General features: G+C 38.2%; 1 protein-coding gene across 2 annotated transcripts; it reads right to left on the reverse strand.

Moving 5' to 3' along the window:
* Positions 1-8,318: 8,318 nt before the first annotated feature.
* Positions 8,319-35,179, reverse strand: RESF1 (retroelement silencing factor 1). 2 transcript variants are annotated; one of them, XM_077774597.1, is made up of 7 exons: positions 35,089-35,178; positions 34,221-34,317; positions 32,041-32,236; positions 19,851-20,009; positions 12,736-17,782; positions 11,481-11,564; positions 8,319-9,044 (listed from the first exon to the last, which is right to left on the reverse strand). In XM_077774597.1, exons 5-7 carry the CDS (start codon positions 17,723-17,725, stop codon positions 8,878-8,880), a joined length of 5,241 nt encoding a protein of 1,746 aa, XP_077630723.1. In that variant the 5' UTR covers positions 17,726-17,782; positions 19,851-20,009; positions 32,041-32,236; positions 34,221-34,317; positions 35,089-35,178; the 3' UTR covers positions 8,319-8,877. The 2 variants fall into 2 exon arrangements, with proteins under 2 accessions (XP_077630723.1, XP_077630724.1); XM_077774598.1 differs by lacking the exon at positions 19,851-20,009 and having other exon boundaries at positions 35,089-35,179.
* Positions 35,180-72,089: the final 36,910 nt, after the last annotated feature.

A 72,089-nucleotide genomic window follows, 5' to 3' on the forward strand; every position in this document is an offset into this window, starting at 1 on the left:
GTATGGAGGTCCCTAAAATATAAGAAATAGGGGCACTTGGGTGGCTCAGTCAGTTGAGCATCTGACTCTTGATTTTGGTTCAGGTCATGATCCCAGGGTTGTGAAATCGAGCTCCGTAGCAGGCTCAGTGTTGAGCATGGACCCTGCCTAAGATTCTCTCACTCTCTCTTTCCATTCCCCTCCTCCACTCATGCATCTCTCTAAAAATAAACAAACAGAAAAATAAATAATAAAAATAAAAATAGAATCACCATATGATCCATTTCCATTATTGAGTATCTACCCAAAGAAAATGAAAAGACTAATTTAAAAAGATATATGCACCCCTATGGTTATTACAGCATTATCTACAATAATCAAAATATGCAAGCAGCAGTGTCCATCAATAAGTGAATAAAGATGTCATACACATACACACAGAGCCCAATATTACTCGGCCATAAGAAAGAATAAGGTCTTGCCATTTGTGACAGGGATGGACCTAGAAGGTGAAATAAATGAAATAAAGTGAAATAAAACAAAGAAAGACAAACACCATATGACTTCACTTATATGTGGAATCTAAAAACCAAAACAAATGAACAAACAGACCCATAAATATAGAGAACTAATGGCTGCCAGAGGGGTGATGGGTGGGGGAATGGGTGAAATGAGTAAAGAGGAGTAGGAGGTAAGGCTTCCAGTCATGGGATGAATAAGTCATGGGGCTAAGAGGTACAGCATAGGGAATATAGTCAATGGTATTAGAATAGAGTTGTATGTGATAGATGGCAGCTACACTTTTGATCATAATGTAATGTATAGACTTGCCAAATTACTATGTTGTACACCTGAAACTAATTTAACACTGTGTGCCAACTATACTTCAACTAAACAAAAATAGGTAAAATAAAAATGAGAGTTATTCTCATATGTTTCTAGTGGCATGATATACATAGGGTTGGCTGCAGTAAGAATTCATTTTTTTATTGGTCATTGATATAACAAGTGCCTTTTAATATATTTTTGTTAATAGCCTCACTTTTAAACACTTTCTGACAGATAATTTAGTTATTCAACAAGTGCTTCACATAAGTGATACATGCTGGATTCTTGTATTTTGGGTAGGCTTCCATGTCCTTATTAATTTGCTGCTTATTACTTAGCATATCAGTTCTTTCACCTGTCCATAGAGGAAGTATAGCAGGAGACTGAAGAGCCCATAGGTCAAGTCAGAATGCTGGGTTTGATTCTGTCACTCACTTTGGACAAGTTATTTAACCTTTGTAAGCCCCAATGTTCACTCATCACTAGTCATTCATTTGTTCTTAAAACAAATATTTTAAAAATAAGCCAGGAATTGGGTATACAATGGTGAAGAAAACAGTGTTTTCTGCCTGAGAATAATGATACCTGCTTCTCAAGGTTGTGTGTGTACTGAGATAGTATATGCTAAGTGTCAAGGAATAAGCTGGCACAGCAATTGGTAAATTCTAAAAAAATAAGTACTTCTTATGTACCTAGAGATGCTTGAACACCTTTTATGTGCTAACCTGTCCTGTCCCATTCAGTTGTGACAGGCTACACGACTATTTAAAAATCTTAACATCAGGGGCGCCTGGGTGGCTTNATCAAAAGCAAAGAAGTATCTCAGTAATTTTCATATTACATGTTGACAATATAGTTTAAATACATTGGTTAGATGAAATGCATTATTAAAATTAATTTTACCAATTTTTTACACTTAAGAAACTTTTTTATTCTGAGAGCAAGCAAGCAGGGGAGGGGCAGAGAGAGAGAGGAGGAGAGAAGCATACCAAGCAGGATCCACACTGTCAGTGCAGAGCCTAACTTTTTTTATACTTTTTAATTGGACTGCTAGAAAACTCAAAATTACATATGTGGCCCATATTTCATTGCTATTGCACAGCATTGTGCTAGACAACAGGCACTGTGAATACAAATAAAATCAAGCCATAGTCCCTGCACTCAAGCTCCTAATTTGCCTAGGGATTGAGATAAATTGTAATATAACATGATAAGCATTCCTGCAGCAATGTAAAAATTCAGCAAGCTGGTTTTATATAAAGAAAGAAACAATAGGGGAGAATGGTATGGATAGCAGGATAGAAAGAGGTCTTCCCCTCACAGAAAACCTGACTTTAGGGAAAGGCATTTAAGGAGCTTCTTCACAGCCCCGTGGGTTATTTGACTAATGCTGGGAGTTTCCACAGCCACCTGGATGCTGTTGGGATTCAGACACAGTGGCTATATCTGGAGTTCACAGTATGGGGACAGTCCTCCCTAACTGCAATGATCACACGGGACTGGATCACTCAAAGGGCTCATGTGACTCCACGGGATATACTTAGGTAAGGCTTTAATAAAAGTGAAGGATACAGTACAGGAAAGAAAGCACAGGCAGATAGAGTCAGATGGGACACTTCTGGGCACAGCTCCCAAGGGCCCTTTGTTAGTCATACAGAACATACTTTGTCTTTGGAGTATGAACCGCCAAGACCACAGCAAGATATTATAATCTCAGGGATGCCAAGGCACAAGTTTCCTGAGGGGTCTTATACTGCATACCAAGGAGTTAAAACCAGGCTAGGTAACCATTTAACTATACGCATCATTGTCTATCCTTATTTTGGCCAAGAAGCCAGACTTCCAGGCTTCCCTGGAATAATCACAGAGCTACCTAAATCTAACAGAAACCTCATGTTTCCATTCCCAATACAGCAAAAGAATTTAGGGCTTAATGTAGTAAAGACTATGGGAGGGAGCCTCTAGGATGGTCCCTAGTGACCCCTAACCCCTTTTCCTTGAATGTGGGCTGGAACTTTGTGACTCACTTCTAAAAAAATGAATATAGCAAAAACAACAGGATGTCATTTATGAAATGAAGTAACAAAAAGACTGTGACTTTCCTTTTGCCTCCTCTTTCTCACACTTGTGTTCTATTGCTTTGAGGAAAGTCAGCTGACATGTTGTAGGTTGCCTTATAAAGAGACCAGCATGGCAAAGAATTGAAGAAGGCTGCAGGTCAATGCTGGAATGGAGGCGCTCAATCTAAACGCCTGAAAAACTTGAACCCTAACAACCACATGCATGAACTTGGAAGTGGATCCTTCCTCAGTCAAGCCTTCAGATGAGACTATAATCCCAGCTAACAGCCATGACTCAGCCTTGTGAGAGACCTTAAGGAGGCACTCAGCCCAGCCACAGCCAGATTTCTGAAACTTAGGAACTGTGACATAACGTTTTAAGCTTTACACAGTAACAATACCTCATGCAGGGACCTAACAATGAGCTTCAATCTGCAAAAGGACAAGCACAGGATAGTATGTTCCAAATCCATGACGTTGGTATAGAGTTCTAAATCACAGATGAAGGGAAGAGTAAGGGAAGCTAAGGTCACACTGACACAAGGTGGAAGTAGGGGAAAAAAGCACAAGGCTGCTAGAAATTCTAAGGGCAAAGCCAAATAGAGATGGAAGCTGAAGGGCCATCTGTGGGAGTAGCAAGCTGGAATTCCTTAGCAGACATATTCAGGCAAATTAGTCCAGCACCTCTAATACTGGAGAAAGGGAAAGTGTTCATAACTATCATGTAATAAAACATTCCTATAAGGAATGTATTGTCATCACTGACTGGTGTTTTGGACCAAATTAGAAGTTCTTTAAGGACTACATTAATTCTTAGGTACTCCTTTACTACTTTAAAGCTCTTTGACCTTATTTCTCTGTAGCTCAGTTTTCTCATATGTATAACAGGGACAATGATAACTTCCTGATTTACTCTGAATATTAAATAATCATTTATGACAGGCAATGAGTTAAGGTTAATTAATAAAGAAGATAATTGAATCTGAGCATAAAACCTAACTATCCACACATTTGGTTTCCTACAAGATTCTTCGAAGCATCCAAAAGGAACAGAGTTATTCTCCCCATGCATAGCAAGTTAATATTTTGATCAGCCCATCCAGTCATGAGAAAGTATATGTTTTACATTTGATATGAGGTCTTAAAAATAATTAAGAGTGTCTGGGGTCCAGAAAATGATAACAACATAGGAGCCACATTTTAGATATACAATTCAAAGCACTCAGAGCAGGCAAATTCCCAATGATCAATGGAATTTAACACATCTAAAATGCTGCCAACGTGACAGGAGCAGTTCCGTGTTCATCAAATCCCCACAATTAAAACAGCCTGGAATCTCAAACAAATTATCACCATGGAGGTACAGAGACATCAGATAAGAGAAGACAGGAGAGAAGTGACTGAAAAGGACTTAGAAAAGGAAATGCTCAATTTCCTTTCCTGCTCCTTCCAACTTTTTCAATTCAAGTCAGTGGTCTGTTTCTTGCTATTAAAAACAACAACAAACTATTGTCTCATAGACAAATCCATTCTACTTAGGTAAAGCAAAAGTTGGGAGAAATCACAAAGATTTCAAATTAAACCTCAATTTTTTCATAAAATTTACCCTGAAACATCAGCTATGAAAATAATGATGTCTGTGAAAATGGTGTTGAGTACAAGTCCATTCCTTTCTAAAAGTTATGCTGGGTTGACTCAACCACTGAGGTGTGGGTTAATTTATTCAAGACTGTTGACTTACAGGCTGGCCTCCAGATAAAAGCTCCATGGAAACTGGCCACAGGCATGAACAATTCCTGGCCACCCTAAAGACTTCAACTCCCTCGTCACACAGGCAAGGCAGTCCTCCCTCCTTACTCAGTGGCACAATTCAGAAAAAAACATTCCTCCTTCTTGTCCTCCCTTATCCAATCCACCATCATGTTCTATTGGTTCCTCAGGAACATAGATCCAGAGTGTCTGGTGCATCTTATATTCTAGTGCTCAATACAGACACATATGGCTAATGGCTACCATTCTGAAAAATTAATAAGCTCATTGATTACCTTCTGGTTACCTGTATTTACAGTAGGTTTACTAGGATTACAGAAGTATCGAAATGCTCAGCTTATATCACTTAACCTTCATTAGCAAAGCTTTCTTAAAAGTGTATTCACACCCTTTTCAGGGCACCTTCCCAATCTTGATGTAAAACAATCTGTCATTCAGTCTTAAGCTTTGCTTTCTTCACTATTTCAGAAAGCTTTCGAGTCCTGATGGCGGTTTTAATGTGATATTTAAGTGTAGTTTCGCTGTAGTCCTGACTCTGCTCTGCAGTCTAAACTTAATATAGAAGAGTTCTGAATACTTCTCCAAGTTCTATTTATAAATATCTAGAGTTTGAAGAAAATGAACCTTGAATGCATTCCTCTAAACATGTAAATAGTAACAACAAATCAACATTATTTATGCTTCTACTATAACATATTATTTGTGCTTTCTCTGGACCCTTTTCTTGAAAAAAAAATGCAGATAAAAATTAATTGGGAAGACTAGTCGTTTTGGCCACTTTCATCTAGATAAAGGCAAGAGAAGGCTGTAACCTGGCTGTGGTAATATAAGGCATTCCAAAATCAGCAGAAAATTTCTATAGTGATTGTTTTTCATTGCTCATTTCATCTTCTAACATTTATGCCCCTTATAAATATCAAGTCACATTTGGACACTTGGTATTTCTCATCTTCTAGATTGGAAATTCCTAAGGAAAACTTGTTTTACTCATCTTTGCAGCTTCTATGGTAGCACCATACTTTGCACAGAGCTTCATATATTATAGATATTTAATACTTGCAAATTTATCTCCATCTCCAGGAAATAAAGTATATGTAACATGTTGTTCAATGTTACCATTCAGATGTGTTTTTCTTTTTCCTTTAAAATTAGTTTTATTGATGCTTTCTGTAGTCATTTTTTTCTGTGTTCATTCTTTAGATGAATGTCTGATTTCTTTGACCTTTCACTCTTGCATCTCGCTTGTATTTTCAGTTTTTCATTGGTCTTTCTCTCATGGAGGGTGTTTGTTTTTTTGCTGTATTATGCATAAAGAAGTATTTTACACACACTGCTCAGAGCCTCAAACACCTGAAAGACTTTATTTTTTTTTTACTAATTTTAATGGCCTATGCAGGCTACTCTTTCCTATCCTTTGAAATTCAATGTCATAGAATAACATTCATTGGTACCTATAAGGTTCTAGCCTTAACATTGTAAAAGCCACTCCTAATGTGAGAAGTATCAAGCAAAGAATAACAAAAGCAGCCAATTCAACACTATTATATGCAACCTTATATGCAACCCTGTTTCATATATACCATTTTTTTGAAGTGCTTGAAAGTTAACGTTGACCTTTTGGCAATGAAGCAAGCCTGAATATATTCAGGACACCTGGGTGGCTGTGGTTTAGCATCCCACTCTTGGTTTCAGCTCAGGTCATGATCCCATGGTTTGTGGGTTTGAGCCCCACATCAGGCTCTATGCTGACAGTGTGAAACCTGCTTGGGATTCTGTCTCCCCCTCTCAAAAAAAAAAAAAAAATATATATATATATAGATATTATATATCTATATATATGTTATATATATATACACACACCACACAGAGACTGAACATATCCATCTGTGCTTGCTCCTTAATCACCACTGTAATTAATCAGAGATTTTAATCAGAGATTTTTTTTAAGCCATCTTAAAAACTAAGGAATTGAAATGTCAGTATTCCACGAAAAATTCAAACATTTTTAAAGTGTTTTTAAAGTAAACCTATTACATGGTTAAATAGCATTTTTATGAAAAATATGTATCACAACAAAATTATGAAAAGTCTGGCCTTAACATTTTTGCCAATCTCTTTAATGTCCACTTGATAGAAGACCCCTGAATTTCTTATCTACTTGTGCATTCAACTTGTTGTTAAGCCATGCTATGGTTTAAGTATATCAGAAAAATTCCATCTCACACACATAGATGGCTTATGTGCACAAGAGCGTTTTTCCAGCTTTTTCAGATAACCACATATATTCTTCTCTGACACTGCACCAAGAGCTGACAGTTGTTTCCTAAAGGTTAGTTGCAATATGAAGTTTGACATGATAGGTATCTTTTTGCATTCTTCTATTGAAATCCATTGGTCTACACGGCATTTTGAGTAATCTCTCATCAACATGCATTCATCATCAGAAAACATGGTTCACTAAGTTATGCAGGTCTTCTGAATACTGACATACATCAGCATACATTAAAAATAATTACATTCAGGGGCGCCTGGCTGGCTGACATCTGTCTCTTCATCTCAGGGTTGAGTTCGAGCCCCACATTGGGTGTGGAGCCTACTGTAAAAAATTTTAAATGATCAATTCCTTAATATTTTCATTGAGTTGACCACAGGTCTAGTAGTAAGATGCTATCAAACTTGGTCTCAGATACAAGTTTTCCAAAATCTGAATTTTTTCGGAAAGCTTGTTTTAGCATTGGCAGTAAATATTTTTATTTTCGTGGAAAAGTCAGAAGAGCATAGTTTTCAGAAAAATGTCAATGATTGCTTCAAATAAAAATGACATCCCAAGGTTGAGTTCACAAGTCAAAATATTATTTTTCCTCAATGACCACTGCACCATTATTGCTTGTATATCTCCCCTTCGGATTCTTCTGAAACAGTTTCTGTATGTGCTTTTTCACCACTTAGAATATTTAAAAGATGTGTATTCAAAGGTTGAGACTTAATGATATTAACAACTTTCACTACTTTATCAAAGACATTAAGACTTAAAAAAAAAAATCTGCGTTTGCAGCAGTTAACAACACAGTGATCAATATAATGACTATTACAGTTTGAAGGCATCGCCCTGACTGGTGCTTCAGTACCAGCAGTTTTCCCAACCACTGCTTTTCTAACTGAATCTTTCACGGACATGAAACCATCATGAAACCAACTTAGTATTTTATGAGAAGCCTAGTCATCTGTAGTCTTCAGAATGTAGTTTTCAAACTTGTAACAAACTACACATAAAAGTTACTATCTTAAGGATTTTTGAGTGTACAGTTCAGTAATGTTAAGGATATTCACACAATAGCAAAACTGAAACTAATTTCCCTTTAACTCCCCAATTCTCCCTACTTCCAGGAATGTAGTTTTTAAATGAACTATATGTGTATATATATATATATAACTGAGATTTTATGAAAATAACCAACACATTCTAGTAGTCATAAAGTAAAACCCAGAAACATTTTGTCTTCTCCTTTCTTCCAATTTCCTGACCCTAGTAAAATGTTTGCTCTTCTTCTGAATGCAACCTAAAAATATTTACTTCTGACAGCTTACTTTAACATTTCTCCTTTTTAAAACTTTACTCTTCTAAAATGTGTCCTATTGTGGGGGTAGAAAATGAAACACAAACCATTATGACTTCACATATGTATTTTTAAAAAATAAATGTTTATTTCAAGTATGAAAAGTAAAGTTTAAACGTTATCCAAAACTTATGTTCAGCTTAACAAGTACAAAACAACACTTCTGACAAAGTTTACAATTAGGTATAAAATACTTAAGAATATACTTTGACGTTCACAGTGAGCATTTTTGAAAAATAAGTTTTGCTAATTAGCTTTAGAAATAAAAATATATTTACAGTCCCAGCTAAAATAAACAAGTCTTTAACTGAGAACAACAGTCCTCCCTCAGGATCAATAGTTAGCATTTCAAAATAATCAATGGTAAACTTTGTTCAATAATGTCAAAATTCAATACCTTATGGTTTTGCTGACAAATACCATCTATTCCTTATGTCTGGTACCCACAAGCAAGGTTCTCAAGCCATTTTAATTAACTTCATTTATAACTTAAGTAGTAACCAAACTCTTGAGAGATTTTTCATGACAATTCTGAGTATTTCCAGCAAAATATTCTAAGCAGAAAATAGTGGAGATTTTCTCGTGCCCATTACAGAACCATCAAAAAAAATGAACCTCAAAAGTTATTTTAAAGGGCTGCTACCAAGGCTTCTGCTTCTCTTTTCCATATACATCTTTTTGTAGGTCTGAAACATTGCTTTTGAATCTTTTACTGGGTTTTGTAGTGTTTCAAATCCATCTGCACTGAAGCTTCTCTTGGAGAGTCTTGCATTAGCCAAAACATTATCATCTAAGGAAACAGAAATTTTGTTTACTTTATTACTTAGTGTTAGTAACCAATATACAATCTATTAAAATGGAGAGGGTAAACCTGTCCTGTTCTCTGAGATAAAATATTGGGACAAGGAGTTTGACAAACTATGTATGGCTTTTTACCTATAGAATTATAAATTACACACATAGGACATCTTGCCTCTTTGGGGGACTATTTTCTACTCTCATCCCATTTTCATATCCCAGGGCTATCCTGTTCTACTATCATTTGCACACTATTATAAACGTGACTTTTGTAATAGGTATCTAAACTACCAATATAAAGAGCACAAACCAGCCAGTTCTAACCAGTGAATGGAAAAGTTTTTGTATTTTAAGACATGTCTACTGTTTTGGTTAGACTATTTCAGTGTTGTCTTAGCCTATCTTTTTGATGGGTCCAGCTTTTCCTACCTCCTGTATTTCTTCTAGATGTGCCTATACTTCTCAGTAGCCAATTCCCATCTAGAATTCCCTTGGTTTCCATTCCTGCTGTAGCCATCCCTTTCTGGATAATTACTTTTTTTTTTTTTTTTTTTGCCTTTCCNTATTCTGTCCTCTTAATTCTTGATCGTTTCAAATTCTTGTACATCCTCATTAGCTTTCTTTTATGATGTCAGTATAACACTGATACCTGAGATGGGTGCCTATCTTAAGTCATCTTCCACTGGATTGTTACTTCCTCTCCTCTGTATCTTACCCTGACTTTAATAGTTTCACAACCTGCTTCATCTACACTCAAACCTTTGCTGCCAAACGTAGATGTATTATCTAAAATGTTTCCTGAAATCTGTTTGGGAGTTTGTGACATTTGTTTTTTTTTGTCTCACTTCATGCTGGTTCACGTTTTCTACCTCATCTTGGTATTTGTTTTTTCATGCTTTCCCTGAACCTCTATCACTTTTTTGGACTATAAGTACTATTTGCCTTTACTTTTTAATTGAAGTATAGATGACATACAATATGACATGAGTTTCGGATACAGCCTAGTGATTCATCTCACACTTTGTGTCTTGGCTTTTCCCTACCCTGTTGCAGATCTCCTCGAGCTTGTGCCCCAGTCTGTTTTTTTCATCATGATTCTGAGTATTGATGTTTACTCAACTTCAGTTTATTGCTCATCCTATTTGTGGCTGTCTTTAGGTCTCTCATTTAGCTCATGCTTATCTCTGGTCAATCTGTGCAGGCATCTATGAGTATTTTGAGATTCAGATTTCAGTCATGTCTCCCGCCCTCTCTATGAGGTAATGTCGCTCCTATTTCCAAGGACCTTTCTTATCCAATCTCGATGTCCATTTCCATTTTTCTCATTTTTGAATTCCTGTGTTCCAACTTTGGAAGTGTGTTTTCCACTCACAGGACTCTTAAAATTCATTTTGCCCTCTTTCAGCTGTTTTCCCGTTCTGATAAAGAGTGGAGTTCTTCCTTTCTTGAGTCTTCAAATCATTTTTTTCCCTATGTGCACCTTTATTGTGCAGGACTCAATTTCTACAGTCCCACTTAGGTATATTTGTTTTAAACTCTCTACTCCACTTTGTCACACTTCCTCTAAGAAATGTGCTTCTTTATGGTTCATGGTGAAATTCTGCTTCTTTCCATTATCAAGGAATTCTAAACCCTGAATATTCAATTAACCAAAACGAAGATAAAACTCCTGAACCCTAGCTTCTAGTTCTCAATGCAAAACTCTAAAAACAAAGTACATTCATTCCACTAAATAAATCAGATACTGAGAGCTCTGGTTTTTCTGGTTGGCACTCAGCCCAAATCCCTCCCCTGCAAACAGAAATAAATTTTAACTAGGAGCCTCAGTCTCTTACCAAAATAACTCAAATTCCACACTTAATTAACTTTGAAAAGAGAGGACCAAGTTCAAGTCCCTATTTGATAGTAGTCATGGAATTTCAAATGACCTAACCTCTCATTGACAAAATGGGGACATGCTCATCTACCTGGTTTTGGGAATTAAATAATTAAACTTGCTAATCACCCAACCCAGGGGCTAGCAAACAGGGCATGGCTAACCCTCTAGCCCAATTTGGAAAATAAAGTTTAACTGAAGTATAGCCTATACTCATTCATTATTCTACTGCCATTTTTTCACCATAGTGTCAGAGTTGGGTATTCAGGAAACCTTAGGATCTGCAAAACCTAGTATTTACTCCATACACAGAAAAGTTACCTAACTCACCAAGATCAGAAATACTTTCTTGTTAACAGGAAATAGATCACTGCTCCCCTCTCCACTGTATGACAAAATATCGCAAATTATCTTCCTACCATTCATACACTGAATCATTCAAAAAATATGGATAAAAATCAAACTTCACAAAGTTTCATAACTATAATCCAGCTTCTGTGTGACCAAGTGCCCAATATGTAAAGTAAAGATTTGAATACATGAGGATTTTACCTATTTCTTGGTTGGCTTCTGGCATCCTTTTCTCCTCAGTTACACCTCTTAACCAGTCTTCTTTTGTACTTTTTATTCCTGAAACTATTTAGATATTCATTTTCAGATTTTTAGAAATTGCTACTCATCTTTTAGTACTTTAATGAAGGAAATTCATGTAAACAAAATAGATCTAGAAAGCATTAAATATATTCACATATACTGCAGGTCTAAAAGAAGCCTCAAACATGCTTCCATTTCAAGTGTCTGAGTATCTTATAAATGAAAAATGGGTTGCTTTAAAAGCTCATCTTTACTATGGAATTATGTTTTTCCCACTTAGGCTAAACACCAACAAATTTGAAGATATTTAAGAGTACATGAGGCAGAGAAAGTCACTCCCATTGCTCCCACCCACTTCTAATGTTCTTGTTACACCCATCCCTCAGATGCTAAAGACCTATTTATATGGCCAAGTGAAATCACCAATACTTTACAAGATAAATTTTATAGTCTATTTTTACCATAATCCCTATTTCCTTCCAAGACAATGTACCTTATATTTACATTGTAACTTTCTGTGCCCAAACAGATAACACCTCAACAACATAGGAGAAACTAAGATTACCATTCAAAGCCTTTACTTTTCCAGTCTGATTTTCTCACCACAATGTTTTATATGTAATGTCCATAACCCTTAAATGTTTTCTGACTACCAAATAATTAATCATCTATTTTCTCCTTTCTTCCTGGCACTACTTTGAGAATTCTATCCATTCAGCCAACTGACAGTCATTCTTCCATTCTGGATTTGGTAACTTAACACTGAATAAGACTGCTTCCATGGCCCTCCCATTTCAAGAGCAGAGTGTAGGACAGTGCTTAAACTTCTGTGATAACAGTTATCAATACTTCAAAGATAACAGTAAATTGAACCATTTCCATATGTATATAAAAAGTTTTCACAAATATGTAATGATTATCTCCTAATATTTAGACCAAAGCTTCAAACTCACAAGGGCTTTAACATCACAAGTCCAGATGAGAATCAACAAAAGATTGAAATAATGTGTAACTAACATTTTTCTTAGTACAAAGAATGATTTTCATAATATTGGCTTCTTGGTGCAAAAGGAAATCTTCGTATTTGGCAAACCTTACAATTTTATATACCTCTTGTCATCAAGTACAAATTGAGCACAATTTACAGTAAGGGAAAGGTAAACTTAAAACAATGCCTTACAATGTGGCAGACATCAAAAAAATCATACCAGACCTTGCACAGGGGCTTGCTCCTGGCTAGGACAAGGCTGCAGATCCTTCCGGCTGTCATCAGAATTTGTATTCTTAATCAGTCCATCCGGACATAATTTAAACTCCAGCATGCTTGGTTTTTCTGTGGCATCTTTCACAGGTAAGAGGCTCTGAGGTTTATTTTCTGGTCTCCTCTCTTTATTAAGCTTCATGGGTGAACTGTCTAATTTTGTGAGACAAATGCTCTCACGTTCAGTGCACTTAAATGCAACTCTGTTCAGATATAGTTTCCTTTGATCCTTTGACTGGGAAGACATCTGGCTGAATTCAACTTCATTGTTTATACTGTTTAAACTTTTGTCTAATCTGGTTTTATCAATTAGCCTTTTATCAAGTTGCTTTCCGGCAACTATTCCTTTAAGATTCCTTGAAATACATATTTTAGACTCCTCATAATGGTGAAATTTGAGGTTTTTACCAAGGCTTGAAGAAATATTTAATGATTCTTTAGAAGCCCGTACACTACCGTGTCTCTCATTTGATTTCCCACAACTCCCTACTTGCATGGAAAGTTTATTGGACTTCATGCACTGAGAATCACACGCTGCATTTCTCATACAGCTTTTCTTTGATGTGTTGCTACCCACTGCTTCTTTGTGCTTCTGCCTTTGTAAATACTCCTTCGGTGTCAGAACTCTACTGATTTTGGATGAAATATCCTTAGGGCCCGAGGACTTAGCATTTGATACTGTCTTTTCTTTAACCCTGGCTCTTTCATTTGCAATTGACAAAAAATTACACACCTTCAATGTACCATCTCCCACATTTTTATTATGCTCTCGTTTATCATATTTCTTCCTCTTAATCTTTGAATCAAGTATGCCCCCATCATCTAACTTCCTTTTTTCCAAAATTTTTTGTCTCAAGCCACCTGCTTTCAATTTTATTTTCTCTGGGGATGTGGACTGTACCAAAGAACCATTCTTCATGCACGTATCTTTATTTTTATTTGTTAAAAAACCCACCTTTGGTTTTAGTGGACGTAAGTTTTGTGCCATGAGCTTCTGGTGCAGGCTCTCTTGAGAAAATTTTGTCATTTTATTACTGCTATGAAAAGTTATCTCATGAAACTTCAGTTTTCCTTTCCTTTTGTGACTTTGCAAGGAATCTAGTTTTTTATCACCTTTAGAGAAAAACTGACCTGATAATTCTTGTTCTGTCTTCAGTGATTGAGGTTTTGTTTTGGGCTTATCATTTATATCTTTGCTCTCTTCTATTTCAGAAAAGTGATTTTTCGTATCTGGAAAAGTCAAAGGAGTCTTCAGATTGCTATTTAAAGGACTATTTCTATCAGTTTTCTCTTCTTGCTTACAACTGTCAATCTGTAAAGGAGAACATTTATCTTTCCCTTCTTTTTCCTCTGAAGTTGAGTTCTTGATGGAATTACACTGGCACTGGGGTACTCCTTCATAAACCATAGACAACCATCCCAATGCACAGCAACGGACATCATCTTTCTCTGAATCCATTACAGAATCATCACTCTTTACATCTGTATCTGCTTGTGGGTCACATTGGCCCCCTTCTTTGTTTACAGGTTCTTCTTTCTGATGTTCTGTCAACTCGTCTACCTCACAGAGTTGATCTTCATGTTCAGGAAATAATTCTTTCATTTGCTCTGAGTTTAAAATTGTAATTTGTATTTGGTCTGTTGAATCTTGGGAGTCACAACCAGTTTTATCACAAGTTTGCTCTTTTGAGATCTGGTTTGTTATTTGTTGGGCCACAGAAACTTCATGTGTGTTAATAGCTTCAATACCATAAGGAAATTCTTTTAAAAGTTCTGACAGCTGATCATGTAGGTATAAGATGGATGTCTTATCATTAAGAATCTCATGTCTTGTAGGATCTTGGGCAATATAATTGCAGACTGCAACTTCCTGAGGGCAACTGTCCTGTTGGAGAGCTGCTGATGAACACATATCATTAGCAGTGCTTTCTTTTTTAGAGTGAGGTTTCAAATCACTTTCCTCTAAAATTCCACTATTTGCTTTAACAAACTTCAAAGATGATTCTGGAGGTTCCAGTGACTCAGCCTGGTCCGTTATTTTATGTGAAACATTCATGCACTTTAAAAAATTATCATTTTGAAAACCAAAGTCTTTATTTTCAATAACATTGTCTGTATGTTCTTTTTGTTGTCTACTACTAATCACCTGTTGCTTAGGTAGAGAAGATTTCTGTGGCTCAACCCTTTTCAAAGGTGGCAAGTTGAATATCCTTGCTATTTGAGAATCATAAGACGTATCACCTTCAACAAGAGAACAAATATTTTCAATATGTAACATATCGCCACTAGCAACATCACTTTTCCTCGGCTTGTATGAAGCTTGCTGTTCACTCACAGAATAGTGGGTATCTGGGTCTGATTTAATAGGCTTTCCTTGATTGCTAGGTGTGTCTTCTGAAACGGTTGACTCATTTTGCTCTTCCTTCTGAATTGGAGAGAACATCTTGGTGTCTGTTGTAGTCCCTGCTACTGGTTCATTAACATTAGCTTTCAAAGAAGCAGTAATACTTGTATTTTCTGCCAACTGATTCTGTAAGCTACAAACACTGCCTTCTTTAATAACAGGATACACGGTTTCAGATAAAGCTTCAGGTGATACTTCTTTGACCGACAATGTTTTGACATCTGAAAGAATTAATGGTGACACTACAGCAACCTGAAGTTCTGTTCCCTTTGTATTAATTGCACCTGAAGACTCACAATTCTGAACTCCCGTTGACAAAGCTGTTTCTTGTGAGCTGTTTAACATCTTATTCTGAGAATTTCCAACAACTGAAAATGGACTCTTATCACAGGTTTCCAAAGGCTTTGAAACTCCAACTGCTGTTCCGTTTTTTCTTGACTCATTATACTGTTTTTCTTCCGCAGGTTCTGAAGGTTGCTTTTTCCACAGAGAAAGGCATGTTGCTAGCAATTCCATAGAAAAGTGACTGTCACTTTTAGAAGACATTCCACTTGTTGAGGATTTATGCTCAAGGCAAAAAGAGTTGTCTACAATCTTGGCATTTGTGTTACAAGTACTTGGAGCTTCCATGGTTTTCAAATTCAGCTGGTTACTAGTGATTTGGGGATTTGGATTAACTTCACAACTATGTGGCTTAGAACCCTGAATAATTTCACTAGCATTTTTAAACAATTTCTCCTGAGGTTTATCTCTACATGTAAGTAAACTGAGAATTAGCGTATTTTTATTTGGATATTTTGAAACATATTCCTCAAAGGATGTAGAGTGAGGAACATAAGTTGTTTCAGAATTTGTTGGCATGTTTAGTTCAACACTGACATTTTCTGATGAAATCTGGGTGTTATTTAAGGTTGCCTGGGTAATCTCAACAGTTGATGCTTTTAAAGAAGTCCTAACCTTCAAATCATGTAACTGGTCTGGCATTGGAAACTTTTCTGAACAGACAGAATTTAGTAAAACAGAATTCACTTGGTTAAAATTTCCACAATTGGGGTCTTGAATGCTGGAGTTCATTGTACTGTGTGTTGGATTTGTTTCTTTTGCAGATTCCCTTACTGTTGGTTTATTCTCTGGAGTCACTAGGGTTACCTGTGGTCCAGACTGGATTTGGGCAGTCTGTTTCAGAGACAATTCAGAATTTTGAGCTAATTCACTAAAAGATGTATCAGTTGTTTTAATACAACCTGCTGCCATCAAAAGATTTTTATTAATCTTGATCTTCCTTGCAAGTTCCGAAAACTTCTTTTTGATTTCTACTAATGTTTTAAGATCCCTCACTAACTTTTCTTTTGTGACACTTGTATCCAGTACTTGATCTGAAGTTAGATCACAAGAGCCTGTTCTTCTCTCTTGATTATTTTGAGCAAGAGTCGGAACACCATCCACAGAAGATCTAACAGGTTCATTGAAAGGCTGAATGACATTGGTATTTACTTTCAAGTTACAGGAATTTTCAACTGTGCTGACATTTTCATTAAGGTTTTGCCAATGCTGTTGGAAGTTTCTAGAAAAGTCTTTCCTCATTTCAGGTAAGTGCATTTCTGGACTCTGAGGAACTTCCAGAGAAGCCTGTTTAGTAACATGCTGAGTACTTTGCAAAGGATGGCTTGCATATCTACAGTCATAAGGAGGAGGAGGAGGTCTTTTGTCAGTTTGAGGAACTGCATATTGATAGGACTGTATGGTTGCAGTCTGCTTTGACTGTAAAGTCTGTGGAGGAGCTGGAGGGTGACTGGTTTTAATTTGCAATGATGCAGATGGCATAGGGTTTTGTTTCTGAATGGCAGGATCTTGAGAAAAGCTTCGCAGTGTGTAATTGTATTGCTTTGGAAGTGGTCTATAATCTGGATAAGTCAGTCCACTGGATGTATACTGTTGCGCCCAGTCAACCTGTCGTTCTGATACAGATGGGTTAAGTCTTGGCATCAACTGATAAGTTACAGGAACTCTTGAAGAATTAGGGGGCACCATTTGTAGTTGCATAGAAGAGGTATCTGATATTACCAACTGATTCTGTAGTGCATGCATATTAGGTGTATTAGTTCCAAAACTAGTTTGATGAGATACAGTTGCCCCTGTATGAGAAAGCATAGATTTCTTCATTGGTGAGTTCAACCATACATTTTGTGTAACTCCTGAAGACATCTGCAAATTGTGATTTAGTTGTTTGGATCCTTTAACATTTGCATATGTGATTCTTTCTACTGACGTCTGTGAGGCCACAACTGTCCCATTATGTATATCAGAAATAGGGATTTGCTGAGGAGCTGTATAATATCTCATGTTTAGCAGTGGCTGTGAAACTGGATTTGAATTTCCAAGAAACATACATGCTTCTTGGTTACTTCCAGGATAACTTAAAGAACTCTGAGATGTTGTGTTAAATGTATTTATTAAAGTCTGCTCCAAAAAAGATGACTGCTTTTTAGGATAATGTGGTGGTAAGGTGACATTCTCTGGTTTTGCATTCCAATTCATTGTTGATTTGATGTAGTAGCAGTGTACTAAAAGTCAGTTGTTTTAAATGTCAGGGATCTGTAGGAAATAAAGATCTTTCATTAAAAATTTGTTTTGTCTACATAAAACTTCAAGAAAATTAGTTTACCTTAACACCAATGCTATGTCTATCACAATTCCAGAAATCTCTGACCAGTCAAAACTTCATCTTTAATTTGGGGAAGAGAAATAAAGAAAAGAGCAAAGGAGGATGCAACAATAAATATGGCAAATATCAATAAAATTTCTGGAGTATTTTACAGGAATTTATTCTACACAATACAGTTAGTATTTTGCTTATTCTATTTAAGTGGCAATTACTTTTATTTTAACAGGTTCTTTATTCTAAGTAACCCATGGTCACTGAAACAACAAACAAAAAACTTCAAACACATGGCAAAAAGTCCTTTTTGTTTATCCCCATTGTCTAATTCCCTAGAGGTATCTATTATTCCCTCCCCTTTCAGAAAATTTCATAAATAAAAAAAACAAATAAAGGAAATCTCATCTTTTTGATTCATTTTCATTACAATACCTAGGATACCTCATCATTTCACTACAAATATATTAACCTCATCATCTGTAAAACATATACTTTCTGTTGTTTAACCAGTCCTGTATTGGTAGATAAAGTTTTTGCACTTGTAAACTATCCTACACTAAGCATTCTTGTATTTATACTTTAAATTTTCAGCTAAATGTTTCTGGAAATTCCTAGAAGTAAAATCAACGTGTCAAAGAACATTAAAATTATCTTCATGAACAATGACAAACTGCCTTCCAAAAAGATTAAAATAACATACACTCTCACCCACAGCTACCGACAAATCTAAACACGGTCAATTCTACAACCACAGTAAATGAGAAAAGACCAATTAAAACAAACTAAAACAAACCTCACTTCAACATAATAGTATATCTCAAATGCAGAATATACATTTTTCCCCCAAGTACACATGGAATTTTTACCAACATGACCATCTAGCTGAGCCATAAGAACATCTCAATTTTCAAAGTGTTAAAGTATTCAGACGTTTACAGTGGAATCAATCCAGATATTATAGAAAACAAAGTAAATAGGAAATTACCAAATAATTGAGAAATAAAGAATACACTTTACACTTACAAAGTGCTCTCTGGTGCCTCTTCCTCTACTTATGACATCAGCTCTGGTGGATCAGAGCCCCACCCTTATGACCTCCTTTAACCTTAATTACCTCTCTAAAGGCCTCACCTCCATACATACATAGGGCTTCAACATATGAACAGGAGAAGGCACACAATTCAGTCCATAACATGTTCCTATCCCCATGTTCACATAATATCTAACACTAATTTACAGCATAAATAAATGTATGTTAAAAAGAATACTGGGAGGGACACCCAGTCGGCTCTGTTGGTAGAGCATGTGACTCTTTTTTTAACTTTTTTTTTTTAATGTTTTATTTATTTCTAGGTGAGAGAGAGAGACAGCGTGAGCAGGGGAGGGTCAGAGAGAGGGGGAGTCACAGACTGAAACAGGCTCCAGGCTCTGAGCCGGCAGTCAGCACAGAGCCCGATGCGGGGCTCGAACCCACGAACCGTGAGATCATGACCTAAGCGAAAGTCGGACGCTTAACCGACTAAGCCACCCAGGTGCCCCGTAGAGCATGTGACTCTTGATCTCAGGGAGTTTGAGCCCCATCCTGGGTGCAGAGATTACTTAAAGACATCCACTCACTTATTCATTCATTCATAAATAGTTTATAATCCAATAATTATTAATGATCAATAATGAATTAATGAATAACCAAAAAATAATCTCTGTATTTATCACAAGACTAGTAAGTTAACCCAAGAAAAGAAATGATGACAGAGTAAAATAAAATAATGAACAAAAATGTAGAGATTCAACAAGTCACAAACTTATTCTTTAAAAAGAATAAAAATCATCAAGCCTCTGACAATACCAATCATGAAAATTTAAAAGCACAATATTGGGAACAGGGGATACAACTATACCCTATAGACATTAAAATACTAAGTATTTATTCCAGTACATTCCAAATCTAGGTGTAATAGAGAATTTCTTTGAAAAACACACCTAACCATGATTGACAGAACTTACATTGGTAATTAAGTATCTTTTCACAAAGAAAATGCCAGGTTCCTAAGGCTTTGCTGGAGTATTCCAACAATCTTTCATGAAAGAAACAACGCAATCCAGCTTCTTTAAGAGGATAAAAGAACACTTCAGAGCCCATTCACTGAGGCTATCATCCAAATGCTGAAAAAAAGGAAAATTAAGAATTTCTCTCAGAAAGGCAAAGGCAAAAATCCTAAACAAAATGTCAGCAAACCAAATGAGGTGACCTATGAAAAGGATATCCCATCATGATCAAACTGGCTTTACTTCAAAAATATAAGTTTGTCATTTGAAAATTAATCATAGGACAATAATTTATTTGAGAGAGCGAGCAAGTGAGCACAAGCAGGGGTGGGGCAGGGGGGGGTGGGGTGGAGAGAAAGAGAATCCCAAGCCGGCTCCACAATGTCAGTGCAGAGCCCCAACATGGGGCCTGAACTCACAAACCATGAAATCATAACCTCAGCCAAAATCAAGAGTAGGACATTCAACCAACTGAGCCAGTCAGGCGCCCCAGATGATAAATTTTCAACAGATGCAAGAGTTCTTGATAAAATTCAATATCCATTCATTAGAAGAAAATCATATCAAACCAACAATAGAAATTTCCTTAATTTTGATAAATAATAGCTTCAAACATTTATACTGACAATAAAACAAACACGCCACTATTGCCCCTTCTTTTCATCATGGTACTAGAGATCTGGAAAGCATAAGAATTGGGAAAGAAAACATAAAACTGACTATTCACGGAAGTTATGAAGAAAATCCAAAACAGGGGCACCTGTCGTTCAATTGGGTAAGCATCCCAACTTCAGCTCAGGTCATGATCTCCCAGTGTGTGAGTTCGAGCCCCGTGTTGGGCTTTGTGCTGCCAGCTCAGAGCCTGGAGCCTGCTTAGGATGCTGTCTCTCTGCCTTTCTCTGCCCCTCCCTTGCTCACGATTTCTCTTTCTCAAAAATGAACATTTAAAAAAAATTTAAAAACCCAAAACAATCTACAGATCTTTTACATCTATCAAGCTGTGGGTCATAGTGTTCTCACTAAGAAGAAAAACAAGACTGAAGAAGGTACGTATGCTTTTGGATTAAAACAGATCCCAGAGAAAGAGAGAGATCTGTATATTCTTCACATGCCTTCTCTCAGAAAAAGCTCCTTAATAATACAACTGACTAGGGGCACCTGGTTGGCTCAGTTGGTAAAGCATTCAACTCCTGGTCTTGGGACTCTGAGTTCGAATCCCATGTTGAGGGCAGTTTACTTATAAAAGAAAAAAAAATACAACTGACTGATCAGGCAGAAGCATAATAAAAGAGCTTTTCTACTAGAGTTAATGGTGCCTAATAAATCCCCCTTAGTTCTCATATGTACTTGGGACGGGACCCTGTTATAAACTGAATTGTATCATTCCCCCCACCAAATCCAAATGGTGAAGCCCTAACCCCCCAGTGTGACTATATTTGACGATAGGCCTTTTAGGGAGGTAATTAAGTCTAAAAGAGGTGATAAGGATAGGGCCATAATTCAACAGGAATGGTGTTCTCGTGTAAGAGAGGCATATGCACACAGGGAAGACCACGTGAGGTCACAGAGAAGGAGGCCAACTACAAATCAAGGAGAGAGCCCTCAGGAGAAACCAAGCACCCTGATCTTGGACTTCTAGACTCTGAAACTAGGAGACATAGGGTGCCTGGGTGGCTCTGTCATTATGCATCTGACTTCAGCTCAGGTCATCACACAGTGAGCTCAAGCCCCACTTCAGGTGAGCATAAGCCCCGCCTTGTGTGACACCCGCTTCTTTCCCGCTCTCTCTGTCCCATATTCACTTGTGCCTTCTCTCTCTCTCAAAAAAAAAAAAAAAAAAGTAAAAAAATAAATAAACTGTGAAAAATTAATTTGTTGTTTAAGCTACCCATTCTGTAGTTATGTCAGGACAGCCCGGGGGACCAATACAGAGCCCATGGGTATGAAGACAAACAATCGTTATGAGTAATCTGGGGTTACTTTTTTCCTCTCTCTTCTTTGCTGGCACAGAAAGAAGTGAAGCTTGGAAAATCTTCCCTGAACTGCTTATTTAGAGGGAGGGAGTTAAAAGTTGTCTGACTTTTTTCTGACTAGACAGTCTCCACTTTTGGATACAAACTATTACATCTTTTAAGACTATACGATAAATGAGATCACCGGGGACAGGATTACCATGGTCTACCATTTTAATTTCTCTTGAAAAAATTAACTTTTTGCCAAAATCTCCACTCCATCATCACCCTTCACCTGTGACAGCCACGGCACTCACCTGATAATTCCCAAGTATGGCTGAACTTAAGGATCTCCTTTGCATAGAAGCAGCTGAAATTTGAGGGGGGGGGGGTGGCATGGGGCAGGAGATCACAAGCTAGCAGACTGATTTTACTCCATGAATACAAACATCAAACTTAACATCGCTCAACAATTTTACTTCGTTTTATTGAATTTTTCTCCCATTTTCTAAAGACTTCTCTCTTCTCTCTTCCCTGGTCCCCAGCCACTCCAACCCACACACACACTCCCTTGTCCTAACTCAGCTGCTTATATTTCAGAGAGGAAAAAAAAATAGCACCATCCACCATTCTCCCATCATCATATCTATAAAGACCAACCTTGCAAATGTAATATGCATCTCCAGTGACAGAGTTGACCTTCCTCCTACGAAATCTCTACATTTAAAAATCCTACTCCCCTTCGTTATTCCTGGTATCAGTCAGTCTCTGAGGGATTCACACATGCTCTAACATACTCTAGGATTGACAGGATTCAAAAACAATAAATAAACCTCACTGCACCCCACATTCTTCACCTCTCTATTTCCAACACCAGTGACAGTCTTTTAGTTTGATTTAAAATCCCAAGTATAATAAACCAGATTTTAAATGCTTAACATCTTTAATGGTACAAATAAAAATGATTTTTATTTTTATTTAAAAACATTTTTTTAATCATTTTTTTTTTGAGAGAGAGAGACAGTGCACAAGTAGGGGATGAGCAGAGAGAGAGGGAGAGAGAGAATCCTAAGCAGACTCCACACGGTGGGTTCAGAGTTTGGTGCGTTCATGAACTGTGAGATCATAACCAGAGCCAAAGTTGAATGCTTAACTGAGACACCCAGGCGCCCCACAAATAAAAATGATTTTTAAAAGTAATTTGTGCTTCCACAAAATACACACGGACAAAAACTACTAAGGAAATTAAAATGTACATTAGAAAATATTCACTTAATGCAAAAGAAGATAGTAAGGGAGGACAAAAAGATACAAGATCTAGATAACAAAAAGTATAAACAGCAGACATAAATCCCACATATTATATCAGCAGCATTAAATGAATGGATTAAGCAATCCAAAAGAGAATATTAGACTAGATTTTTAAAAAAAGCTAACTAAATTTTGTCTCCAACAGACACACTTTAGATCCAAAGATACAAATAGATTGAAAGTAAAAGAATTAAGAAAGAGATGGTATCAAGCAAGCACAGTAGCTCCAAGAAACATGGAAAGTCTATGCTTATTATCAGACAAAACAGAGTGAACAAATCTTACTAGAGATAAAGAGGGATATTTTATAGCCATAAAAGGGTCAATCCAACAAAAAGATAAAACAACTAAAAACACCTAACAGAGCATTTAAATTAAAAAAGCAAAAATACAAACAACGGAGAACTAGACAACAACACGAGTTGAAAATGTCAATTCTGCATTTTCAATAATGACTAGAACTGGCAGAAAAATCAACAAGGAAAGAGAAGTACTGAACACATTATACACACCCACATTTGTTTCTAGTGGGGATTAAAACAATACTTTAAGTTGTAGGCTAGTAAATAATTGTCCATTGGTTGCCTTCTAGGTTTAAGGCTCTCTCTTCTTTGGCAACAACAGTTCAGGTTTTTTAACTGGCAAAAGATCAGCAAGAAGGCCAGTAATGGGAGCAGGTGTCATCAAGCTACCAAAACACTGGATTCTTATACTCAGTGATGGGAAATTCTAGGAACATCCTTGCTATGACTACCTGTAAGTTAATTAGCAAACTCTGAATAATGACTCAAGTTAGAAAAAGTCTGGCTCTACTAACCTCACCCATCTGGCAGCCTTTGCAGTCTGAAGTATAGATAATACTAATATGTTGATGGTGATAACATGTGGTGGCTCTCAAGCAGCCCTTGCATGTTGACGCTGATAAAGTGCCACGACCCAAACTGAGGGAATTCAAAGTCATAATTCACATACTCCTACCCTAAAGAGAGACTCCATGGAGGTTTCTTTATATGCCATCATGAAAAGTCTTAACAATTTTAACCAAAAAATTTTTTTAAATCTTGGGGCACTGGCACCTGGATGGCTCATTAAGCATCCAACTCTTGATTTCGGCTCAGGTCATGATCTCATGATATGTGAGTTCAAACCTCACACAGGGCTCTGCACTGACAGTGGGGAGCCTACTTGGGATTCTCTCTTTTCCTCTCTCTCTGCCCCTCCCTTGCTCGCTCTCAAAAAATAACTTAAAAAAAGAAAAATTTCCAACCCAGGAACTTTCTTTATTTGTAATTGAGCCTTATTACAGAAGTTTCAAAGCAAAATTAACCTAAAGAAAAAAAATCACTGCTATTAGTATCTATCTTAAACACAAACACACAAGCACATACACTCATGAACAGAACTCTGTGAACACAGACTAGTTACATTATGGTCTGCCTTAGCCTACAGGTCAGATGAAACTGTAAGAAACAGAACAAGACAAATGGAGCCACGTTAAGAATTGTTTTATATACAGGGGTAACTTAATTTAGCAAAGAAACTGGAACATTATTAAAGTGAAAGATAATGCTATCAATAGACAAGATGATAGGCATAAAAGAAGACTATCTTAGAGCAACCCAAAAGATGCAAATCTAGACGATGTCCAGCAGGCTTCAATAAATGTTAAATGAATAAACATAATCTAGAAGTGCTGAACACCAACTTGAAAAGAAGTCTCTATTTAAACTTTCAGATGGGAAAAAGTCCCCACTTCTCCCTTCAGATCTGTACCAACCATAAACATCACATGATTTCATCTGTAAACATTTCAATACTTCAAAAATATAGAACTTAAGAAATATATAAAATACTCTTCTCATACCTGAAAAAAATATATAAAACTGTTCTGGTATTTTGAAGTGAAACTTTCCCTTATGGCTTGTTAAGTTCAACTTCTGACTTGCATTAGAAAAAGCTATAGATGTTTCTTTCTATAATGCCAACAAAACCACCAATACCAACACTTCAGTATAAAATGCACTTTTCAGGAATTCCAAAAGTATCATGATTTTCCCACCCTATTACTCTAGTTCTGGCTGTTCATATCCTTAGTCATAAGAGAAATTAGGCTATCAATCCTTGAATTAGGCTTTTAAGAATATTCTAAATTTTGCATTATTTATAATACAATTCTACAAATAACAGCTAACATTTGAGAATTTACCATATGTTAAGAACTGCACTGAATGCTTTAAATACATGATCACACATAACTGTCACAACTAACGAGTGAAGCCAGGCAATAGTGCCGAGGCTAGGAAGGCTAGAAATCCCACTATCACAGCTGTCCACACTGCCAGAGACAGAAAGGAGACGAAAGTATAACCTCATGTACAATTTATTACTCACACAGAAAAACCAACATCAGTTGTCTCTATTCCCAGAGGGTGATCTCAAGGTGGCTGAGAACACAGGCTGACAGGAGTCAACTCTACACTGCAGCCATTCTGTAGCTGGCAACTATAACCCAAAGATAAGGGAAGTGGTAAAGTCCTGTGCTCAACTGACAATAGGAAACAACATCCCTGTGGCTATTTCTCACAAGCATTTTATCAACCTTTGTTCCAGTAGGACCTACAGGGGGCTCTGCCTGTTTAGCCTGTGAGTAGACAAAGGTCATCAGAGTACCATGGGGAAGCTGCCCCCCTACATCTCTACCCTCCACCTTACACATGTCCTGCTACAAATTCTATTCAGAAGCACAGGACGACACTCAATCAAATGGCCCAACTAACTACTTTCTCTTAGGCAGCACTGGAGAAGAGTGACTTGACCCTGATCCCTGGCAGGATGATCAGGCCTTTTGTGGAGGTCAGGCCATAGGCTCCCCACATGGAGCCAAGAAAGGTCCCAGGTATCATCAAGGCTCACCAATGAGAATCACATGACTTTCTCCCTGGAAGAACAGGGAGTGGGAAATAAATTGCTCTAATTTTGCTCATTGATTAAGCTAAGTACAGCGCAGGTTGTTGGCAATCACACATACCCCGTCATGACTGGCTGGTAGGAAGTTCAGAGCAATGCATTTGACTATCATTATGGCTAAAATGTTTACACTACTTTCTTATGTCTCAGGAACAGAGGGAAGAGACAAATTTCAAACTAACTTTATAGTTGTATTATTCCCTAAAATGGGAATTAAATATCACAGAGCACATATGAAAAAGTCAGTTATCCCCCCTTGGAGTTCTGCCTAGCAACTCATTTTAGAGCCCTCCAGGGCTATCTACCACCTTAAGAAAACAATATTCATTACAGGGGTGGTGGTCTCAAATATCTAGAAATTTCTGATAAGCACCTCAAATACACAGGAGTAGTTTGTTTGCCAGGCAAGTATGAAGTACCTAAGATGCAATATGCTGTTGGAGTACAAAGTGTATTAGGAGTATAAATACTGCTATAACAATAGGAATGAGCCAATTTTGTGCCTCTTGAGGTGGACATACTCTTTGAACAGAACAGTTGTCACAAAAGCAAGCCGAACTGCCCTAAAGAGAAATCTGAAAACTGTTACACCCAATTAGTTACCTGTCAGTATAGGCCACATTCTAGTGTCTACTCTGGTTGTCCCAGGTTTTGTGTGGAGGGTTGCAAGATCAACACAGGCATTTTGTTGGCACGCAGTTAAGATCCAGGTTTTATAAAACTAAAGGTTAAGACTAATGATGCAAGGGGACCTGAAGTACCAGAAGAAACCTACAGGACAAAATCTACTTTCTTGTTAGCAGGGTCAGGTAGGGGATGACAGATCCAGTTAAATTCAGAACCATAACTATAGTCTAGAAAATACATACAAGAAAATTCTGCTTTCCCTTAATCAAGAAACCAATGGAAATCATGACTGACAGAATTAAGTATACAAGCCTTGGCCCAAAGGACACCACTCCCAAAGGCATTCACTCCCAAAATTAGCAGCTGCTGAGAGTTTCTAAGAGTCCTTAGATTAAGATCTTCCACTGGTCAGCAGTATGTTGACTGAGGGTGGTAGTTAGCAACAAGCCTCAGGGAAATTAGATTACTAGTTTCTGCCTACTCCTCCAACCCTGATCCCCTGGGTCTATAGTCTTCCTTCTCCCAACTAGCATAGGGGAACTCTGCAAGTTTTGGTGGGTGAGAAAGAACGGCAACCACTCAACTGTGAACTGATCAATTCCATGCTATAAGCCACCTTACCCACAATACCTTGTATAGTAACATGGTCATGTAGAAAGAAAACATAAAAACCAACAGAAGTTATGGCAGTGAATCTTTATGGCCATAATGAAAGTGACCTACTTGAGAGAAATTTCTGACATCCAATAAACACTCTCAACTACTTTGACTAGAACAACACATGGAAAAAACTAAATGCAGAAGCGGATTTGGTATATCCTACGTAAATATTCTTCGGAGTTCTAAAGAATTTCTAATGTATAGGGGTGCCTAGAGCTGTGACTGAAGTCCAAGGAGGAGAGTTATAAAAACTTCTAATCAGTAGCCTATTGGTCAGAAGCACAGGAACAACTGGGGCTTGTGACTGGTGTCTTAAGTAGGAATGAAGGTAGTTTTGTGGGACTGAGCCCTCAACCTAGAGAATCTGATGCTACCTTCCAGGTATAAGTGTCGGAATTGTAGGATACCCAGCTAGTGTCCCCAGAGAATTACTTGTTGGTGTGGGGAGAACCTCCCCACACACATACAGTGGACTTCAGTGAAGAACCCCAAAGGACTCCAAAAGACACACTGACTGAAACTGACCTGGGATACAGAAAATCTAAGTAGGCCTATAAAGAGATTGAATTAGTAACCACAAAATTACCCAAAAAGAAGTGGTTAGGCCCAAATGGCACTCCAGACAACCACATCAAAAATGTAAATATTATAAACCAATTCTACAAACTTTTCTAAAACACAAAAGAGGAGGGAATACTTCCCAAGTTAATTCTAATAAGAGGCCAAGATTACCCTATAGCAAAACCAGATATCACAATAAAACTACAGACCAATCTGTTATGAATACAGAGGCAAAAATCCTCAAAAAAGAACTAGCAAACCCAACACAGCAGCATACAAAAATAATTATACACCACAACCAAGTGGGACTTATCCGTGAAATGCAAGATTGATTAAAAATGTTAGATAAAATATTAATACAATAAAGGACAAAAACTACATGATCATCTCAGCAGATGCAGAAGAAGGATCTAACAGGATGGAAATTAAATGCATCTTCAAATCCAACATTTTTCCATGGTAAAAACACTCAAACTAGAGGGGCGCCTGGGTAGCTCAGTCAGTTAAGCATCCGACTTCAGCTCAGGTCATGATCTCGCAGTTTCTGAGTTCAAGCCTTGTGTTTGGCTCTGTGCCGACAGCTCAGAACCAGGAGCCTGCTTTGGATTCTGTGTCTCCCCCTCTCTCTGCCCCTCTGATGCTCAAACTCTGTCTCTCTCTGTCAATAATAAATAAATGTTAAAAAAAAAAAAAACTAGAAAAAGGGAACTTCTTGGATTTGATAAAAGGCACCTAACAAAAAACACAAAGCTTACATCAAATTAAAGACTGAATGCTCACCCTCTAAGAAATCAGGGACATTGGAGCGCCTGGGTAGCTCAGTCGGTTAAGCATCCAAATTCGGCTTAGGTCATGATCTCATGGTTTGTGGGTTTGAGCCCCGTATCGGGCTCTGTGATGACAGCCAGCTCAGAGCCTGGAGCCTGTTTCGATTGTCTCCTACTCTCTCTGACCTTCCCCTGCTCATGCAGTCTCTCTCTCTCAGAAATAAATAAAACTCAAAAAAAAAAAAAGGAATAAGGGACAAAACAGAGATGCCTGTTCTTGCTGTTTCTAATCCATATTGTACTAGAGGTTCTAGCCATGGCAGTTTAGAGGGGAAAGAAGAAAAAAAAAAAAAAAGAAATAAAAAGACATCCAGATTGGACTATCTCTACTTGCCGATGACATAATCTTGTATATAGAAAACCTCAAGGAATCCACTAAAAACTAAAATAACTAACAAAGTAGTTTAGCTCATTTGCCTACTACAAGCTCAATATACAGAAGCCAAATGTACTTCCAAACAACACTTAATCTGGAGGTCAATCTCACTATAGTAACATTAAAAAGAATCAAGTACTTTGAATAAGTTTAACAAAAGTGACAAATTTATAAAACATTGCTGTAAGAAATTAAAGACCAAGAAGAGCACCTGGCTGGCTGGGTTATGCAACTCTTGATGTCAGGGTGGAGAGAGTTCAAGCCCTACACTGGACACAGGGTTTACTTTAAAAAAAAAAAAAAAGTATCATAATTCTAAAAACACAGTAATAAGATAAAAAAATTAAAATATTGGAGCACCTGGCTGGCTCAGTTGGAAGAGCATGCAACTCCTGACCTCAGGGTTTTGAGTTAGAGCCCCACATTGAATGTAGAGATTACACAAAAAAGAAAGAAATTAAAGACCTAAAAAAAAGGGAAAACATCCCATATTCAGTGGATTGAAGGATTTAATATTGTTAAGGTGGAAATACCACCCAAATTCATCTACAATTCAGTGCAACCCTTACCAAAATCCCAGGTGTCTTTTTAGAAATTGAGAACCTGAACCTGAAATTCATTTTGAAAAGAGTAAAGTTAGAGGACTCACACTTTCAAACTTCAAGACTTAATACAAAACTTTAATAAAAACATGTGGTACTGACACAGGATAGACACTGATCAGTGGAACAGAATCCAAAAACAAACCCTCACATTTACAGTCACTAGCAAGGAACTGGAATTCAATGAAGGATTCCTGTAAGTCAACAATACAGAGAAAACTCAAACTGAAAGTCAACAAAGATTCTTAACCATTTTCCCCAAAGATATTCAAACAGTCAATATGCACTTGAAAAGATGTTTAACGTCATTAACCATCAAGGGAATGCAATAAAAAATACAGTGGCAAGGGCCTCTGGATGGCTCAGTTGGTGGAGCATTTGACTTTAGAGCAGGTCATGATCTCCTGGTTCATGGGTGGAAGCCCTGCATTGGGCTCTGCACTTAAGCTCAGAACCAGAAGCCTGCTTCAGATTCTGTACCTGTCTCTCTCGCTTGCTCTCTGCCCCTCCCCAACTCATGCTCTGTCTCTCTCAAAAATGAACAAATATGTTTTAAGATCTTTAAAAAAATACACATTTTAAAAAGAAAAAAAAAATCCACAGTAGCATATCACAAAAAGACAGTGTTTGCCCTGGATGTGGACATATTAGAACTCTTATGCCTTGCTGTTGAGACTATAAATGGTTCATCACTCTGAATAACTCTGGCAGTTTCTCAAAAGATCAAATATAGTTATATGATGGAGCAATTCTACTCATAGGTACATATCCAAGAGAATTAAAACTGTATGTCTACACAAACACTTGCACATGAATGCTCACAGTGGCATTATTCATAGTAGCTAAAAAGTGGTTAACAATCTAAATGTCTGCCAACTGATTAAAAGATAAACAAAATGTGGCATATCCATGCAATGGACTACTACATGACAATAAAAAGCAGTGAAGGACAAACCTTGAAAACAAAATGCTAGGTGAGAGAAAAGTCATAAAGATCACAATATTATTAATTCAGATGTTCAGTATACACAAATCTAGAGACAGTAACTAGTAGTTGCCTGGGAATGTTTGGGTTGGGGAAAGGGGGAGTGATCTGTGAAAGAAGATTTCAAAACAGAGTAAACACTGCTACAAGAGTCACTCTAAACAGAGTCAGATGAATATCGAAAGTAGGGTCTAGGCTTGTCTCCAGTTTTAATTTTCAGAATACCATGAAGTTCTGACTTTTGTCAACTGCAACTAGACCACCTCCTGGAACCTACTTTGGACTGACACAGAGATAATGTTAACTCTTTTTATAATTTTTTTTTTTTTAATTTATCTTTGTGAGACAGAGCACGAGCAGGAGAGGGGGAAACACAGAATCCAAAGCAGGCTCCAGGCTCTGAGCTGTCAGCACAGAGACCAACACAGGGCTCGAACCCATGAACCATGAGATTATGACCTGAAGTCGGGAAGCTCAACCAGCTGAGCCACCGAGGCGTCCCAATGTTAACTCTTGTTAACCAAATAGCCAATCATGTTTTGTAGTTAGTTTCAACTCTGCTAGCACTGATCAATCCTTATTCTTCCAAAACAATTTATGTAACCTTGTGCCTTCTGCTTATAGAAGTCTGCATTCCCCACTTGTTGCACACTTTTCTTTGGATTTTGTCAACTCTGTGTGTCCCTGATTGCAGTCCCTAAGACCGGAAATAAACCTTTTTGGTTGCTTTACAGATTCATCATCTTCTGGGTCAACATCATTAATGAGCACGGAGATTGTTTTGGGAGCAAAGAAACGGTCCTAATTGCAGTGATAGTTGCACACCTTGTGAACATAACTTAAAACCACCGTAAACTGTAGGGGCTGCCTGAGTGGCTTAGTTGGTTAAGCGTCTTGACTCTTGATTGGTCAAGTTCCCAGGGTCTTGGGCTCAAGCCCCACACATATGTCTCTCAACTGGGAGTGGAGCCTGCTCAAGATTCTCTCCCCCTCTCCCTCTGCGCCTCCCCCACTCACGCAGACTCACAAGTGCACATTTTCCCTCTCTACAATTAAAAAAAACCCTGTACACTGTAAACGGACAAATTGAATTTTATAAATATGGTATATGAACTGTATCTCTAAACTATAGTTTAAAAAGCAAACACAGTATTTCCCTGTTATTACCACAGACATTGATACACGACCCAATGAAAGCCGATGAAATTAATTATAGACTTTTGGTAGAGCAGCCATACAAAAGGCCTGTCTGTCTAAGGCCAAGGTGAATGGATACATACCTGAGAGATGCTGGAGCTACTCAAGGAAGAAAGGTGTGCCTGGGAATGAAGTCAATGCTGAAGACAGCAGAGCTCAAAGATGGAGTGTCTCAAAAGTCCTTAAAATTTTCTTTCCTTAGATTCAGATGCTGGATCCAGCCAAATATGAAGGCTGAGCTATTTGAACTTCTCTAAATGATGTGATCCAGTAAATTATCTTTTGGGGTTTAAAAAAAAATAATAATAATTTGCTTATGACTTGTTTCTTAAAACATAGGGTGGACAATAGAATTTCTTATAATACTTTGCAATCTTAACCATAAATTAAAGGTTTAATTTATACTAAGTCCTATAATTTAATACATCTCAAGAGAATCTCAGTGATTGTCACTGAATCTTTGCAGTCATTAGAACTATGAACAAATGTCTCACGACATTTACCTCAATAGGTCAGCCTCTAACACTGCCCTTCAATTTACAAGCGTACTTAGAATCTCAAGAATATACACAGTACAATGCTGCCTCCCAACAAAGCATTTATAATTCCTCAAAGTCCACACAATTACTTCTTTACAAGGCTTATTACAAAGTAAATTTTAACTTCATTTTAAAGACAGAGTTGGTAACCCATTGTCTCTACCTCAAACTGAATGCTTTCCATGTCTGTTTCAATGGGATGGATGGGGCAAGAGGGTGGAGAAGGCCTGGTTATACACATACATACACACACACACACAAACACACAAAACCTGAAATTCACCTTTATAAGTACCTTTTTATTTTACTTTACTGTATTTTTAAATATTTTTATTTATTTCTAGGAGAGAGGGAGAGACAGCGTGAGCAGGGGAGGGTCAGAGAGAGAGGGAGACAGAGACTCTGAAATAGGCTCCAGGCTCTGAGCTGGCAGTCAGCACAGAGCCCGACGCGGGGCTCGAACCCACGAACCGCAGATCATGACCTAAGCGAAAGTCAGACACTTAACCGACTAAGCCACCCAGGCACCCCTATAAGTACCTTTTTAAACAACAAGATCAGGGGCACCTGGGTGGCTCAGTAGGTTGAGTGTCTGACTTCAGCTCAGGTCATGACCTCCCAAGCGTGAGTTAAAGCCCCACGTCAGACTCTGTGCTGACAGCTCAGAGCCTGGAGCTGTTTACGGATTCTGTGTGTATCCCTCTCTCTGCCTCCCCTCAACCTGCACTCTGCCTGCCTCTCTCTCTCTCTCTCTCTGTGTATCCCTCTCTCTGCCTTCCCTCAACCTGCACTCTGCCTCTGCCTCTCTCTCAAAAATAAATAAAAACATTAAAAAAAATTAAACAAGATCAATTCCCTAAACATTTAGTTCCTATTTATACAACAGATCGATAATCTAAGTGGGAACGAAGTCCTATATATCACATAGTAATAAGGAAAAATGAGGCTCTGAAGCAAGTATGCCCTGAGTTAAGAATTTAATGGAAATATTCGAGATTTCAAATTAAACCTACAGGTAAAAACCAGAGTTGTGTCTAGTACTGCCTTACATACACATAACCTACAACAGGATCTATAGTAAAGAGTTTAATCAACACAAAACTGATAAACTGACTTAGAGCTGATAAAACTTATACCTTAAACGAGTAAACTGAATTTCCTATTAGACATAATGTTGTCTGAGGCCATAAAATATCTTTCCTCTAACAGGACAACTAAAATTTATTGAGCTCTTACCACTTACAGACAACCGTGTGTTATGATTAAAAACTCATGTAATCTGGGGCACCTGGGTGGCTCAGTCGGTTAAGCATCTGACTCTTGATTTCGGCTCAAGTCACAATCTCACAGTTCGTGAGATCAAGCCACACGTCGGGCTCTGCGCTGACAGGGCGGAGCCTGCATGGGATTCTCAGTCTCCTTCTTTCTCTCCCTCAAAAATTAACAAAGTAATATAAAGTTAAAATTTTTTTTAAAATGGAGCAGTCCTAAGTAGACCTCTGCCTGAGTAACCTGAACCAGTCACCTCTCATAATCTACACTTATCTTGCAAAGATTAACCATTTAATTCTCTATGCTATGTCAACCATATATATTTCTCCTCAAGCTTTGTCATCAAATCCATTGTGTCCACTTAACGTTTAACCGATGCTGATTCATTTCATTAATAATTTAATTCCATAACAGATAAATTAGCGCAGGCTACTTAGAGGTACCATACTCACTTTTAAGTACAACGTTAATCTTTTATTACTGTGTATGTTCCCATTTCCCTCCAAACATGGGAGTCCCCCTTCACACAGTGCTTATGCTTCTTTGGTCCTAGGAAGAGCGAGAAACATTTTATAATCAATAATAATATAAACTATGTTTTTATTCCTATGAAACTTACTTTAAAATAAAAGCACATGCTATTCTGTTTACTTGATATGACGTTGCCGTGCAAAACCGCGTTCCCTTAAGGTTGCACGGAAAACACAGAAGTTTACAGAATTCTTATTAGGTGTGCAAAGGAACAGAAATAGAAGCTGGGCGTGGCCTAAAATACCATCCACCGCTGAAGCTAGAATTCAAGCGCGGTCTTCCAGGTTCACGACTGCCCTACCATTCCGAAACAAAAACACTTCATCTTAGCAATTTTCCGTACTGGAAGAGCAAGAGAATCCGACCGTACGGGCTGNTCTATCACTGGCAGTTCTCTTTATTTTGAAGGCAGGCTCCTTAAAGTATTACAAATAAATTGCTTTCACTGAAACGATTCCCCCAAAGGTTGCTGCTGAACTCAAGACCCTAAGGACACTTGCTCGGAGCATTCGCCTCCCTCAGGAACACCTAAAATCCGTGTGCATTTGTGCATTTAAAAATGCCTCGAGGAACTAAGTACTGCTGAGGAACAGAAAGCATCTGCGGAACAGAGGCGTTCGCGGGCCACTGGAGGTACAAGCCGCGCAATTCTGTTTCGGGAGGGTCAGCATAATGGAGGTGAGGAGGAAGACAACGGTCGACCAACAGTAAATGCAAAACAAAGATTTTTTTTTTTTTTCACGCCACCGACAGGAAATAATTGAAAACATAAGGTACTCTCACACCCACCGCCTCGTAGTTCCACAAAACGCGTCCTCGCTCTCGCCACCACGACCTCCACCACACGGAGAGGAGGCGATTTAAAGAAAACACCCAGGAGGCGCCGCCCTCCGGCTCGGGCTCGGCGTCCGNCCCGCCCCCGGCCGTGAGCGGCCGCGGGGAGACCTGCGCCGCGCGGGTCCTAGCGCCACACGGATAAAAAGGCCGTGGCCAGCCCCGCCCTCCAGTCCACGGCGGCCGAGATTTGCAAAGGCTTGTTTACTTGTCTTAGGGAGAAAATGTCTCTATATAGTGGTGCTCTACATTTCTCTTGCGTCGGAATCCTCCAAAGTATTGAAGAGCACCACCTGCAAAATTGCCAATTCAGGAGGGCTAAAGTGGGCTGAAATTGTAGATTTCTAACGAGGTCCCAGGATAGGCTGTTGCTGCTGGCCTCAGAACCAATGATACAGAGAATGGGGTTGGCAAACTTTCCACAAAGCATGTGAAAGAAAGAGCACCAAGTGAAGCTAAGGAGATATTTTTTTTTTCTCCCAGCCATTGGAATAGGGAGAACATCCATTAATGCAGAGGAAGCTTCTCCAAGAAATAAATAAATCTTTTTTATATGAGGGTTTTTATAGAAAGAAGTAAATAAGGAAATCCCATCTGAGTGGTTAAGGATAAGAAAGAAAGGACAGAGGTAGTTAGTTTTTGCCAAAGGGTGGGCAGGGTATTCCTTTGCCCTAAGATTTGGATCCTGGCTCTGCCACTCCCACTCACTAGACCTACAATCTTCGGAAAAATCACTTAACCTGTCTCTACTCAGTTTCCTCACCTATAAAAGCAGAATAACAGGAATGCAGGTTTCTCCTGCTATCCAAAAGTAAAAGAATTTCTGTGAAAACTTTGCTAATCCAGAAGAGTGTAAAGTGGTGCTGCAATTATCATTAATTTATATGGAAACATTTTTTAATGTTCCCAGACCCAAATAACAACTCCTTTTAAGCTTTCCTTGGGACACATCTTGCTAACAGATGCACAGAATCAATTGGGATAAAGCACAGATGCTCACAGACATAGTTAAAAGCTATAGCAGCTTGATGCTGAGATACCCAGTGTAGTTCTCAGGGAAGGAACGTCATGGTGCCCCTCTCACTGCTCAGGGTGCACATGCATAACAAATGCTGAATGCCATTTTCACTTTTCACCTTTTTTTCATGAAAGCAAAAATCCTCTTCAGATGTCTTTGGGGTTAGCCGAAACAGGTAACTAATGTAGGTCTTTCGTAAAACCCAAGTGGCATAAGGAGAACTTTCAAAAAATGAAAAGCAGGAGATATCTGTACTTACTTCATAGGATTATTGAGATTCACTCCATTTTTTATGGATTCACTCCATAAATTAATACATAACTTAGAACATCTTCTGGAACATGGAGTGGTGCACTTGGCTCAGAAAATGGGTTTTCCAGAGCTTATGCTCACAGATCACCAATGAGGAATCAACCCACAGGAGAGGGAGTTTTATTGGAGAAAGTCTGATACAGACCCCATTCCTATAGAGCCTGAGGAAGATTTAATGCCCAGGAAACTACAACTGTATTTGGGATGAAGTTGCTGATCTCTGTACCATGTATCCTTGTCTGTGTTTATGCCAGCTTTCTCCTTTAGATAAGTAAAGCTTGTCTGATTTCCCAAAAGTGTTTGTTCTTTCCACAAATCCTAAAGTACAACTGGCATTCATCATCACAGCAGCCCTGAAGGGTCATCAGCGAGGAGACTTGCAAAGAGAAGACATAATCTCTAGGACTTGAAAGTATGCTTAATCCAGAGCTTGACTTTACATTGCCTTCTCTTTAAGGTACTTACAACACTGAGTGCCAAAGAAGGAACTTTGTTACCCAGCTGGCCAGGCTGAGGAAAGATTCCCCCAAAAGATTAGACTGTTCTATGCTATGTTCCTTGTCATAAATTACACATCCGATCCCTATGTTTCCTGACATTCAAAAGCAAAAATTCAAAATTAATTCGACTATAGATGCCATCTCAATCTTTCAAGAGCATAATACTTAGCCTCAAGGCTTGTTAACTCCTAAACTTACAGAACAAGTTTTAGAATAGTACCTGACATCATTAGCATATCTATAATAAAAAAATTATAGTGGTGTACTAAAGATGACTATTATTCATTTCAGTTGTAAATGGGGTCATGGTTTTCTCTTTCTTTTCTTGAATGTCCCCTCTATTCTGTTTCCCCTTCCTGTTAGTAGTTTTTAACTGGGTATAGGGTCATGTAACTGGGAACCACATTCCCCAGGCCTCCCTTGCAGCTAAGTATTTCCACATTTCAGTTCTCACAAAGACTTATGGGCAGAAATGTTGTACTCAACTTCTGCCTAAGGGAATGCTTTTACCAGAAATTCCTCTATCATTCTCATTCGTTTGGGTTAGAATGTAGAAAAGGCAGTAACCAAATTTCAACCGTACAAAGGAAGATCATTCCTGCGGACAGGCATTCTTTTCCTTTCTTGGGCCATAAACCTCTTTAGCAGCTTGGTAGAACCCATAGACCCCTATTTAGAATAATTCTTGGGAATGCTTAAAATAAAATGCATAAGATTACGAAGGAAATTAATTCCATTTGAAAGTTCTCAAAACATTTTAAGAAACAAATTGTAACATGGTAATATGTATTTCTTTGTTAACAGATAAGATCTAACACTGATTTTTTTTTAACCAATGGACTCAAATGATATTTCCAGATTACCTGCATTAACTCTAATAATATGAAAACACCTGTGATATTTTTTAAAATGTTTATTTATTTATGGGAGAGGTATACAGAGAGAGAGAGACCGAATTCCAACCAGGCTTTGCATTGCCAGTACAGATCTCGACACAGGGCTCAAGCTCACTAACCCAAGATCATGACCAAAATTAAGAGTCAGACACTTAATCAACTGAGCCATCCAGGTGCCTTGAAAATAGCGTGTGATTTTGATGGTGACAAGTTTACTGTTAACACTGCTATGTTACTGTGGATTTTTTTTTTTTTGCCAACATTCATAATTGAAGGTGTGAAAGAAGATTCAAAATGAAGTGATCATTGCTAAGATAGTTACTCAAAATAGAGTTGGAAGTATATTGAGGAAGTAAAGCCTATGCACATCTCCTGTTTCAATTCTCAGAACACCATGAACTTTTGACTTTTGTCAATTACAGCTTGTCAGTTGCAACTGGACCATCTCCTGGAACATATCCTTCTGCTTTGGACTGAAATAGAGATAATCTAGCACTTGTTAGCTATATAGCCAATCATGTGTTAGATAGTTTAAACTCTGCTAGTATGGATTATAATTCTTTCAAAACAAATTATGTTATCTTTTGGGGTTTTTTTGCCTTTATAAGCCTGCACTCCCCACTCATAATTTGCAAATTCCCGATTCAGAGCATACTTTGGATTTGGGTGGACATTGTGTCTTCCAGATTGTAATCCCTAAAACCCTAAATAAATGTTTTGGTTGCTTTACAGCCTCTTCTTGATAGATCAACAAAGGATATGGTACATTTCAGTAAACTGTTAGTGAAAATAGAATTATTTTGCCATTATTGGGGATCAACCATTACTGTTCTTTTCAAAAATCCTTTTAGTTTGATTAAGAATCAGATTGACAGGGTGCCAGTCTGGTTCAGTTGGTGGAGCATGAACCAACCATTCTTGATCTTGTGGTTCTGAGTTCAAGCCCCATGTTGGATGTAGAGATTACTTAAAAATAAAATCTTAAAGAAAAAAAAAGAATCAAATTCACATGAGATAGATTAACTGGAGAAAATCAAATTTAATAACATAAATATGAGGACTCCACACAGGCAGAAATTCCAAAGACAGGCAAAATGAGGTATTTATGTCATTCTGAATTAAGGAGAAGCAGGTAGGGGTCTGGGACTTCAGAGGAAAGGAATGTAATTCACAGGACAATAAGAAAAGAGCAGATGTTTGGTAATTAGATGTTTGTCCTGCCATGCAGATGGGTCACTCAGATAAAGTTTATCTTTGCTAGTAACCCTATTCTAGAAAGACCCTCCTATTTAGATTAGATGTAATAAAGGGAGGGACAAAAGTTTCTTCTAAACCCACAGGGTCTTCATTGCCTTCAGTTCAAAATGGTCCACATGCCAAAGTGGCACGTTGGGGGTGAGCTGTCCCAAACCCTTTCACCATCCAAATCCATGGTAACTAAATCCTATCCATGAATGCAGTAGGCAGGATTTGGGCCCTTATAATCTTCGCCTCCTGATGCTACTTACATACAAAAGGGATTTTGCAGATAACTAAGATTACTAATCAGTTGACCTTAAAATAAGCAAATGAATCTGGATTATCTGGGTGGATCCAGGTAATCATATGAGCCCTTAAAAGCAGAAGAGGAAGATGGGGCAGGAGGCCAGAGAGATGTGACAGAGATGGAAATCAGATTGAAAGCATAAAAGAGGCTCAATTCACTGTTGCTGTGTAAGGACACAAGTCTAAACCGAACTGACTCCATGACAGGCTTTAAGTTTCCCCTCTAAACTAGAAGGCCTAAGTTTCAGCATCCCTGAAACTATTAGGCAGTTACACACTGCCCAAGGCAGGAGAAACCACCCTGGCAATACCCAATCAGGAAAGGCCAGCAACCACCCTCCACATTACTAAGGGAGAGGCCTATAGATAGAGACTATAGATACGACTCTGTTACCTAATGTCAAAGTTAACCCAACAAGACCCTAGGCTCGCTCTGTGATTGGTTGAATTTAAAGGTACTCTAAACGTTGTAATTGGATCCCACTAAAAGTAACGAATACTCTAGACAATGTGTATGGTTAAACCCGCTGTCAATGATGTTGTATTATTATGATTGGATCACTGTTTCCATGCCACAACTTCTGTAACTCCCCCCTCACAAACCCCATAAAAACCCTACTCTGCCTTTGTTTGGGGTTCACAGCACGGATCTACTGCGCTGGTAAAGTCTGTGAGCCCGAGCTCAAGCCCGTAATAAAGCCCTTTGCCTTTGCATGCGTGACTCGGTCTCCCGGGTGGTCTCTGGTCGTTGAGGATACTGCGATCTGGGTATAACAGCTGGTTTGCATAGAAGGGGCCACATGGAAAACATGAAAAGGAAGTAAATCCTGCCAACAACCTGAATGGGCTTGCAAGTGAAGTCTGTGAGATAATAAGTAGATGTTTAAGCAATTCAGTTTAGGGTAATTTATTATGGCAGTAATAGAGAAGTAATATAATGGACTCCAGGTTATAACCCTTACCCAAGGCAATGTTTAAGGAATCAAGTGGAAGGAAAATAGATACTGAACTCTCTGTAAAGAAGAGTTCTCTACCAGCCTGGACCAGCTAGATTATTACTAATAGGTAAGTAAATTTCTGCCTTTTAAAAGTTTATTGAAACTCTGAATATGAAGGAGTATTACCTTATGTGAAATGTAAAATGAGAAATGAGATTAGGGCCAAGCCTCAAAAACCCTAATGTTTAATGGCAAGAGAGGAGGATAAGCCTTAACGACACAAGGGAATAGCCAGAAAGAAAGAAGGAAAACTAGGAGAATGTTGTTACAGAGCCAAAGAAGAGAATGGTTCAGGTGAGTAAAAAATGTTCAGTTTGTTAAGTATCACAGAAAAGGAAATAGGAAAATATCCTTTGGATTTAACAAGACAGAATAATTGGAGACTTGAGCTTGCAAATAGAGAGGAACAAGAACAGCAAAAACAATCCTGAAGAACAATTGAAGGACTTTTCACAACCTGATTTCAAGACTTACTAAACAATAATAAACGTAGTTTTGGTATAAACCATCAATAAACCCCTAATGCATGTGTACTTCAGTACTTTTCTCTATGATCATTCAACTGTATTAATAAATATACATATAGAGAGATTTTGGTCACCATTTTATTAAACAGCATGGTACACATTTCTCTGATTCTTGCTTTCTTCAACAAGCCATAGCAATCCTCTAGGTCATGGAAGTAGCTCTCTAAGTCATTTTTAATAATTAATTAAAACGTATCATTATCCAGTTGAAACTCCAATTTTTGCCATTGGTGAACAATCCACAAATTTTGGAAGGATTCTCAGGAGGAGGATTGTTGGGTTGAAATGTGATTTTAACATAACAGGTATTGCCAGATTATTTCCTTTTAAGGCCATAAGAAGTTCCATTAACATTCAGAAAGTTATCCTTTCCCCATCATTAACAATGGCTATTAACTTCTCAATTTATGTGAAGTGATCTCCTTGTTGTGTTTATTTGAACAGTCAAAAAGATCTGGAGTTGAACTACCAACTGGAAAACAAAATTCAAGGCCAATTTGGAAAACAAAGAGCAAAAGGGTGGGAGGTAGCCATAGGGGTCAGCAGTCAAAAAGGAAAGTAGATCAGCCATTCAGATGCTAAGAGCTTTGTGTTTGGGAGACTGAATGTAAGATGCTACTAACTGATCAATTCGTTCTTTGTTGAAAAATAACTACTCTGTTCAGATTCATGGCCAAGGGGCATCAATTCTACTACTACAGGGAACTAGTTTTTAAAGACTGAATTTCAGCCCAGTTTTATTAGGCCTGTTCATTCTCAGTGATGGTATCCCAGTTGATATTGAATGTTGTTAAAGACACTGAAGGTTCTGAGAACTTTCCCAAGCTGTGGATTACCATACCAAACCAAACTATGATTACCAATCTACAAAAATTATTCCTTTCTTAAGGATTTATCTTTGACCATCTGCTCCCAAAATTAGCCAAATTTCAATGTATCCATCCTACTAAGATGCCATCCTTTTACAAGTGAGACTGCCTGTTTGGTGCCTTCTCATAGCTGGCATTCTCCAATAGATGATACTGTAAGGGCAGGATAATGTAATCTTGGTCATGGCATTATTGTACAAAATGGAAAGATTCTTTCCCATCACAGACTAGAAGTTCTTCATGACTTTACCTTGCTAATCACCAAAGCATGATTTAGAAGAGTTCTTGGACTCATGGGATATTGTAGACATTGGATTTCTAACTTTTTGTGTTCGCTGCTCCTTTATATCTTTAGTTGACACATGTCAAGGAGCAGGAATTTCCTGTTCCCTCCAATGTCCTTCTACCCAGACTAAAAATCAGATAAATTGACATAAGACAGATTAAAAGGAAAACACCAAATTTAATTTTGTTCATACAAGGAATCCACATGGAAATTCCAAAGACAATCAGGCAAAAATAGGGTATGTATGTCATTCTGTGAACTAAGAGAAAGGGAGTAGAAGTCTAGTACTTTAGAGGGAAGGAATGCAATTTACAGGAAGATGAAAAAGAGTAAATGTTTAGTAAAGAAATGTTTGCTAGGTCACTCAAAAATAATAAGACATAAAGGATTTTACTCAAACAGGGCTTGCTAGGTTCTTCCCTGTCTACCATAATTAGTTCCTCTCAAAATGCAGTGATGATACCTCTCTTTCTGGAGCAGGTTACCTATCTAAATTCTTTTTAGGCAGTTGAGAGGGAGGTAAGGAGCTTTTCCTGAATCTACTGGGCTTTGATTGCTTTCTAACTTGAAGTAATCTTCATGCCAACGTGACTCATTTTAGGGCAGGCTGCCCTTGGTCCCTACACACACCTGAGCCTTTCCCCTGCGGAGACTCATCACCATTGGCTTCCCTAATCGTCACAACCCTTTCTTTCTATTTGTATATAAAAAATCAGGACAAACTCTAGGGACATCAGAGACCAATTGATTATGTCCCCTCATTCTACTCCATTGCGAAAGCCCACCCACTCTTGTTTGGATGCAGTGATAGCAGCTACCAGTCTGGGACTTAGTCTTATTACCTGCACTTAACTTCATAGTCCCTGATGCTGCTCAGATTTCATTCTTTTTTTTTTTTTTTTTTTTTTTAATTTCTAGGAGAGAGAGAGAGAGACAGCGTGAGCAGGGGAGGGTCAGAGAGAGAGGGAGTCACAGACTCTGAAACAGGCTCCAGGCTCTGAGCTGGCAGTCAGCACAGAGCCCGACGCGGGGCTCGAACCCACGAACCGCGGGATCATGACCTGAGTGAAAGTCGGACGCTTAACCGACTAAGCCACCCAGGCGCCCCTCAGATTTCATTCTTAAGTGAAAATACCTAGCATTTCTCTGCCTCTAGATTGACTTCCTAAAAAATCATCTCCTCTCCTCTGTACCTATTTATCCATTGCAGGGATACTCTAGAACTCACCACTGTTTTTTCTCATTCAAAGGAAGGCAAACCTCATAACTGTTATGGACTTATTTGGGAATTATACCTACCTTGCTCTCATTTCTTTGAAACTACTTTAGATGATCCATATTTGTTTATTATTTTTTAATGTTTTATTTATTTCTGAGAGAGAGATAGCATGAGCAGAGGAGGGTCAGAGAGAGAGGGAAACACAAAATCTGAAACAGGTTCCAGGCTCTGAGCTAGCTGTCAGCACAGAGCCCGACACGGGACTCGAACCCACAAACCATGAGATCATGACCTGAGCCGAAGTCAGATGCTCAACTGACTGAACCTCAGGCACCCCTAGATGATCCATATTTAAAGCCCTTTGTAGATGGGCACTATTTGAGGACCAAACAAGGTGGCTATCATGCTGGACATGCTGTTACAACTCATTCAGATTTCTTTGGATCCAACCCTCTCCGAGACGCCAAAGCTGCACAAGGGTTTGACAGTCCTTTGTTAAGCAAATTTCTGTATGGTGTGATACATGATTCACTTGAAATTACGTGTTCTGAAGTAAAGGATATTTGTTTTCTTAAGTACAAATTCACCAAATGGAACAGAGAAGGTGAATTTTTATTATTAGCAATCCCCAAATTTCAAGATAAAACAGCTAGGTTTAAAATATTTGAATTGTGCTTTCTCCTCTAAGTTTTCAGTTTTGGGCTGAAGTAGGCAGGATTATAAGGAACACAGGAGTATGATGACTTTGTACTACATCAGCCAAGCTAACTTCAAATTAACTTTCCCAGAATTTCTTTCCCTGCATGATTTTGAGTTACAGATGGCCACAGGAGAAACACGAGCATGTTTTAGAAGGCCTCAGTGAAGCATCAGTCATTTTTTTCATGACAAAAGTCAATATAGGGCACCAGGTATTGTGGTAGTTGAGTACATGTTGTTGCTGATATGCTAGCTCACCTAGTAGTGAATGGTAATCCTCAGCTCATAGTTCTTCAAGCACACACCATATCCCTTCCTTCAGCTTTTCCTAATCCTGGAACAGGTGTATAGGTGGTTCCATGAGGAAGGGCACCAGCTTCCACCACAGGTCACCCAAAATCATGGTTTGTCCTTGTGGTTTCTAGTCTCTCCATATGGACTTCAGTTCTTTCTCTTCCATACCTCACATCCAGCTTCCCTGACTGCCAGCCTGAATGACATCAGGCTCTATCCAACAGTCTTGCATCCACTTCTCAACCAGCTACCATAATCATCTAAGTTCTAATGCCTACAATGAACCCTTTATTCTCTTATGGATATTGTTTCTGCTTCTCAAATCTAACTCCACCTGTTACAAGGATCAGGGCACTTATGAAACAAACATCTTCTAAGAGAAACATAAAATTATATTTGTAGCATTTATGATTTGCTATATGCCAGACATTTTGGTAACTATGCCTTATCTTGCTTGATCTTTACCACAATATTATTTTACAGGTGAAGAAATTGAGATCAAAGAGGTTAATATTTTGCCCAAGGGCACACTGCTAGAATATGAAAAGCCAGGCAATCAAGAGTGTCTGCTCAGGGTGCCTGGCTGGCTCAGTCAGAAGAGCCTGAAACTCTTTTTTTAATGTTTTATTTATTTATTTATTTATTTATTTTTTTACAAATAGTTTATTGTCAAATTAGTTTCCACATAACACTCAGTGCTCATCCCCACAAGTGTCCTCCTCCATGCCCATCCCCCCTCCCCCCCACATCCATCAGTCCTCAGTTTTTGTCAGCATTCAAGAGTCTCTCATGGTTTGCCTCTCTCCCTTTCCCCCACCATTTCCCCCCTTCTTCTCCCCCTTGTTCCTCCGTCAAGTTCCTCCTAATCCTCCTATACGTGCAAACATATGGTATTTGTCCTTCTCTGCCTGACTTATTTCACTCAGCATAACACCCTCAAGGTCCATCCATGTTGCTACACATGGCCAGATTTCATTGTTTCTCATTGCCATGTAGTATTCCATGGTATAGATAAACCACATCTTCTTGATCCATTCATCTGTTGATGGACACTTAGGAGAAGAGCCTGAAACTCTTGATCTCCAGGACATGAGTTTGAGCCCCTTGTTGGGTGTAGAGACTACTTAAATAAATAAGTAAACAAACAAACAAACTCTTTTAAAACAGAGAGATTTTGCTTATAACCATTGTGGCATCCCGCTTCCTCAAAAAGCATAAATTCTGCATAGCAATGAATTCTCTACACAGAATGGTGAATTTTTACCCTAAAGGTATGTTGACTTTGTTCATTCATGGGATCAGAAAATACCAACACAAAATATGCCACTTTGACATAAGGATTATTTTGCACTGAAGACACTAAGAATCACACCTCCACCATTAACCATTACCACCATCACGGAGACAAGAGTGACTTTTACTAGCCAAGTCAAGGAGCCTTCACTAGGATGAGTTTGCATAAACAAAACCTTATTAAAATAACCCTTATTGGTTTCTATTAGTTTCATTTTCCTACCATTTACTGTCCTTTGAAGCCCAAACTCCTTTACTTTTGTTAAAAGAGTATATAAGCTCTGCTTCTCTGAGTTTCATTTCTCTTCTTTGAACTCCTATACATATAAAAAATTAAAAATGAGTGCCTTTTCTCCTGTTGTTATTTAATTTGCATACCCCCAGGTATTAAACTTAACAAGGTAGAGCTTTCTTTTTTCTTTTGCTTTGTTTTCTTCTTATGTCTATTAAAAAAATATTTTCCAAAAAGATAAATTATCTGAGGTAGTCCTTTTGATTAACAATACAGTACAGAAATGATAAGTGTTCTTAGTCAAAACGTTTAAGATCAATCACAAATTAAAGTGTTAACTTCCACTTCTTAAATAAAAAGTCAACTATCAAATATCCATTATATGAGGTAAAATTCTTAGTTGGGAATACAAACTACAAGTCTTGTAAAAGACTCACACATCCTCAATGAAAAGAGTCAGGGCATGCTGAAACATGCTGTATTTTGTTTGTATCAACATTTTCCTCATATATATTAAAATAACATATGCTCGTTAGGTAATGAGGAAAATAGTGAAAAATGGAATAAAAATTTAATATCTTATTACCCAAAGACAACTATCGTTAATATATTGATTTTTTCTTCCATTATTTTTTTCTATGCAGAGTTTTCTTTTAGTTTTATATGTTAAAATATAATATTTGGAGATGTGGTATATATATGTATGTATATGTGTATATATACATACGTATATATATATACAATGGCATATACTGTTACTCAGAATACAGAGAATACTCAATTATCAAAAAGAATGAAATCTTGCCATTTGCAACAACACGGTTGTTGAGCTAGAGTGTATTATGCTAAGTGAAATAAGTCAGTCAGAGAAAGACAAATACCATACGATTTCAGTCATATGTGGGATTTAAGAAACAAAACAGATGGGGGAGGGGCACCTGGGTGGCTCAGTTGGTTAATTTGTGAGTTCAAGCCCTAGATCGGGCTCTGTGCTGACAGTGCAGTCCCTGTTTGGGATTCTCTCTCTCTCCCTCTTGCTCATGTGCTCTCTCTCTCAAAATAAAGAAATAAACTTAAAAAAAAAAAAGAACATATGGGAGGGTGGAAAAAAAGAGAGAGAAATAAGCCAAGAGAGACAAACTGAGGGTTGCTGGAGGGAGGAGGGAGGTGGGTGGGAGATGGACTAGATGAGTAATGGGTACTAAGGAGGGCACTTATGATGAGCATTAGGTGTTGTATATGAGTGATGAATCACTGAATTCTACTCTTGAAACCAATATTATACTGTAGGTTGACTGACTAGAATTTAAATAAAATTTTGAAAGAAAAAGGGGCGCCTGGGTGGTTCAGTCAATTAAGCGTTCAACTTGGGCTCAGGTCATGATCTCACGGTTGGTGGGGTCGAGCCCTCTCTCCAGCTCTGTGCTGACAGCTAACTCAGAGTCTGGAGCCTGCTTCGCATTCTTTGTCTCCCTCTCTCTCTGACCCTCCCCTGCTCACATTGCCCCCCCATCTCAGAAATAAATAAAAAACATTTAAAAATTTTAAAAGGAATCCAAGAGATTCTGAAATATATATCTTAAAAAAAATCAAACAATTAAAATATAATCTTTGGAGTGCCTGACTGGCTGTCAGTAGAGCATGTGACTCTTACTCTTGAGGTTGTGAGTTTGAGCCCCATGTTGGGTATAGAGATTACTTACCAATAAACTTTTTAAAAAATTAAAATAAAATACAAACTTCACAAACATAATTTTAATGACTGAATATTTTTCTAAGGAAAAAAGATATAGTTTACTAAATCATTTTTCTAGTGTACACAGAGTTCATAGAAACATTCTGTTTTCTTTGTTTTTACTTAGACACAATAACAGTTTATTTTATTTTATACCTGTATATATTTTGAGAGAGAGAGAGAGAGAGAGAGAAAGCATGCACAGGTGAGCATAGGAGGGGCAGAGAGAGAAAGGGAGAGAATCCCAAGCAGGCTCTGCACTGTCAGGGCGGAGCCCAACATGGGACTTAAACTCAAAGAAACCAGATCACAACCTGAGCTGAAATCGTGTCAGATGCTGGCTCGCCTAATGTTTTTTTTTTAATTGGGATGTTTAAAATATAAAAGTAATACAGAAATGTAAAAATTCAATTTCCCATTTGCATCCCCAGAAATCAAATCACTGTCTAATTTTCCTTTGTACATTCCTTCCAGAGCATTGGCTGTGAATACACAATTATACTGACAGGCAAAATTCTTAGACAAATTTGTTAGTACATGCAAAGGTTTTTGAATTATGAAGGAACCAGCAGGTAAGAAAAGAGTTGGCTTGAGAAGATTTGAAGAACAGAGTCTTATTTATATAGTCAGAGGAGAAAGAAATGCTGATTGTTGTCAGATATCTAGGGTCATTTCCCTAGAGTGTCACATTAATGTAAGCAGTGTTAGAGGGGTCTCCAGAAAAAGAAAGATGAGACGTAGCTTTCTTGACATAAGAAAAGTCATTTTAGAACCTGGCCATCTTGTGATCTATGCCCGATCAGAGCTGCTGGTCCACAGCACATTTCTTGCAGAATTGCCTGGGATATGTTGAAATAGCAGAAGAATAGACCTCAGAAGTTAATGATTTTAAGAGAACAAAAGAATGTAAGAACAAACAGTCGCTATCAGGCCAGGAGATAGCCTAATCATATCAGAGACAATAAATCAGTAGGAAAACTCCCAGGGCTGGTTCAACAGTAAAGATTGACCTTACGAACATTCTTGAGTTATCTTTGCAGGATTTAAACCCCTTTGAGCACTCAAATACCAGACCAGCTGGAGCCAGAGAATTGACAATTCTGACCCTTGCTGCCTCTCATAACTTCGATCAACTAAGACCTAAACTCTGTCACCTTAACATGACTTTTGCCCCAATTCCATGCTGAAATCTCGATTGCACAAGCCCTTTCATGAATATGTATGCACCCTTAGCTTAAAAGCTCCCCAGGTTTGTTCATTTGGGAAATATCCTCCATGTTCTCCTTTACGTGTTGCAAACAAAACCCTTACTTTTCCTATTCTTTGGTGTGGTTGTGTCTTTTTGGCTGGACCCCCATCAAGAGATGAACCCATTTTCAGGTAACATCAGGGCAAGCAGACTTAGTAAATGTTCTAGCATGTATTAAAACAAACAAACAAACAATTATCGCATATACAACGTAGATTTAAGTTACATACACACATCCATACACCCTTTATCATTTCCAAATTATAAACGCATTCTCCTAAAATTTTTTTTGGTAACCTTACATCTTTATCTTTAGATTTTTAAGTCCCTCCTCTCCCAAAATATTTATTAATATTATTTTAAAAATTTTATTGATTTAAGTAGTCTCTACACCCAACGTGGGGCTCAAACTTGCAACCCCAAGATCAAGAGTTGCATGCTCTTCCGACTGAGCCTGCCAGGCACCTCTCAAAATATTTTTGATGTGACGTATAAATATTTTTTTGCATCAGAACAGACAAAACACCACTTATTGAAATACCTAGTTCATCTTTCCCCACTAATTTGAGATGAAACTTTAGGTAACTACACAGTAGAAATATATGTCCTTAAGGTAACTACACAATATAAATATATATTTTTAACTGTAATTCAGAACATTTTTCCCTTTCAGTGACCAGTTTGTTTATAACTGCTTTAATATGACAATGTTTTAATAACTTTATATTTTGATATCTAGGAGAGCATATCCCATATGTTTATTCTTCTATTCAAAATATTTATGTGAATCTGCTTTCAAAGATGTTCTTTAATTTTTTTTGTTTATTTATTTTTGAGAGACAGAGAAACAAACAGAGCATGAACAGGAGTAGGGCAGAGAGAGAGGGAGACACAGAATCTGAAGCAGGCTCCAGGCTCTGGGCTGTCAGCACAAGAGCCTGACACAGGGCTCAAACTCATAAACTGTGAGATCATGACCTGAGACTAAGTCAGCTTAACCAGCTTAACCAACTGAGCCATCTAGGTGTCCCAAGACGTTTTTTTTGGTTAATAAATTATATTCTTTGGAATTGATAGAAGTGGAATTTTTGGAGTTGTTGGATATGTTTAATGTCAAACTATTTCTTGTATATGTCATACCAGTTTACACCCCAACAGCAGGGCACAAAGGTTCTCATTGCTCACTTTCTCACCAATATGTTGTTTTATTAACTTTTTAAAACTCAATTATTCTGGTAGGTATATAGACATAACTTATTGTGGATACAGACACAACTTATTATACTTTTACTGATTTTTATGGGGATTAGCACCTTTACCCATCTGTTTGCCATTTGGAATTTGTCTTTTTTTTTTTTTAATGTTTTATTTATTTCTGGGAGAGAGAGAGAGAGACAGCGTGAGCAGGGGAGGGTCAGAGAGAGAGGGAGACACAGACTCTGAAACAGGCTCCAGGCTCTGAGCTGGCAGTCAGCACAGAGCCCGACGCGGGGCTTGAACCCACAAACCGCGAGATCATGACCTAAGTGAAAGTCGGACGCTTAACTGACTAAGCCACCCAGGCGCCCCTTGGAATTTCTGTTTTATGTAATGCCTGCTCAAGACTTCAGCATATTTGGGGAAAAGAAGTCTGTCTTCTCTTTGTTTTCATTATGACTTTAAGTTTACATTTTTGATCCACCAAATCCATCAAATCCATCAAAATTTGATTAATTTTGGTGTAAGTTGTAAGAGTTCAACAATCACTTTGAATTGAATAGTTACTTGTCATACTACTTACTGAATATTCCATTCCAGATCATTGATAACTTTGAAACCAATTTTTGTACATGTGCATGTGTGTCTCTGTATAGTATATGTGTATATATATCCTATGAAGATTTCCTTTGTAATGCATAGGATGCATAGATAAATTAGAGAACTTCCTTGTGTTTTTGTTTTTATTTTTTTACATTGAATCCTCCAATCCAGAAACACAGTATGTTTCTCCATTTATCCAGGTGTTCCTTTATGCCTTTTTATTCAGTCTAAAAATTTTCTTCCTAGATAGTTTAGTTTCTCCTACTGTTATAAAGATCTTTGCATTATTTGTTTTCTAATTTCTTCATTTATTTTACACACTTTATTACTCAAAAAAAATTTTTTTTAACATTTATTTACTTTTGAGAGAGAGACAAAGTGCAAGCAAGGGTGGGACAGAGAAAGAAGGAGACAGAATCTGAAGCAGGCTCCAGGCTCCAAACTGTCAGCAGAGAGCCCAACATGGGGCTTGAACTCACTAACTGTGAGATCATGACTTGAGCCAAGGTCAGACACTTTAACCGACTGAGTCACCTAGGTGCCCCGTATTATACACACTTTTAAAAATTGCGGTAATTATATATATAACATAAAATTTACCATTTTAACCATTTTTAAGTATATAATTCAGTGGCATTAACTACATTCACAAAGTTATACAACCATCACCAGTATCCTCCAATTTATCCCTATCTTTATCTTATTTCTGGCTACTTAATAAAGTCTAGCCATTCTGAGAGCTCCTGGTAGACAATCTTAATTGCAAAATCTTTCAACTAAAAGTTTGAAAGCATTCACAACAAACTATTATATTTTCTATAAATTACTTTTGTAATGGAGAGCTTTCTAACCAAACTGCCTAGACCAAGGCAATGGAAGATATGATGATTTCAGGGACCTACTAATTTAATCAAGAAAGAATGAGTGGTTCAATAATTGTTGATTGGGTAAAGGCTGTGACAAGGCCAGATACATACTCTTCTTCTTTGCCTGAATCTGCTTTCTACCTAGCCAAGTTCCCATTCCTTGTCTCCTGATTTTCAGCTAAGATTAGAACTATCTGTCTCCTTGAAACTAGCTAGCTAGAGACAAAAGCATTTGTTCTGATAACTGGTTGAGACTGCTTCTGCTTACAAAATAATCTTGACTGTAAATCACCCCAACTACAGTTGGTTTACCCCTGCCTATGCAAGTCTAAGCCAATACCACTCTTACTTGTGATGTTTTTGGATTTGATCATCGCAGATGAATACTGTGTCCTAACAGGAAAAGTTACACTTAACCAAGATAAGTCATACATTTTTTTCTTATTTTTTTAACTTAAAAATTTTTTGTTTGTTTATTTTGAGAGAGAGAGCGGAGGGGGGGGAGGAGAGAGAGAGAATCTCAAGCAGGCTCTGCAGTATCAGCACAGAGCCTGATGCAGGGCTTGAACTCACGAACTGCAAGATCATGACCTGAATTGGAATCAAGAGTCAGCCACTTAACCAATAGAGCCACCCAGACATCCCAAGTCATCTTTTCTTAAAAACTTTATTTTACACACCCATTCATTATTTTGCAAGATGTAGGAAGCAAAGGATATAGTTATCAGAGTCATCACAAATGATTTATCTTCTTCATAGGGCCTAACTAACCTAAATCATACAAGGTGTATGAGGAATTGAAAAACAGACTTTAGTACTCCTGGGAAATATTAATTACATCCTCAGGAATTCATCCAGAGAGATCATCTTATCCAGAATCATTAAAAGTAGCTAAACTCTTTGTTTGGCTGTCTAAATTGCTCTCTCACCTGTTAGCTGTTGAACTATGAGACAGAGGTTGGTGTGTGTAATAAGGCTTCTTGTAAAATACATACCATTAGTTTACGAATCAGAAGATCTGAATTATAGTTCCAACCTTGATACTAACTTCAGCAAGTAATTTAACCTTTAAGCATTTGATTTTTTTCTTTAATTTTTATTTATTTTTTAAGAGAGAGAAAGAGTGTGAGCTGGGGAAGGGCAGAGAAAGAGGGAAACACAGAATCCAAAGTAGGCTCCAGGCTCTGAGCTGTCAGTACAGAGCCGGATGTGGGGCTCAAACTCATGGATTGTGAGATCATGACCTGAGCTGAAATTGGACACTCAACCGACTGAGCCACCCAGGCACACTTTTTCTTTAAAAAAGTCAAGGGGTTGAACTAGGTTTTTCATCAATGCAGATATCTTTGCATTGCCAAACTATAGCATTATACAATTAGCCCATAATTTCCAGAGCACTTTTTTCAAGAAAACCTATACTCTAGGCTTTATTCTTTCACATCTGTCAGGTCACTGAGTTTGACTTTTCATTTCTAGTCTACTTGCTTACTCCTTTTTTGTTCTGTTTTCTTCCTTCCCTCCTTCCTCTTCCCTTTTTCCCTCTCTCAATCCATTCCTTCTCTTTCTTTTCTTCCCTTTTCCTTTCCTCTCTTTGCTTTCATCATCATAAGGAAATTGATTATTTCACATAATGGAAGTCCAGATGTAGAGTATTCTATCTTTTAACTTAATGTAACAAGTACAAAAATGTTTGAGATTCTTTTGGGAAAAGGAAAACTTGATCTTCATTACCCATAGGATGGCCTAGGTATGGCTTGGGGATGTAGGTATCTTTAGGGACCACTCTAGGGTAAGCACACTAATAATGGTTACTTTTTGCCCACTAAGTTTAGAAGTAGCCATTTAAATAAAGCAGCCACCTGAGTCCTCAGTCTTCTAATCCTCCCCTGGGGGGTTATTAAGACCAGTTGTTAAGGGCTCTTTTTACAAGACAAGTCTTTATGCTTACCCATCTCAACCTTACTAAGATCTCACAAGAGAACTCACTATTTGCAATCCAGTGAATTTAGACAGAAAAAAAAGAGCAGAATTATTCAAAAAAATATGATAGAAATTTGTGTTTCCCAAGAGAATTAATTTTGTCAACAAGTTAAAGTCTATCAAATTTGGATCCTCATTTACATCTTCTTAAATCTTCTTCCATATCCAGCTTGTCCTTGGCTTATTAGCTCTTCCCCCAATAGATAGCGTATTATATCTCAGTCTTTATCCTCGTTCCAATCCAGGCTACACACTGCCAACTCACATACCTAACATATGCCATAATATGGGCTATGGGAGTAAAAAAAATGATATAAACTTGACCTTATGAAGCTTGGAATTTTTGGGAAAGCATGATATGTAAATAGGAAGCTATTATAAATCAGTACAAAGAATTGTTTTAAAAATGAAAATTAATGATAAAAAATGGATGTTCCCATCACATGCCATGAACACTGAAAGTTTTTATGCACTGAAACACTGAAAGTGTTTATGAACACTTGAAAAGATAGGAAGCATAAACAAGATAAGGAAATTGGACAAACTATAGATTTTTATATTTGTAGGCTCCAAATTAAAAGACAAACTAAAAACAAAAATTTAAACAACATGACAAAAGCTTAATATCCTACCATAAAACTGAGTATTAGAAAGTTTTTAGGCTCCTCAAAATTCTACAGCCATGATAACAAGCAACCTATTAAATCAATTTCCTTCTGCAAACATGTCTTTGAAAGTCAACCAATCAGAGACAGCCCAATATTCCTGAAAGCCAGCTAGTCAGCAAGGTATTGGGGAGGAAAAAATTTTCTCTCTCATTCAAGATTCATCTAGCTGGTCTAAGAATTAAATTGTCATGAGAGACATTAACAGAATAAAAAACCCGCACAAAATTTAATTAGGTGCACATGGAGGTCCACTGGTAAAGTTGAGACACAAAGAAATCACCAAGACAGGCAGTTTTTATATCTTTTAGATAAAAAAAACATAAATCTGTGAGGAATTGATAATATGAAAAAAAGCTTCAATTAATAAGGAATTCTAAACAGAATTTGGGCTGAGATAGTAAATTAGTATAAGTACCAAGGTAGGCTTCTTCAACACTGAATTCCCATCTCTGGTGATAAGGATATTTCTCTCAGTCTTCAGGCAAAAGGGGGGGGAAGGTATCCTTCACACGGGAGATTTATTTCCTGCATTCAGGGAGAAAAAGGGTCAAGATGCCCTTTTTGCACTGGCTGCTTTTCAAGTAATTCAAAATAGTCATTATGCCATTGTGGCATATTTTGGGGTGGTCTGCTCTGTGTCACCACAAAGGCTTACCAGAATAAGCTATTCTCTTTTCTGTAACTAGGATGAGTCACATATCTAGGGCTGATGTAAATGCACTCTTGCCTCTATAATTAATACAACCACTAGACAGACAAATGTTTCCCATGAACCTCAGAACACAAGCAGTTGCTTTCTTCAAGGATACTGTGCCTGATTACTATAATATTCCCTTATTTAAGTAAGTCATAAATTTCTCTATGATATTGAGTAGTAGTCCCCACCTTTGGTGGAGGCAGGTATAACTATGCAAAAATGCCATTAAATGTGAAAATGATATGAGACAGTAATTCATAAAGGAGGAAATCCAAGTGCCCTCCCCCAATTCAACCTTACAGGTAATCACAGAAATTCTAAATAAAACATTATACCTTTTTTCACCCAAAATATTAATTCTGATAAGGGTTTACTGAAATAAACACATTTTTAAAGTAATTTCTACACCCAATATGGGGCTCAAACTCAGAACCCTGAGATCAAGAGTCAGATGCACCACTGACTGAGCCATCCAGGTGCCCCCACAATAAATTTAAAGCCTTGAAAATCTTTATTTTACTCTAACTCAGGACTCTTATTTTTATCCCATCTTTCTCCAGAGAGAGAAAAAGAGTAAGGGATAGAGAAGGGGAGAGGAAGAGAATGGGGGGGGAGGGAGGAGAGAAGGATAAAGGAGGAAATAGGGGAGGATGGGGAGAAGGACAGAAAGGAGGAGAAGAAGAAGAAAGCTGAAGAAGAAAAAACATGATTTAAGAACAAATCTTTGCTGTGATAATAGACATGTGAAAGACACCACCATGTTTTGATGGTCAAATTTATACAGTTACAAGGATGATTAAGCCAAAAATAGTCATATATATATATATATATATTTTTTTTTTTTAGAGAGAGATCTCACAGAAGTGAAAGCAGGAGAGGGGCAGACCATGAGGGAGAGAGAGAATCCCAAGTAGCCTCTGTGCTGACGATGTGCAGCCCACAATGATTTAAAAAAGGAACCATGAGATTATGATCTGAACCAAAATCAAGACTCAGATATTTAACTGACAACCCAGGTGCCCCTAAACCTTTCTTAATTCTTCCATGCAGTCTATAAATGAACTTTAAAAATCCAATCGTCTTTTGACAACTAAGGCATTAAGTCTTCTACCTTTACTTTATAAAATTAGTTACATAAAAATCTTTGGGAAATCAATCAGCCATACCTTGGAGATTATAGGGAATGTACTGCAAAGCACAACACTGCTTTCTGGTCTTGCTGAAAACAGCACGCCAGGCTTCACTTATCCGGTTAATGTACATCTAGGGGACACACCACTCTTTGCTTATATTGTTAATGTACATATATCTAGGGGTTAGGTCCTGCTCGGGCTCATAAATTTCTTAGACTATGTTATCACATGGAATATCTTACCCTGCTTTCTACTTTTGCTCTTTCGAATTCTTGGAAAATCCTTAACTTGTTTTTCTGCAAGTTTTCAATATGTTCCTACTGACACATAGCTCACTGATGTATTGCATATTGTTTATCTAAATGCATGTTTAATAAATACAGGAGCTTGAGAGCAGCTCAAGTTTGGCCTCCCTCTCATCTCTCTTGACTTGCATAGAGTCTTGAGTAATTCTGCAGCCACTGACTTTGCAGGACAAAACTGAAGGTGAAACCCACAAAAATCTACCATCCTAGTTTATGCTCTCTTTTACCTCCTACTCTTTTTTGCCTTATTTGGATTAATTTTATTATTTTTCCTACTAGTTTGAGAGTTATGCATTCTACTTGGTTTGGGGACGTAGTTTTTGTTTTTGATTTTTGTTATTCGTTCCCCTGTACATTGCAATGTGATCGTTTAAATTACAATGTCTGAAGTTAATAAATATATTTTCCTTCAGAAGATGGACTTGACATATATTACTTTGGATTTTTTTCTTTTAAATATAAATATCCTTAAACATCACCATTGTTTTATAGTTGATATTTGTTTAGATTCATTCAAACATTGGGGCACCTGGGGGGCTCAGTCGGTTGAGCACCCAACTTCAACTCAGGTCATGATCTCACAGTTCATGGGTTAAAGCCCCACTTCAGGCTCTGCTGACAGCTTAGAGCCTGGAGTCTGCTTCAGATTCTGTGTCTCCCTCTCTCTGCTCCTCCCCTAATGCTCTGTCTCTGTCTCTCTTTCTCCCAAAAATAAATAAGCTTTAAAAAAATTTTTTTAACTTATTCAAACATTTACTACTTTTTTATACCCTTTGTTTCTTCTTAATCTTAGACCTTTCATCACTTTCCTCCTAGCTAAACTTTTTCTGTTTTGGAGACTCAGTTTTATTTGTCTGAAAATTATTTTGCCTACATTCTCTCTTTTTTTAATTTTTTAAAAATATTTATTTATTTTTGAGAGACAGAGAGGCAGAGTACAAGCAGGGGAGGGACAGAGACAGAGGAAGACACAGAATCTGAAGGGGACTCCAGGCTCTGAGCTGTCAACACAGAGCCCGACATAGGACTCGAACTCACAAAGCGTGAGATCATGACCTGAGCCGAAGTCGGATGCTTAACCAACTGAGTCACCCAGGTGCCCCTAAAAAAAAAAACCAACCAAAAAATCCCCAATTCTGAATGGAAATGATAATACGTTGAACCAATGATTATAAATATATCACAGATGATAAATGCAGAAAAAGCAGCTTAAATAATAAAGAGAAATGTATAAACTTAAAAAGCTTATATTAGGAAAAGAAAAGCAGAAAAATCAGTAGGTAAGTTAATATCTACAATAAATCAATGTAGGGGAGAAAAGTTTTCCTTGATCCTCTTACAGTCCCCAATTGGGTCTGAAAATTAAGTTGACAAAGATTAGCAGAAGAAAAGTATACAAACTTATTTATCTTTTTGTGTGGCACAGGAGCCTTCATAAGGAAGTGAAGACCCAAAGAAACAGACCTGAGTATTTTATGCTAGGTTTGATGAAGAGGAGCAGTCCTTTAGAAATATGACAGGAAACTGGGAGAAACATAGCAAGGCCTGTTTGTTGGAATTCTTCTCCCTGTCTCTTTGGCCTTGAGTGAGGACACTCCCTTCCTCCAGCATAGGGAAAGCACCTCTCATATGATAATTTTTGACCTGTTACAGGGGAAGAGGACAGGGGAAAGGTCAAAGTGACCTTTCTGCTGCTTCTGTTTTCTCAAATTCCTTCAGCTCAAAATATTCAATATGCCAACGTGTCATATTTATGGGTAGCATGTCCTAAACCCCAAAATCAGAAAAACAGCAAAAATAAATCCAAGTTAAAAGGAATAGTTATTTTAAAAGAATACACAAGTCTGGCAAGAATGATAAACAAGAGAGAAATGTGAACACTTTATCAAAGAAGTTATATGAATGGCAAATAAGAACTTCACTTAATCATTGGGAAATGCAAAATAAAACCATGAAATACCACTTCACATCCACTAGAGTGACTCAAATTAAAAAGACTAATAACACCAGGTGTTGGTGAGAATGTGGAGCATTTGGAACTTTCATTCATTGCTGATATGAATCTCAAAAGTATTATACTGGATGCAGAGTCAAACACAAATGACTCTGCTATATGATCCATTTATATACAGTTCCAGGAAAGGCAAGCTATATAGTGAGAGAAAGCAGATCCACAGTTGCCAGAGACCAGAGTATGACAGATTGACTGCACAGGCACCTGGCTGGCTCTGTCAGTAGAGCGTGCAACTCTTAACTCAGGGTTGTGAGTTCGAGCTACACATTAGAGAGAGAGAGAGAAAGAGAGAGAGAGAAAGGGAGAAACTGGATTAAGGAAAAATGTGGGACAAAGGTAGGTGAGTACACGGTGGTTTGCAGTAAAGCTCAGGTCTTGGTTTCACAGGAGGGTGGGAGAGATAGATGCTGGTCCTTGTCTCGTGGAGTTGAAGAATGAGTCTCTCAGACAGGAGAGAGTGATCAGAGTGATAGAGTTTGTTGAGTGAAAGTACAAAGCTCTCAAGACTGAGAGGGGCCCATGGGGCGCCTGGGTGGCTCAGTTGGTTAAGTGTCCGACTTTGGCTCAGGTCATGATCTCACAGTCTGTGGGCTCAAGCCCCACGTCGGGCTCTGTGCCGACAGCTCAGAGCCTGGAGCCTGCCTTGAATTCTGGGTCTCCCTCTCTCTGCTCCTCCTCTGCTCGCTCTCTGTCTCTCAAAATAAAGACATTAAAAAAAAAAAAATAGAGTGAGAGGGGTCCAGACTGGGTTGCTGCCAAAGATTTTTGTCTCTGACTTTATTGGGACCTTATTAGGAACTGGACACCAGTTTCTGAGACTATATACGGCACCTAGCATGGGCAGGTCTGGAATGTGTTTATCCTTTTTTTCCAAAACCCGCCCACCAGCTTCTGGGGGAGGTGGGGCACATAGACCCCGGGAGGAGGAGGAGGACTCAGGGCCTCTAAGGTGAGCCTTGAAGCCCAGGGCGAGGCCCAGGTGGAGCCACAAGCTGCAATCAGCCTCCCTGAAGGTCCATTATCTATATCCGTGTTTACTGCTTCCCCTTTCCCTACTCATTGGGGTCTAGCTGGTGACACAATAATGGGATAATCTACTGCAGTTGTTCTCACATTTCTTTATTATTTTTAAGTTTATGATTTATTTTGAGAGAGAGAGGGAAAGAGCAAGCAGGGAGGGGCAGAGCGAGAGGGACATAAAATCCCAAGAGGTTATGAGCTGTCAGCGAAGAGCCTGATTCAGGACTCGAAGTCACAAAGCATGAAATCATGCCCTGAATCCAAGTCAAGAGTTCTTCACCCAACCAAGCGAGTCACCCAGGCACCTCAATGGTTCTCAATTTTCAAAGCCCATTGGTCAATTCATGAAACTATAACAACATGGTGGGTTTTGACCAGAATTTTTAAAAAATGAAGTGGAATCAAATGGACTAGAATATAACAGAAAAGAGTAGAATATGAAATACCAGTGCATTGCAAGATTATCTCGCAATTGTCTTGTGAAACTTTTCTTTCAATTATATATGCATCTCGTCTACACTGAGTGGTGATATAAAAATTGAACTTTAACTATAGGTTTCCAACAAAGCTGAAAAATGTTGACAGAAAAAACAAAACAAAAACCCCTCATTGACTTAGGGATTAATGTAGTAAGGGGTCTTGACAACATTGATCCTATAAAGAACAAGAACATAATGAGGATATGATCCATCTGTATATTTCACAAACAATAACAGAGGTAAAGTCATGCAGACAATGAGAGGAAAAGTTGCGATGAAACATTAAACTGCAAAATCACTAGCAATTATTGGTGTCCTATGTAGGGGTTGCTTAAATAATAGAGAGTCTTCATAAATGATCATCCAAATGAGGTCACCATTGAGAGTGAAAGTAGAAGCCACGACAACAGGTATAAACTGGGATCCTGCCAGGCAATTGAGGATATACTTAAAAATACATACTCATCAATTAACGGTTATTTTTTAGTATGAAGAACGAATGAGTGTTAAGATTGATCATCTAACTACGTTTCATCACCGCCACTGAGTTATTAAGGGCTTTCTCAGTGTCTGCCTTCATCACCACAGCTGTGCCTGACTGTCTGCCTCCACTAAACCTATCCTTGTTACAATTAGGATGACTCATCTAATGTAGAGTTTCAACTACAAATCTGAGGGGCGCCTGGGTGGCTCAGTCTGTTAAGCGTCTGACTTCGGCTCAGGTCACAGTTCGTGGGTTCAGGCCCTGCGTTGGGCTCTGCACTGATAGCTCAGAGCCTGGATCCTGTTTCAGATTCTGTGTCTCACTCTCTCTCTGACCCTCCCCTGCTCATGCTCTCTCTCTCTCTCTCTCAGAAATAAAAAAAACATAAAAAGTATATATACATATATATACAAATCTGATAGTGCCACTGCGATATTGTGATTTATTAAAGAAATATATATTTCTTTTTGTCTACTGCTCCTGCAAAACCCTTGCAGTTTTCAGTATGAGAGTTTTAGGGGCATCTTTTGTTTATAGTGCCTGGTAAAGTTTTGGGACCCAGTGCTATCTCCAGGTAGAAAGTGTCAGAATCATGATGTATAGAAAACCCACATCTGGCACCATGACTATTGTGAAGTGTGTGTTCTTGGTGTGGGAAACAAAGGCAGAAGGAAGTGACAAATAAAATTAAATTTCCTGAAAAACTGCAGCCCACCGACAAATACTTGAGGCTGGCAGAGCAAAACATTTCTCCAGGAATTCCCCAAAGCTAATGCTTCGCTAGGGGAAAAACAACTTTAGCTTGACAATAGCTAGGCCTCCAGTATCCTGAGTCTTCTTTAGCATATGAAAATCTCATTGGAAGCTTGCCCTGGACTTTCCATTCCTCAGTTCCCAAGTTTATAACCAGTATCTATCTCTTCATGGTCCCAGGGCAGCTCTTTCTGTCCCTTGGTCCAGTCCACATGCTTTAATAAAATCACCTTTTTGCACCAAAGGTGTCTTCAAGAATTCTTCCTTGATCGTTGGCTCTGGATACCCCCCATCACTCCAAAACCTCATCATTTTGAGAACTGGAGTGCTGGAATACTCAGAGGTTGGTGTGTGTAATATAAATGAAGACACTAGTTTTCTTTACAACCAGACATGCTTTAAACTTTTTGATCACAGAGAAAAAAAAGATTTGAAGCTCCTTAGCACCATCTACAATGGAAGGCTCTTCATAAACTCTCCAGCTTCTCAGGTAGCTGATACTCTTTTGGAATACTCTTCCAACTTTTTCTTACCCATTCTTCAAAATTCATTCTAGCTTATCTTTTCCTAGAACCCTTCCTCAGAGTCCCGAGATAGACTAAGGGCAGAGGTGCCTGACATTCTGGCTAAGGGGGCTTTAGCACGGCAGTCTGTTTGGATGGGTTGAATGCCTAAGGGATTTGTTTTGAAATACTATTTGTAAAAGATGGACATTTTGGGAAGAGGGAAAACATCCTCCCAAGACTGCTTGGTTCTTGTGGCTGGTCTAATAATTAAATTGACACAAGACAGGTTAACATGTGAAAAATGCAAATTTAGTTAATTCATACAACGGTCTCATAGATATGGGACTTAAGAAATGACTAAAGCAGGCAACTTTTATACTTTTTAGACACAGAAACAAATATGTGAGGAATTGATAAGACAAAGAAACTTAGGTTTGAATCTATTGAGAGTTTTTTTTGGTTTGGGGAGGTTTTTTGTTTGTTTATATGTCCCTGAATTCCTGTCTCTGATAAGGATACACAATTCTACTTCTTGGTTCAGGGAAGGTACTCTTCACATTGGAGGTTTATTTCCTGCTTTCTGGAGACGAAGGAGGGTGTTCTTGCATTGGCTATTTTTATTTTTTAATTTTTATTTATTTATTTTGAGAGAGAGAGAGAGAAGCAGGGGAGGGTCAGAGGGAGAGGGAGAGAGAGAATCTTAGGCAGGCTCCACACCTATGTGGAGCCTGACTCAGGGCTTGATCCCATGACCCTGGGATCATGACCTGAGCCAAAATCATAAATAATCAATATACCAATGTGCTTGTCCCAAGACCCAACAACATAGGAGGAAAACTATACTCTTTTTGCCTTAGGAGGAAAACTATACTTTCCAAAAAAGAAGCATTAAAAAGAAAATCACAGGCCCAAAATGGCATCATTGGGGTTAAGGTCCCAAGTCAGTAAAGCAAGATTTAATACATCACTGACCTACAGTCCCAGCTCTCCAGGAATGCAAACTTTAACCAGTCAACATGGAATTTACTGGTCAATACTAGAAAATTTATTTATTATTTAAGTTTATTTACTTATTTTGAGAGAGAGAGACAGAGAGAGAGACAGAGAGAGAGACAGAGAGAGGAAGGGCAGAGAGGACAGAGAGAATCCCAAGCAGTCTCTTCACTGCCAGTATGGAGCCTGATGTGGGGCTTGATCTCATGAACCATAAGATCATGACCTGAGGCGAAATTAAAAGTCAGACACTTAAACGACTGAGCCACCCAAGCTCCCCAATACTAGGAAATTTATTGATAAACCCCTCTTTTACACTGTGACAAGTATACTATTGTCACCAGCTAGATCCCAAGACCTGACCTTTACTGCACACCTACTTATACTCACCAACCTTTGTCCCACATTTTTCCCTAAGCTCTTCTTTCCAGCTTATCTCTGAACTCAGGCATATGGGAAGCAAAAGCACCCCTTGAAAGCACACCTTGAGCAGTGGTGACAGCCCTGACTAGACCTCCAGAGGCCCAGCACACAGACCAGTTTGAGTATAACCCTGACTCACAACTGCACTGATAGACCATGGAGTGTCCTCTAGAATGACTGACAATTACCTTTACCTCATTACAATACTAAAATCTCTGCCCAACGAGGAGCACAAGCCTCATTTACATAACATACAATATATAACTAGGCATGTTTCCTTAAGGCACATGTGTGACCTTATGCACGCCTCTACATATGATTACAACGATCCCCTTTTTAAATATTTATCCTAAACCTGTGCTGACAGCTCAGAGCCTGGAGCCTGCTTCAGGTTCTGTGTCTCCCTCTTTCTCTGCCCCTCCCCTGCTCACACTCTGTCTCTCTCAAAAAGAAACATTAAAAAATTTTTAAATAACAATTGCTAAAAATAAAAGAGAAATGACCCTAGTTACTCTATTTTAGGATATTACAGTTGAGTTGGCTAAAATACAAAGTAATCCACCATGAAAGAATATCGATGAAACCAATGAGGTATAAGTATTCCTATAAGGCACAGACAGTGACCCAAGCATATAAGTATGAAAATACAAAATGATTGTCAGTTTAATACTCTAAAACCTGTCTATATTAATATGAAATATTTTGTTAATCATGTAATTGATTTATGTCCTGAAGGGTCACATAATGCAAGGGTAATAATAGAAGTCAAACTGAACAAAAGACAGTGTATATCAATAAAGATAGCTTCCAAGGAAGTTTCCATTGACATTAACATAGATTTTCTATATCAAAGGCTATTTTAGTTGCAGTGGCTCTTTGGAGAGGCCAGTAAAGATTAGGACTCTGAAAAATTAGTCGTTTACACAGCTAATTGGCAATCAGTTATATGAAGAAAATCTAACTTCTGCTCAGACTGCAAATTATTTAGGGAAATTAGTTAGGAAGGGACATTTTCTGCCTTACTCTTCTTTGTTTCTCCAGTAAATATACAATAAATATTGATCATAACTAACACTTTGTTGGGGATAAGCAGTAGAATAGCACAGTGTCGAGGCAGAGGGAAAATTATCAATGTTGTATTCTGAAGGATGCTGGAGTCAAAGCTTAGAGAACGAGTCAGCTGCTGTAGAAATACTGAGGAGAGGGACTAAAATTGGGGAGGTCCAGAGCAGTGAGAGCTCTAGCAATCTACCTCCCAAGAAAACTATAGAATAAGTAGGCATGCTAGATTTGCATAGGGGCTCTATAATGAGATTACCCAACCCCGTAATGAGATTAACCTGTCACTCCTGGGATAACTTAAAGGAATAATTTAGGGAACTGCCTTTCAAAACTCCTTTATTTCTTTATTAATATTAGGCCACATCTCCTCCTAGCCTGCTGCTTTTTTATTGGCTAGATGATAAGTCAACAAATTACCTGCAGCCTATTTTTGTATGACCCGTGGGCTGAGATGGCTTTTTAAGTGGTTGAAAAAAAAATCAAAAGAAAAATATTTAATGACCCATGAAAATTATATGAAGATCACATTTTAGTGTCCATAAATGGTCTTATTTGAATATAGCCATGCTCATTCATTTATGTATTACCTGTGGCTATGTTTATGTTGCAATGGCATAGCTGAGTACTTGCAACAGACACTATATGGACCACAAAACTAAAAATATTTATTACCTGGCTCTTAAGGGAAAACAAAGTTGCCAACCAGGTTCACCCATCCATAGAAAAGTTAGTGTGAAGGTGCTAGGGTCAGCCAGATAAATGGTGTAAAAACTAAATGTACAAGTTTTCTTTAGTGTTCTTGCAGTGAGGAGGCTTTAACCCACAGCATACAGGTGTTCAGTTCCCTTTCACAAATCTCCATTTCAGCCGGATACCATTAAATATTTGATCATCTAACTTCCTTTATTCTAACGATTTGGTTTCAAAGAAAGTCAGACTATAGAGACAACATGTACATCATAAGGTTCATGAGTATAATATTTCCCCTCCCTGTCACAGTAATTTTTACCTTGTAAATTAATGATTGGGCCCTTGGTTGTGATTGGCTTTCTGGATAGCTTGAGTGCTGAAAGAGAATGTACTCCTCATCCAGAATCGAGCATTCTGAGCTCAGTGTAATTATAAATCGATACATTGACTTGCCAGCTTTTCAAGGCCATCTCAATAGCCTGCTTAACATTGGTTCATTTTTAGGAGATGGATTCACTCCTGGTGAACTCAGGGTATTACCTGGAACATACTGAGCTCCTCAGAAGTTATACTGATTATTACTATACCTCTAGGGGAGACAATGCATTGATAGGAGTTCTTTTAAATTGCATTCTGGTTTATAAGCTATATTGAGAGTCTATTTAGTATGATTCAGTTCCCTTAAGTTTGCTTCTTCCTGAATGTTTAAACAAACTTGAGGTCCTGAAACTGCAAAACGAAGGATTAGAATCTGGAATTAGTTTGAGCATATTTTATTCAGTCATTATTCACTCGTCTAATATTCATTGAATATCTACCATGTACAAATCACTGCACTGGCCTCTGAAGTTCAAAATATGAATAATACATAATCTCTGCTCTCAGGGAGCTTACGACACTGAAACAAAGTTATAAATGCAAAGATATAGATAGATAGGAACAGGAGTTATCACAAGGACAGGGGAGGAGTGCCTTCACCTAATCAATGGAGACATCAGAGAAGTAATGCCAGGGCTGAGAATTAAGAAATGGATAGTGAGGGTCACCTGGGTGGCTCAGTCGGTTGCGTGTCTGACCGAGCATCCTATTTCAGCTCAGGTCATGATCTCACACTTTGTGAGTTTGAGCCCTGTGTCAGGCTTTGTGTTGATAGCTCAGACCCTAAGAGCCTGCTTTGGATTCTGTGTCCCCCTCTCTCTCTGCCCCTCCTCTGCTCATGCTCTGTCTCTCTCTCTCGAAAATAAATAAACATTAAAAAATAAAATAAAAAAAAAAGAAATGGATAGTGAATCTGAGAAGATAAAGACTCCTGGGAATAGAGGAGGTAAAGGCACCAACAAGGCAGAGACCCAAAGAACATTATAGTTTGTGGAAGAATATATATTCAGCTTGGTACACTGGGATAATGAGCATGAACCAGATGAAGAAAGGGTTAGCCATCTTAAAGAGTTTCACTTTTAACATTTTTAGGATGATGCTGGGGAGTCATTGAAACTGCCACTAACATTTATTGAGCACAGTACTGTTTTATGTTCTTTATTTTTTAAAATGTTTTATTTATTTTTGAGAGCGAGATAGAGACAGCATGAGCAGGGGAGGGTCAGAGAGAGAGGGAGACACAGAATCAGAAACAGGCTCCAGGCTCTGAGCTAGCTGTCAGCACAGAGCCCGATGAGGGGCTCGAACCCACGAACCCTGAGATCATGACCTGAGCCAAAGTCAGATGCTTATCTGACTGAACTACCCAGGCGCCCCTGTTTTATGTTCTTTAAAGTCATTTAATGTTTTCAGTGACACAGTAAATAGACACCATTATTACCCCCATTTGTCAGATGCAAAAACTAAGGCTCAGAGTAGTTAAGTAATTGTTCCAAGACCAAGCAGCTACACATGGCAGAACAAGGAAAGAAATAGTCTTTCTTTCTTTCCTTTTTTAAGTTTATTATTTCTTTTTGAGAGAGAGAGAGGGAGAGAGAGCATTAGCAGGGGAGGGGCAGAGAGAGAGAGAGAGGAGAGGGGATCCTAAGGAGGTTCCATGCTGTCAATGTGGAGCCCACCATGGGTCTCCAATCCACGAACCATGAGATCATGACTTGAGCTGAAATCAAGAGTCGGATGCTTAACTGATTGAGCCACCCAGGTGCCCTGAACCAAAGTCATTCTAACCCCAGAAGCCATGTTCAATGGAAGTACTGTGGAATAATGCCAAACCCATATATTTTAAAGGAAAGTCATCCAAATAACTGTCACCTATTCTTTATGCCTTGATTTTCAAGTTAGACTTGGAACAGTCATCCTCAGCCCTCCCTCCCCTTGAAAACAGCACACAAAACCCTTTCATCTGATGTGAATCTACCTAAGTAAACATATGGAAATAACACAAATGCCAAGTATGTGCAAATCATGTTTTACAAAATTTTTTCCATCCTGCCTTTTGAAGATAATTTCAAAGATGGTAAATATCCCAACTGTCTTTTGCCTTTCACATGCTCCTTCATCAAACCCTATCCAAAAGTGTTCTACTCTTAAANGCCTGCCCTTTGAAGATAATTTCAAAGATGGTAAATATCCCACTGTCTTTTGCCTTTCACATGCTCCTTCATCAAACCCTATCCAAAAGTGTTCTACTCTTAAAAGTCAACATTTGAAGACTTCAAAATAGAAAAGAATAAAACATTAGTGTTTTAAGTAATTTCAAGGGATCAATTTTCAATGTAAAGGATTGGGTAACTCTGAATTTACTAGTTTATAAATTTCTCTTTTGGGATTTTTTCACAGAGAACACTTAATTATAGTACAGTAGACACTTGAAATTTTTAGATTAATGGGGTGCCTGGGTGGCTTAGTTGGTTAAGCATCCGACTTCGGCTCAGGTCATGATCTCGCGGTCTGTGGGTTAGAGCCCCGCATTGGGTTCTGTGCTGACAGCTCAGTCTGGAGCCTGTTTCAGATTCTGTGTCTCCCTCTTTCTCTGCCCTTCCCCAGCTCATGCTCTCCCTCTGTCTCAAAAATAAATAAATGTTAGAAAAAAAAATTTTTTTTTAAAGAAATTTTTAGATTAGCATTCCTGGTATGAAAAAAATAGTCAGAAATATTCTTTAAGCAACTTGCAATTTTTCTGGGTCATAACTTTGGATTTTAAGAGAGCAGGTTGGTCTCAAAATCCAGAGTTAAGTCTTAGATCAAATGCTAACTTCAGGAAATTAATGCCCACATCTTTTTCTGGTGTCACATCAGGATGAACAATGCAGGACTCTTGCATGTCCTAGGATGTCCTAATGGGCACTCAGAAGCTTGACTCTCTGTGGAAGACCACCGAATGCCAAGAACATGGCTCCCAAAACATACAGCAAAATATATTTTTTCTACAGTTCTTGCTATTCTTCAACTTGTGTTAAAATATCTTATAGCTTTTATATAATAGAATTGCAGGCCTCAAGTTAAAGCACTAAGCTTTCTAGGTAGAATGGAAACCAAAGAAGGTAGTTTCCAGACTAGCTTAAATTGTAAGTTTCTTGCTAAACTTGAACATAATCCACTCTTAAGCCATCTACCTTAGGTAACTAGAAACAGAACATTTGCCTTGCCTCATACATTATATTTTTGTTTCCTATAACCCATAAAATTTCTGCTAACTACCAGAAAAGGGAAGAAGGTGAGCTATCTCAATTTCTGACTGACCCTTATAGGGGATAAAAAATTTTTCTCTATTTTGGCTGATCTGTTTTGGCTGATCTGTTAATTAAATTAACATAAAACAGATTAAGAAGAAATAAACAAATTTATCCCAAGTCTTGGCACCAAAAGGAAAAAAAAGAAAGAAAGAAAGAAAGAAAAGAAAAAGAAGAAAAAGAAATAAACAAATTTAATGATGTAGTATGGGCCCCAAAAGAATGTAAGACCCTTGGGGCACCTGGGTGGCTCAGTTAGTTAAGTGTCTGACTTCAGTTCAGGTAATGATCTTGCAGTTCATGAGTTCAAGCCCTGTGTCAGGCTCTGTGCTGACCGCTCAGAGCCTAAAGTTGGCTTCAGATTCTGTGTCTCCTGCTCTCTCTACCCCTCCCTTGCTCATGCTCCCCCTCCTCTATCTCTCTCTCTCTCTCAAAAAATAAACATTAAAAAAATTTAAGAATGTGAGACCCACAGGCAGTCAGGCAATTGAGGCTTACATGTCATCTTGAGCTAAGAAGAAGGGAGTCAGATCTGAGACCTCAAAAGGGAAGAAGACAATTCACAGGAAGAATGGGAAGAATGAATGTTTGGTAAACAAATGTTTGCCATGCCAGGAAGAGACAATGGACACAGAGAGTAATCTAATCTCCAGGCCCTGACAAACTTCCCCCCAGTTTACCACACCTAGTCCATATTCTTTAGAGTTATCTCAGGTGATAGTTCTTTTCCTAGACCAGGCTCTCTATATAAATTCTCTTAGACAGTTAAGAGGGGAGATAAAAGCCTGAGTCTTCTGGGCCTTGATTGATTTCAACTCAAAGAAATCCACATCGAAAGTGGTGCATTTTGGAGAGGCTTATTCTGAACCTCTTCACCCTCCAGCTGGCAGCAAATGCAGTGTTCCCTTTTCTCACCTATATCCTTGGGTCTTACTCTAAGACCCTGAACAAAGTGTTTATCATTGTATGTTGGCTATTAAGATCAAGGAGAGGCTTGCTTGTATTGAGGTTATTCCAGAAGATAACATAATATACCAAGAGATTCATCTAGAAAAATATTTGTAAATGTCTCAGACTTGAGATTGGGTACACTCTCCTCCCATGATGCCAGTGGAGCTCATACTTTCAGTAAAAATGTTCCATTATTCTCTAGTTTCTATCTTATTTGGATCTGAGTAATTATGATAACTGAAGCCAACATATTTCTCTTTTCTGTTAAATGATTCTGGAAGAAAGCATTCTTTCCTGCTTTTGTGCTATCAATATTAGGATCTAGCAAAAATAACTTAGGTACTCTCTCCAAGAAATATTTACCCATAGAAAATAAAACTATGAAACAACTAAAATAGCCTATTCATTAAGCTGGCTGGTTAGTGCTTACCCAAGACCTCATCTGGCTCTCCTAAACAATTCAAAACTATAATGGGATATACTTTATCTAGTCCCACTCAAGTCCTTGCTTTGCCAGACCCACCATAAAATCATCCTGCCCTGGCCTATGAAACCTTATAAATATTGTCTCCCGAGGTTTCCCTTTGAGATGCTGTTAAGAGTCTGTCAATGTGACGTCTTTCCTCATTGTAGTAACGCTAATAAACTTAATTTTGTTTGATCAATGGGGCTTTTAGCTGGTCTTTTAGGATGAATATTACAAATTAAGAACAAAGTCCTGGTTTACCAAGGTAATTTGCCTGTATCTCCTTCATTTCCTCTTAAAGAAAACACTCTCCTGGTCCTTTTCTCCTGATTTTCCTGTTAATCATGTCTTTGCCTTTCTTTATAACTTTCACAAATTCCTTTATCTCTTAAGAAACAGAGAAGGAAAAAAAGTTTTTAATAAGCATTATGCCATAAAGTAATTGACAATTGGTTCTCTGCTCCCCAGAATTCTCAGCAAGCTAACTGCAGATTCACCTGGTCATTTCATTATTCTGGCAGTAATAAGTCCGCAAATTCTAGACAATTCAGTTTTGGGGTGCCATTTGCATTACATTAAGAAAGAATTTACTGGGGGCGCCTGGGTGGCTTAGTCGGTTAAGCGTCCGACTTTCGCTTTGGTCATGATCTCCCGGCTCGTGGGTTCGAGCCCCGCGTCGGGCTCTGTGCTGACTGCCAGCTCAGAGCCTGGAGCCTGTTTCAGAGTCTGTGACTCCCTCTCTCTCTGACCCTCCCCTGCTCACGCTGTCTCGCTCTCCCTCCTAGAAATTTAAAAAAAAAAAAAAAGAAAGAAAAAGAAAGAATTTACTGTATAGTTTTCAGTGGTGAAACACTGAGTACAGCAAGAACGAAACTAGATAAGAAAAATGCAATTTTGTCACTCTTTAGAGAAAGCTCAGAAGAAAGAAATGTCTTCTGAGAGTTCTTAAGAACCTCATCTGGAGCAATTTGAAGACATAGTCCTGAGAAACATACACAGGGCTGTAGTGTGTAAGCCTAGGATTGGATATGCAGCAGGAATATGGCCAAGGAATGGAGAATGGTCTGCATTTTCCATTCCTGCTAACTGTGGTCCACAACTTAAGTCTCAGAAGTAGAGCAAAGCACAACACTTCTGTAAGGTCACATGAAGATTTTCAGATGGTCCAGGCTGCAAGGGAGAAGGAGTAAAACTACAAACAAACCAAACACAGACAAGATTCTCGCCTCAGGTTAAACATAGCAGCAGGCATCTTGGGGATGACATTCTCAGCGTTCCCGTGTCTACACAGACAGCTCTCCCAGTCTGAACCAGTTGCCTCCTACCAACTTGGTTCTTGATATTTATTTGTGATTTCCTTTCACTGTCATGTCGGGTATTCCCTTTACCTCGGTCCCACTTCCCATGTTTCATACCTTGTTCTTTCTTAGTTTTCTCATTTTGGTGGTGCATAATCTCCAGTGGTTTCTTTTTCCTTTTTTAGTGTTTATTTTTGAGAGAGAGGGAGATAGAGTGCAAGAAGGGAGGGGCAGAGAAGAGAGGGAGACAGGATCTGAAGTGGGCTCTGCAGTGACAGCCCAGAGCCTGATATGGGGCTTGAACTCATGAACTGTGAGATCATGACCTGAGCTGAAGCTGGATGCTTAACCAACTGAGCCACCCAGGCACCCTTTCTCCAGTAGTTTCTTAAGGAAGGGTATATGGAGATTATTTCTAGAAAACTTTGCAAAGTTTTCTTTTTCTTTTTTAAAAGTCTTTGCAAGTTTTTATATACACCAGCACCTGCTTGATACTTTGGCTAAATAGGGGGTTCTCTGGAATAAATTTTCCTTCAGAATTTTTAAAGCACTGCTCTACTGTCTTCTAACATCCCAATGATGGGGTTCTAGACACACAACCTCAACATATAGCACCTTGGCATACTGCGTATATTAATTTGGAGTTTGAGAAAACAGCAGAAGCAGGAAGGTCCCTCTGACCTCCATGCTGTCCCTGCCTTGTTTCCTCAAAGGAAGAGATAAGTCTCCCGGTGAAAGATACCATTCCTCTACCAGGAGAGAGAGAGGTGTTCTTATAACCAAAAACAGGGAATTTAGGGCCCTGAAGACTGCATAAGCAAAGCTTGTTGCCTATTTACCACCCACAACCCAAATTCCTTTGTCTTGTCAACTCCTCACAAATTTATTGTCCCTTTGTCTAAAAGGTATCAAAGCCTCCTGCTCTGGTCACTTCTTCTGGTCCTTGTTTTCTTATGAAGGCTCTTGTATACATGTAACAATTTTTTTTTGTAAACAAAAAACAAAATTTGTATGGTTTTCTTCCA

Source organism: Crocuta crocuta, unplaced genomic scaffold (assembly GCF_008692635.1).
Source record: "Crocuta crocuta isolate KB4526 unplaced genomic scaffold, BGI_CrCroc_1.0 scaffold176, whole genome shotgun sequence".
Classification (NCBI taxonomy): domain Eukaryota; kingdom Metazoa; phylum Chordata; class Mammalia; order Carnivora; family Hyaenidae; genus Crocuta; species Crocuta crocuta.

Coding starts and splice junctions, on each gene's coding strand:
- RESF1 (XM_077774598.1), bottom strand. CDS start 17,725: ATGAATTGGAATGCAAAACCAGAGAATGTCACCTTACCACCACATTAT. Junction 11,565..12,735: donor GGAGCAAGCCCCTGTGCAAG/GTCTGGTATGAT, acceptor ATATCTAAATAG/TTTCAGGAATAAAAAGTACA. Junction 9,045..11,480: donor AGAAGCCAACCAAGAAATAG/GTAAAATCCTCA, acceptor CTGTTTCCTTAG/ATGATAATGTTTTGGCTAAT.